The 62613-nt window shown below is 51.2% G+C and overlaps 1 protein-coding gene and 1 pseudogene across 1 annotated transcript; one reads left to right on the top strand and one right to left on the bottom strand.

Moving 5' to 3' along the window:
- Positions 1 to 4538: 4538 nt before the first annotated feature.
- Positions 4539 to 13754, top strand: LOC149338951 (uncharacterized). Its single transcript, XM_089550834.1, has 2 exons — positions 4539 to 4736; positions 13530 to 13754. Exons 1-2 carry the CDS (start codon positions 4539 to 4541, stop codon positions 13752 to 13754), a joined length of 423 nt encoding a protein of 140 aa, XP_089406960.1.
- A 1386-nt stretch (positions 13755 to 15140) lies between these two features.
- LOC149338950 (uncharacterized) lies at positions 15141 to 16684 on the bottom strand (annotated as a pseudogene).
- Positions 16685 to 62613: the final 45929 nt, after the last annotated feature.

Below are 62613 nucleotides of genomic sequence, written 5' to 3'. Positions count from 1 at the left end.
GATGTGCAGGCCCAATACACGGAGGGTTCCAACCTCAGGTACCGGGTCACCATTCAGTTCAATGGCAATGGGGGAGCGGGGGCAGCGGTGGTTCTTAGGCCGGATGAGGAAGAGTTCGGACTTCTCTGGGGAGCAAGACAGTCCGATGGTCTGTGCGTAATTTTGGGTGAGGGTGGCTGCTTCCTGTAAGGTGTTCTCTATGTCTCCGTCACTGCCGTGAGTGGTCCACAGGGTGATATCGTCGGCATAAAGAGTGTGCTTCAGGTGGAGAATAGTGGCCAATTTTCGGGCGAGGGGGATGAGGGTAATGTAAAAGAGAAAGGGAGAAAGGACGGACCCTTGAGGGGTGCCGATACTCTGAAGAGTGTAGGAGGGGGAAGACAGAGGGCCGAAGTGTATCTCAGCTGTGCGGTCAGTGAGGAATGCTTGAATGTAGGCATACGTGCGCACACCCACATTCAAGGGGGATAGAGCAGTCATGATCGCCTGATGTTCAATGCGATCAAAAGCTTTGGAGAGATCCAAAGCTAAGACTGCCTTGGTGTGACCCGGAAGAAGCGGGTCGAAAATGTCGTGTGAGAGTTGCAGCATAGCGTCCTGTGCGGATAGATGGGGGCGAAACCCTACCATGCTATGCGGGTAAAGATTGTTGTCCGCCATGTGACTTGTGAGTCTCGCTAACACAACATGCTCTAGGAGCTTCCCAAGGCATGAGGTTAGCGAAATAGGGCGAAGGTTTTGAAGTGTAAGTGGTTTGTTGGGTTTAGGTATGAATATTACCTTCGCGTGGCGCCAGGACTGCGGGAGGTTACCCTCCCTCCAGCACTGGTTGAAGTATTTCGTAATGTGGGTGATCGATTGGTCATCCAGATTACGGAGCATGGAGTTTGTGATTTGGTCTGCACCAGGTGCGGAGTTGGCGCGGAGAGTCAGGAGGGCCGCTCTGACTTCCGTCTCCGTGATGTCGGTGTCGAGTGTTGGATTTGCTTGTCCTGTGTAGTGCGGTAGAGGTATGGGGCCGCCTGGAGATGTGTACATGGTTCGAAGTGTGTCTAGAAGGATGTCGGGATCGTCAATGTGTTCATGTGTGAGGCGTGTCACGTGGTGCTGTGTTGCTGATTTGGTGCGCGTGGGGTCAATGAGATGTCGGAGGAGTTGCCATGCGCGTTTGCTGGACAGGTTTCCGGCGATGCTGTCACATATCTGTCCCCAGTTGGATCGGCAGAGCTCCTCAGAGTGCTGTTGGATTTGTGTCTGCAGCGCGGCCAGCCGCTTCTTAAGCGTTCTGTTGTGTTTGTTGCCTTTCCAGCGTTCTAGGATGCTGTGATAAGCCTCCCAGAGGTGGGCTAGGCGTGTGTCAAGGGTAGGTGTTTCGGTTGTAGTTGCAATGTCTCGCGTGTTGTGGTGAACGTCATGCTTGAGTGACTGCACCCATTCGTCGATGTCTGCGATGGGAGTGTCTGGGAGGGCGGTCCGTACAGCGCGAAAGGCATCCCAGTTAATGAGTTTGTGTGTTGTATTTGCGTGACGGGGTGCTTTGTACGGGACAGTGATTTGTATAATGTAATGATCACTGCCCAGTGTATGTTGTGTTCTGTTCCAGGTAACGCCGCGGATACAGCGGCTCAGCGTCAGGTCCGGACTGGTGTCCATGCTGACACTGTTGCCGATCCTCGTAGGCGTCTGAAACGTGTTGTGCACAGTGAGTTGGAGGTTCTGCAGGAGCAGCCAGAGCCTGCGACCTCGATGTGTCGTGGTTGTGTATCCCCAGTCAGTATGCTGACTGTTGAAGTCCCCGCCGATGAGTAGGGGATGTTTCCCTGCTAGATGATGTAGGTCTCGCAGAAGTGATTCTAGCGAGGCCATCGGCTGGGACGGGGGGTGGTATATGTTTGCTATAAATATGGAAGGAAGTGAATGTGTGTGATGTATAAGTTCAGTGATCACGCAGGGCGTCTCAGACGTGATGTGATGAGTTTTGTAGGTGAGGCTGCGGTGGACAAGTGTGGACGCCCTGGGTGTGTTAGTGGTATCTGTATGTGTAGATGTGTAGGAGGGGAGGGTTGCCCGGTGTGCAGTCTCCTGTAGAAGTAGTATGTGGGGCGTGGGTGTGATGGTGGGAAGGAGAATTTGCAGAGGCGCGCGCTTTGCCCGGAAGCCGCGGCAGTTCCAAGTTAAAATGGGTAGATAATTAGTGTTCCCCCCCGCCATATTGGATGGTAGGGGGTTTGAGGATGGAAGTAAGACGGGTGTCAATTGGTATGTGTGGCTCAGGATAGGTGGTTTGTGCTTGCGGAGGAAGGATGGGGGGAGTGGAGGGGGTTTGAAGTTGGGTGAAACGATGGTTAAGATTATGTTCCAAAAGTTCCATCATCTTGGTAAGCATAGCGTCCATGCGCTGCTCAAGTTTTTCGGTGAGGGTGGCGGCAAGGTGATTGAATCTGGCCTCGAGGCGTGCGTCTAGCTCTTTTAGTTTGTGGTCAAATTTGGCTTCGAGTGCTGCTAATTTAGCGTCTATTTCTGAGGGTACGGGAGGGGGTGTGGCGTCTGTGGTGCGTTGTTTCTTTGCGGGAGGGGTGCTCGATGTGTCTGTGGATGATGGGGTCGAGTTAATGACAGTGGGTGCGGGTTTAGGGGGCATGGAGGGGGCGGGGGTGCTTAGGAGGGAGGAAAGGCGGCTTACCTCTTCACGCAAGGCCTTGAGCTCCTGGTCTCTCGGATCTGCCTGGGAGGACTGGGGTGGTGGGGGATGACGGGTAGCCTCGCCAGAAACGCGGTCTGCCCAGGTGAGACGCGGTCTGCCCAGCAGACGCAGCTCGACGACTTCCCGGTCGCCTTCTACAAGCCGGCAGAATGGCAGCAAGAGCAAACAATAATGTATTTCTCCGACCACAATGCTTCCTTCATGACAATCAAGAACTGCTAGTGGAGCTTTCCTTGAAGAAGGAATATGTGCGAAAACTATCAAGTTGTCTTTAATTGTACAACATGTCTTGCTCGAATTCTTTGCCTCACTCTATCGAAAAGCTGAAACAGCTGCTGAGTAAATACACGGTAAAGTGGCTCAGCTGATGAGCTGCGCTCATATTTCGCATTAAGAAGTAACGTAATTCGGCGGCAATTTTTTTTGCTCTAATTAAGAAACTAATTAGCCCACCTAAGCCCCCCGATTTCCCGTAGGAGCTTTTTTGAAGCTTTATTCGATGGTACAATTCTGTTTTGCATACACCCATTCGTTCGGACGTAATTGTGTGGACAAGCTCGTGATGACATGAAACAGCAAACAGAGCCATACTGTGCTTGCGCATTAATAATCTGCATATATCACCTTTCTGTATATACATAACCTCGTGAAGTGAATACAATTTGGAAAAAAAAAGTGAAGTGCCGTGGCGGAGTGACCGTCCCCGTCTCGAACGCCCGCAGCCCGAGTTCGATTCCCACCTAGACCACAATTTACCAACTTATGATCGACAGCTCGTGCGGACAGTTTTGCCGACAGCCTCTGTCTGCAACTTCCGTCCACGCCACTCATGAGCGAAGAAAGGTTTTCGCCCTGAAAATAATAAAATACTCATCCCCTTTTTTCAATGTCATGTCGGTGTGCAAAAATGTAGAGATGACCGTGTGAGTGAGCTGGGCCAGCCGCTAGGCCCAGCCCCGATCGAGGTCGCGGACGGAGCCGCAGCAAAGAAGACGCTCTCAAGACCAGAAACCAAGCAGCCTTTATTTCTTTCAGCGTACGTATTTAGAAGGCTGAGCAGCGCCCTCTACTTCTGGAGGCAGGATAGCGGGAAATAAATATAATAAATAGAACCGAAAAACAATAATAAAGTAAAAATAAAAATAAATAATTAAAGAGACGAAAAAACAAGAAATGAATACAGCCAAAAAAATGAAATAAACAAAAGCAGCTTTTGCACTGCCTTATCGTTCGGCAGAATCCCGATGAACCTGCGTCAATTTTTATGTCTTCCGTTTCGGCTTGGTTGCCGTTTATAGCGTTATTCATTCCCTTTCGAAGCTTAGCTGCGGCGATTGCGCACCGCATTTATTTTCAGCGGACAGTCTGCATCTAACGCAGTGCCCAGGAGATGAGAATTTCTCATGAAAAGAAACCCCCTCAGGAAAAGCACAAAAAATTTAGCTTGGTACCGTTTGCAATGAGGTCCGTCGGGACAGCAACAATGTGAAATTAGACTTTCATTTGACACCTGGCGTTAAGCGAAAACATTTAATCAGGAAGCGTTCTACGAATTAGCGGAATAGGCGGAGGCATGTTCACCTCGTCCATTCCTAACAGGTGGCAAAAGAAACCGTTTGCGTGTCTGGAGTTTGCAAGCAGATGTTAAGGAGTGAAGTACTATTTGCGCCACGTGTATTTCATTACAAAGCTGTTTTAGCCTTGGTGGGTAAAATCCCAGTAGAGGATAGAAGAGGAGGAAGACAAGAGGTGGCAGTCCCACCGCAGTCGTAGCCGTCGTGCGCGTAGGGCACCTTTATTGCTGCCTTCGATCACACTGTGCCAGAGCGTCGCCATGCCTCAAGACGGGATCGTGTCGCCTGGCATAATGACGCCGCCCGAAGAACCCGCACCGATGGCTTTGGCCGCTCTCCCGGTGGGCGCGGTGCCCGTAGTCCCTACCCTTGTGCACCCAGCGCAGATCGACGACCACGACCACGACGGCGAGGCTGAGGGCGGCCACGGACACCATAAGGCCAAGGCAGAGCCGCTGGTTCGTAATCTCTCTCACAATGTACCTCTCTCACTCGGCACCCACGCGCAGCAACAGATAGCTGCTATTAGACCACGTAATCTAGGGGACAGCGCAATGCATGCAGTACTGACCTACTCAGTCTGGTCCGGGTTAACAGCTTGGCGATGGGGAAGTTTTTATTCAAAGAAGTACCACAGGAACTAACCACGGCCTGCAAAAGTTTAATTGCCCAACTCAACGCAGGCATTCTGAACATCCGCCGGCAAGGGCGTGGGAAGGGACAAAGACACAAACCACACGATAAGTAAAAGCGCAGAGGTGGCTGCACCGAAAATTACCAGGAATTCGGGACAGACTCGCCGTAATGGCTCAATGGTAAGGCGCTCGTCTACCGAGCCGGAGTACCCGGGTTCGAACCTGACCGCGGCGGCCGCGTTTCGATGGAGGCGAAAAGAGGCGCCCGCGTACTGTGCGATGTCAGTGCACGTCAGAGATCCCCACGGGGTCTAAATTATTCCGGAGACCTCCACTACGGCGCCTCTTTCTCTCTTTCTTCTTTCACTCCCCCTCCCTTCCCTTACGGCGTGGTTCAGGTGTCCGCCGATATATGTGAGACAGATACTGCTTCATTTCCTTTCCTCAAAAACCAATTTACCTTTTCGGGACGGCTCTAAGCCAGTGACGCTAAGCTTTGAGGTCCATAGCGCTTCACAGAGGCACACTCCGTAATTATATTTTCTTTCTTAACGTCACTGATGATGTCAAACCCCTATTTTAGAGCGCAGCTCTTTGGCGTCCGTTCTTGGGTTTCGCGTCGTCGTCGGCCTCGTAACCAGCTCCGCCCCAAATGTCACGCTTTTCAATTGGTCGAAATGCTCGTGACGTCACAGTGCGCGAATTTCAAATGGGGCCAATTGTACTTTGGCTAGTAACCATGCAACCAATCAAAGGGATCGTATAGTGATGCTGCAACTAAGTTGGACTGAGTTTAGTTAATTGCTTAATTAATCAATTAGCCTAATTAATATAGGGGAGAATGAAGAGGTCAGAAGAAAAGAAAGACGCGCGCCGCAGCGACAACAGCGTCCGCGGAAGGAGACGCTGCTGAAAAAAACGAAGCCGCGTTCCCTCCACCACCACGCACTTCCCCACTCAGTATGACGTTGCTCGTTTCATATACGTTGTGTCGAACATCCTAGACAGTTCCAACAATTGACAGGTTAATGACAGAACACGATGGATAGAAATACAATAATATAAATATGAAATAGCCTAATTAGCCTTTCTAGTTAGACCGCATAAATCAATAAAACCGAGAACGAAATTGGTCGACTTGGGGAATCGAACCAGGGTCTCCGGAGTGCGATACGAGCACGCTAGCCACTCCGTAATGCCAGCTGAATGGTTTGGAATGAACAAAGGCGCGTCTAGCTAATACGGCGTCTTCGTTCACTCCCATCTTCCCCCTTTCCGTTACGGCGAGGTGCAGGTGTCCACCCAGCTATGCGAGAGAGATACATTTCCTTTCCTCAAAAAATAAATTTACCGTCCAGCAAGGCGTACAGCCGAATTGGCGATGGCGTTCTGTGGACTCCCTGGCATCGTTGCAAGACGCTGTCGCGTTCCACTCTTACAGGCGAAGCTTAACATGTTAACCACACATCAGTAACACACGCAGACAGTCAATGGACGCGTCATTCGCTGGCAGCACTTGATTCATCATTCACAACCACATTCTTAACGTACGCTCCCTTGCCGCACATGCCAAGGACGTACACCACGATCACATTCTGCGCCATTCCTCTGTACTTTGCTTTGCTGAAACCTGGATGGATCCCGAAGAGCCTCTCGAAATCATACATTTCCTATACTGCTGTGGTGCTCGCAGAGACCACAACAGAGCGGCGGGAGTCGCTATCTACTTGCGCACAGGTCTCTCTGCAATACCAGTCGAAATGTTTGGCACGTCACATGAAGTTGGCGAACTGTGCGCCGCAAAGTTGCCCAACGGCTTGCTGGTAGTAGCTGCCTACTTCGCCCCTACCGCACTCACGAAAGACGTGCACTTCCTGCAACTCGCATTAACCGTCCATCGATCCACACCGATGTTAGTAGTGGGGGACTTTAATGTTGACATAAAGACAAACAGCAATTTCCTAACACTTATGCGGGAGAACATCCCGTTCCTCTCGCTCGTAACGCGTCCCACGGCTGTGACAACCTCGCGAGGCACTTGTATAGATCTCGTCTTTGAGAATCAAGCATTGGTGTACCAAGTCGAACATATATCAGTCTATTTCTCCGACCACAAAGCTTCCTTCATGACTGTCAAGAACTGTTAGTGGAGTCTTTGTTAAAGGAATACGTGTTAAAAATAAAAAAAAAATTCTGTGATAGCGCATACATGTGTTGCTCGATTTCTTTGCCTCAATCTATCGAAAAGTTGAAACAGCTTATTTGCTGCGCTCAAATTTCGCATTAGGAAGTAGCGTAATCGTCGGTAAGTTTTTATTTTTCACACGTATTCCTTTAACAAAGACTCCACTAACAGTTCTTGACAGTCATGAAGGAAGCTTTGTGGTCAGAGAAATAGACTGATATATGTTCGACTTGGTACACCAATGCTTGATTCTCAAAGACGAGATCTATACAAGTGCCTCGCGAGGTTGTCACAGCCGTGGGACGCGTTACGAGCGAGAGGAACGGGATGTTCTCCCGCATAAGTGTTAGGAAATTGCTGTTTGTCTTTATGTCAACATTAAAGTCCCCCACTACTAACATCGGTGTGGATCGATGGACGGTTAATGCGAGTTGCAGGAAGTGCACGTCTTTCGTGAGTGCGGTAGGGGCGAAGTAGGCAGCTACTACCAGCAAGCCGTTGGGCAACTTTGCGGCGCACAGTTCGCCAACTTCATGTGACGTGCCAAACATTTCGACTGGTATTGCAGAGAGACCTGTGCGCAAGTAGATAGCGACTCCCGCCGCTCTGTTGTGGTCTCTGCGAGCACCACAGCAGTATAGGAAATGTATGATTTCGAGAGGCTCTTCGGAATCCATCCAGGTTTCAGCAAAGCAAAGTACAGAGGAATGGCGCAGAATGTGATCGTGGTGTACGTCCTTGGCATGTGCGGCAAGGGAACATACGTTAAGAATGTGGTTGTGAATGATGAATCAAGTGCTGCCAGCGAATGACGCGTCCATTGGCTGTCTGCGTGTGTTACTGATGTGTGGTTAACATGTTAAGCTTCGCCTGTAAGAGTGGAACGCGACAGCGTCTTGCAACGCTGCCAGGGAGTCCACAGAACGCCATCGCCAATTCGGCTGTACGCCTTGCTGGACGGTAAATTTATTTTTTGAGGAAAGGAAATGTATCTCTCTCGCATATCTGGGTGGACACCTGCACCTCGCCGTAAGGGAAAGGGGGAAGATGGGAGTGGACGAAGACGCCGTATTAGCTAGACGCGCCTTTGTTCATTCCAAACCATTCAGCTGGCATTACGGAGTGGCTAGCGTGCTCGTATCGCACTCCGGAGACCCTGGTTCGATTCCCCAACTCGACCAATTTCGTTCTCGGTTTTATTGATTTATGCGGTCTAACTAGAAAGGTTAATTAGGCTATTTCATATTTATATTCTTGCATTTCTATCCATCGTGTTCTGTCATTAACCTCTCAATTGTTGGAACTGTCTAGGATGTTCGACACAACGTATATGAAACGAGCAACGTCTTACTGAGTGGGGAAGTGCGTGGTGGTGGAGGGAACGCGGCTTCGTACTTATGTGTTTTTTTTTTCAGCAGCGTCTTTTTCCGCGGACGCTGTTGTCGCTGCGGCGCGCGTCTTTTCTTTTCTTCTGACCTCTTCATTCTCCTATATATTAATTAGGCTAATTGATTAATTAAGCAATTAATTAAACTCAGTCCAACTTAGTTGCAGCATCACTATACGATCCCTTTGATTGGTTGCATGGTTACTAGCCAAAGTACAATTGGCCCCATTTGAAATTCGCGCACTGTGACGTCACGAGCATTTCGACCAATTGAAAAGCGTGACATTGGGGGCGGAGCTGGTTACGAGGCCGACGCCGACGACGACGCGAAACCCAGGAACGGACGCCAAAGAGCTGCGCTCTAAAAAAAAATTCTGTGATAGCGCATACATGTGTTGCTCGATTTCTTTGCCTCAATCTATCGAAAAGGTGAAACAGCTTATTTGCTGCGCTCAAATTTCGCATTAGGAAGTAACGTAATCGTCGGTAATTTTTTGAATGTTAAAATACATGCGCCACGTGGTGGCCGCCAAGGGAAGTGGAAACGAATGTCCACAATTCCTGGTAATGGCTGAGGACAGCCGTGATTAGATAAGTGCCATATACAGAGCATTAACCCACGGTAGCGGTCGGCAGCGAGTCGTGTCGTGGTGAAGGGACTTGCGTCGCAAGCCCCACTGCTCCGTAAAAGTGCACGAAGAGCATAAGGCGCTCTCTCGGGAACGAGCAGGTTTCCGCGTCCACAAACGCGCTGTCCAGGAGCGCACTGTCCACTGTGTAGCCAGCGCTAGGCACTGCAGACGCAAGTTGCCCATGGCTGCTGTCTGCACGCACTGAAGGTAGACAGGCCGAGGTCATACGTTCCCAAAGGTAGCACAGGCTTTAGAGCGAAAAGCTCTACCCCTCCTGTGCTGAGCCTGAAGGTCATCTGGCTCTTAGATTTAACCTCTAACGGGAGGCGCGCCGCATGTGGCTATGGCGTCATGTCACGTGACTCACCGACGCCACAGCTGCGCTTGGCAGTCACGTCCGACGCTGGCTCCTGCTCGCCGCTTCTCCTCGCAAGCTGTGGCATGTGATGTGTCATTCGATTCGCTCTTGCGTTTGGCAGTCACGTCCGCCGCTGCGCCGAGCGCCGCTGTGGACGCTCGCTCTTGCACTAGTGGCACGTGACGCATCACGTGATTCGCTCTGCTTCGTGATAGAGCTCTCGCTCTGTCTATCCTAGGTCAGCTGAGTTGAGCCGCGGTCACTTTTTTTTTTCGGAAAGCAAATTGCGCACTATTGTCTCATTTCTCGGTATACATGTCAACCGCGCCGTAAAGGAAGGAAGAAAGGTGGGAGTAAAAGAAGAAAGAGGTGCCGTAGCGGAGGTCTTGGGAATAATTTCGACCACCTGGAGATCTTTAACGTGCACTGACTATCGCACAGCACACGGGCGTCTTTTGCCCCCCATGCGCAAGCAGTGCGCCACCTACCGCTGCTGCTGTGCTCACATACTGAAGCAAGACTTCAAGTCTGTATGTGGCTCGGCGCGAAATTTGAGTCGCGTGGTACGACGCACTTGGGCAGCAACGCAGTCAACTTAAGAGGCACTGAGGAGAGGGCAGGTTATAGTTGGCATGTGCCGATAAAAAATTACCGCGGGCACTGAAGGAACTCACGAGCGAGCAATACGAAGACCTTGCAGTTCTTTTTAATTGCAATCGTATTTCATTCTTATTGTGTTATATTACTTTATTTATTTATTTATTTATAAATAATAGTTGGTGCGGAACTACCAGTACTGATTATTAGTGTTTAAGGTTTCGCATTTTCCCGCCTTTGATGACGTCATACCGTTCCAAACAATCGCGGGATTTCAAATGAGACGGGATTTGACCGCTGGAAGCAGGGTGCGCATTATTGGTTTGCAGGACACGGCTGAAAGTTGTAGTGCCTGTAATAATTTTCGCAGGGATGTTGTATGGTCCAGAAGCACTGCATATATTTAGTACACTAGCTGATTTATGGATCCCGTCAGCAGGAATACTGATTTGTACAATCACTGAGAAATTTAGGTTCATAAATACAAACTTATCATTGCAGATTCTTTAATAAAAACAGTATATAGATATGCAATACATCAAAACAAAATTTATCTGGCGCACCACAATCATGTTTATTTACTGAAGGAATAGGAGAACAAGCAGAGTCTGAACTCAACAAATTCCGCTTTTTTCTCGGTTTGCAACTTTACCACACGCCGATAAGATAAGATCATAGAAAGGAAACCATGTTTCAGGGCATGCACGCAGTTACTAACCGGTTGTTGTTCCTTCTTTGGCTTTCCATTACAGCTGACATTGATCCAACGTCTCTTCTTCAGTACCGTTTAGTCCTCAAGGTCGGCTTCATAACGGAATGTTTTCGCACCGAGACACGACACGATTGCAGGGAAATAGTGTGGCACATTAAGGTAACAGGAGGAAGAGGGCGGTTCAATCGCTATTGTGAACTACGTCATTGATAGTCGCGGCGTGCGCCTTAGTCGTATTTTTATGTGCGTGAGGAAGCCTATTGCATACCTATTGCTGGCATAATTGCTAAACAAGAGATGATGCCGACCTGTATTAACCTACCCTGGCCAGATGTAACTCCTATTTCTTATCGAGCCATCAAAATCGTTCTGAGAGCAGGAAATGTGTTATTTTTTCACCATAACGTATTTGAACTGGACGACCCATGCTTAAAGTTTTTGTTTATTATTTTTGTGGAACAAAAAACAGCCTATGTTATAAATACTGGAAATCTGTAGCTGTAGTACTGTTAATGTGTTTCTGATCACTTCTGGTATTCTTAAAGGGTCAGTCTACTCACCGAGATGAGTGTATAAATAATGGCATATTCTGGTAGTTGGCACCCTATAAAATCAATAACGAGGGGTCTGCGCCCGGTTTAGGCAGGAATTTATATTTTATTTCGGCGTTAAAAGTCGCGTAAAAAAGCATGGTGGCGACCCCAAACGTTCATTTTGTTCAAGAAAGTGGTAGTCTTTTTTTGTAGAAGCATAAGTGAATATACTACGTACCATTTGTATGCCCCAATGTCAGAGAAACGCACGTTTTGTTCTAGTAAACTGTAGAAGGCGTACCGCTCGCTTTTTCTGTAAATCACATGAATATTTATAGTTACACGTACGCAAAACGCAGGCACATTCCCACTTTTAGTTCAGCGTATGCTAGCAGAGACGCAAAAATAAACTCAGCCTATAGTGGCGCCATCTGGTCGTCAGGACGGGAACCATTGCTGTAAACAAACCGACTCTCCACTTAAGCCTAGAAGCGGCAGAATCGTCACTCTAATTATTAAAATAAAGCAAATTTATCTCTTATATCTTTTCTTATAGGCGAGATGAGACGAAGCGAAAGACAGGCGCCCCATTTATGGCCAGTGAACGCACTGAAAAAGGCAGCAACAACGAGTATTCAGTCCGAAGCGAGAGGTCCGGCTTCGACGGGTGCCGCCATGTTTGTCGCCGCGCGGCGGAAATCCAGATGGTTGCCAGATGAGACTACCATCTCATACAGATGTGTTCCCACATTATTAAATTCTATTTTAAAATGTTCTAGCGCACTCCTTAGCACCACAGCTGGCTAAACGGTAATTTGAGTAAAGAGCTATCGGTTGCCGCAAAGAAAATATGGTCGATAAAATTCAGTAGACTGACCCTTTAATATCTGTACAGCAAAACCTAACCCATATGCTACAGTTCCCTGTCATTCTATAATGTACAGTCTTTGTCAAAAGTAACCAGGCTGCATGGTTTGCTTCTTTTTTTTCGTATAACAGAGTCATCACGGCTTCCCTAAATATCAAAAAGTTCTTTGAAGGAAGAACAGGGCTTCTTCTTACCATGCAGAGATTTAGAGCTTGAGGGCTGGCAAAATAGCTTTAATATACGACTGAGAAGAAAAAGGTGCAGCCTGGTTACTTTTGACAAAGACTGTACATAACGCATGTCAATTTTATTACGGAAGACGATTAATATATATATATATATATGTATATGTATATAGGTTGCGAAAGCATGAAGTGCTTGACTGCTTGCAAGAATATATAGCGAAGTATACGCTTCGTTAAAGCGGTTCCCCCCCCCCCCCCCCCCCCGGGTGTGCTCACCTTGTGGTCCCGCGAATGCCACACAATTTCTCTTTTCTTTTTTCCTTTTTAATTTTACTGTGTAAGCTTACATTTTTTTTACATTCCTTCCAATACTTCTCCTCAACCGGGCGTGGGCGCATTATTGCTGGGTGCGAAGAAAAAGCACTACTTTAAAGGTTTTCTTTTACCTATTTCACTTTTTTTCCCCGAGGTTTCCTTGCTCTTTTCATTTTCACGTTTTCTTTTTTTCTCTTGTCTGCTCTCTCTGTTGGAGGGTCACATTTTTTATTTTTTTATTTTTTTTATTTTTTTATTGCCCTCGCGGCCAGGAGAAAGAACAAGTTTTCGCATTTTTCTACGAAAGTTGTTGAACGGCCACGCACCTGTCACTTTGAGCTGGACACGCCTGTCAATAAGCAAGCCTGTGGTGCTTAACAAAGCAGAGGCCGCATCTGGACGTTGTATTTTCTTACTGAGTACCTCTTCCTCGCACTCTCTCTCTTTTTTCTTTTTTTTTTGTTGTGTGGGTCGCACTGCCTCTAATAATTTTTTAAGCGTATTTTTCTGCTATGTGCTTTGTGTTTCGCACTTACCTGTTCTGTACCCACCCCTATAAAAGGGGAGGCATTAACAATGTAAAATCACTCCTGAAGAAGGTCGGTCTTCCGATCTCAACGTCGAGTCGAATAAATATGTTTCCTTTAACGAAGCGTATACTTGGCTATATATATATATTCAGAATGTTAATTTCAACGAGGCTCGGGATCAGTCCTCGTTCCTGGTTACACAATACACAAGCCTTTCAGAGCAGTACTCGCTGAAAGTGCCATGTTTCTCTGCATTTTTCGTAACGCCGCTGAAAGCTACTCATGGATTCATTTTGAGGGTTTTTACTTTTCAGGCCGATCCCAGCCCATTCCCGCGGGCCATCTTCGCCGTGGCTCTGGTGGTCATCACGCTGTCCGCAGTGGTCAGCTTCTACGCGATGGAAGCCGCCAGGACCTCGAGTTCGGAGAGCCCGGCAACGACCCCCTTCAACGCGTCCATGGGGCAGTACGCGTCTGCTGACGCCACAAACGGCACGAACGCAGCAGGCGAAGACGCCATCGCAAAAGAAACTGAATAGACCACCATCCGTTCAACTCGTCATCAGCGTTGGTGACCTGTATGCCTTGTGAAAAGTGGCTTAAAATTTATGCTCAATAAAACTATGCCGTGGTATGTTTGCAGTATCGGCTGCGACGCTCAAGGTCACTTTAAAGGTCCAGATTACATTCCTCTCAGTCCCTCCGCTGAAATATGGCGCGGCTAGGATGTGTAATATAGTTGTCATATGCGAGCGACACAAAAACTAATGTCCTCTAATGAATATAAGATTATAGACTTATTGGCACTGGCGCCGTACGTGCGATTGCAACCCTCCAAAAGAAGCGAGTCTTCTACTTTGCCCACACCTAGACACCTTGATGTAGTCTCCTTCGCACGCGGAAGGCAGTTTTGTTAAGAGCGTACCTGGAGGTACCTGGAATAGATTGTACCTGGCTACGGGTGCCTGAAGTGGTGCAACAAAAGTTTCATTTTTGAACCAAAAGCTCTACTCCTTCCATGCAGAGCCTGAAGGTCAACTGGCTCTTAGATTTGACCTCTAACGGGTGGCGCGCCTCATATGGCTATGACGTCATGCTATGTGACTCGCCGAAGCCGCAGCTCCGCGCTTGGTAGTCTCGTCCGCCATGGGCTGGCTGCTGCGCGGCCGCTCCGCCATCACGTCACGTGACTAACGTGATGTGTCACGTGATTCGCTCTTTCATTTAGTATTCACGTTCCCCGCGGCGCGGACCGCCGCTCTGGACGCTCACTCTTGCAGTTGTGGCACGTGACGCATCTCGTGATTTGCTTTCGCTAATATAATTCCAGTGCTTGCTTACAGAGCCTTCGCTCTGTACATCCTGGCTGAGCTTAGTTGAGAAGCAGCCACTTTTTGGACATTCATTCCATGCCGATTTAGATTACACACGTTCAGCTGGGAAATGGCGTTTTGATTGTCTTAGACTTTCGCCGTGAGTTGTGAACAGAGGGAGAGAAAAGTTTTGAAGTTATACTGTATCCCATAGGGCTGCTGTGGCAAGCGAATACGAAACTCTAGTACCGACGTAAACTTACGTATCATTTACTATGAGGTGTCGAACTGCTATTACAAGAAAAATTCAAGGGGCACTTTCACTGTCTAATGTGCGTAGAGGCGAAGGCATTTTCCGGACCTCTTTGACTGCCTCTGTGGCACTGGTGACGTCACCACTGGATGACGTCACACATAATAAAGACTAATCATAAATAATTACGAATTACCAATTAATGGCTGATACTGATTAATGACTAACTACTAATTAACTGCTAATTAATGACGCTTAAGCTTTGCCTTCAGTAGTGGAACGCGACAGTGTGTTGTAGCGCTGCCAGGGAGTCCACAGAACTCCGCCACCTATTCAGTGGGGGTGGTGAAAAAACTTCTTTAATACTCAGAGAGAGTTTGGGGATCAGAAGACCACGCTACGTGGTCGGTATCCTTATTCCGGGACACCGCACGACGAGGCCCCATCTCGCACCGCTTTACTGGAGCCCTTTGGGACTCCAGTGTGGAGCAGTTGAGGAGGGCAGTCTTCCATGCCTCTCGGGTAGGGGTGGGGGAAGAGGCAAGGTGAGGATTCTGATTACATGCCCACACCATGTGAAAGATATCGCAGATCTCTCCACAGTGCGGGCAGCGCCCATCTGTGTCCGGATCAAAGCGTTTGGCAATGGCAGGACAGAGAAGAGTTCCTGTCTGCAGGCGCCGCAGAGTTCGCTCCTCCGCCTTACTCAGCCCCTTGGCAGGTGCCGAGTAGAGGCGGTGGTTATCGCAGTAATGCATTAAGATAAACCGCAGAAGCGGTTTATGAGCTTCTGAGCCAGGAGAGGTAGGATGAGGAGTCCAGTGTGTGAGCGCTCGGGCGGCCGCATCAGCGGCCTCATTGTCTCGTAGACTCTGGTGGCCAGGAGCCCAGATTACCGAACGGCGGGAGCCCGTCTTAGAATTTGGGAAGCAAGAGGTGATATTTCCCCTGCAAGATAGTGTTCACAGGCCCGGCGGGAGTCATTGATAACCATTCTCGATTTTGGATCTGTGGCAGCGAGAGCTATTGCGACTTCCTCCGCTCGCGTTGAATTTGGGGCCCGAAAATATAGCCGATCGACATTCAATTACCGGTGGACTACGGCAGCCGTACAGAATCCTGCGGCCGAAGGCCCTGTGATGTCCACGTAGTAGACTCCCTCTTTAGATCCATATTGCCCCTCAAGCGCGCGAACCCGCGCTTGTCGTCTGCCTTCATGTGAAGTCATGTCCATGTTTCGCAGGAACAGAACGACCCAGAACATATGGCGCCACAGCACCATAATGTTCGCTGTCCCCTCCGGTATGCATGTGTGTTGGATGTGTAAGCGGTTTAGCAGGCGGCGACCAGGAGCATTCTGCGAGAGCTGCGTGTATTGGTTCACGAGGTGAGCCTCCCGCAACTCCTTATAGGAGTTTACCACTCCCAATGCCTTCAGTTTGGCGTTGGAGGTAGCCACCGGGAGGTCCAGTGCTCGCTTTGTTGCCTTCCTGATGATGGCGTCAATGCGCTCGTCGTCTTTTTTGGTGGGGCGTAGGTACGGCACTACGTAGAGTATCCGGCTGGTCACGAAGGCATGGGCGAGACGTAGCGCATCCTTGCCCCGCAGACCACGCCGCTTGTTGGAAACGCGGTGGATCATGCGCCCTACCTGTTCACCTATGCGCTTGAGTTTCGCTATAGTAGAGTCCGGCCTAAGTTTGTTATTGATGAACAGACCCAGGATCCGGAGCTCTGCCACTTCTCTGATGGGACCGCCCGACAGAGATATGTGTAGAGACGTGTTGTCCTTGTGGTTTGTCCTGACGTGTAGAAGCTCTGATTTGGCGGGAGCACATTGGAGACCACAGTCGGCAGCATATGCATCGACTATGGACGCGGCCTGCTGAAGGTGATCCTCCATCTCCCCAAGGCTCCCCTCGCTGGTCTAAATTGTAATATCGTCTGCGTAGAGCGCGTGTTTTATGCCCTCTACCTGAGCCAGTTGGTCGGTGAGGTGCGTCATGGCGATATTGACAAGGAGCTGCGATAACACCACCCCTTGTGGAGTACCCCGTGTACCCATAGCGTACGGGCCGTATTCCTCCTCCTCGATCCGGAGGAGCGGCCGATGCGCAGAGAGAAGTCTCTGCCATAGGTGAAGACCTTAGCCCAGCAGTTAGTGGTGTTCAAGTTAAACAGTATGGTACCATATTTAACAATTTCACACGCCCCCTTAAAATTGAAGGCGATAACGGTCATGTCGTTTTGTTGCATGGCTGTGGGTCGTATTATGTCCCTGTGCAGTTGGAGTAGTACATCCTGTGCAGACATGTGCGGGCGGAACCCGAACATAGTGTCTGCAAACAGGCCCTTACCTTCCATGTATGGAGAGAGGCGATCCCGTACCATCGTCTCCATGAGCTTTTCCACACACGAGGTCAATGAGATGGGTCCCAAGTTGTCCGTTGTCACACGATTTACCTGCTTTCGGGATGAAAGTGACAAGCGATGGTTTCAATTCGGGAGGGAGTGGACACCCATCCCAGATCTTATTTATGTATTGTAGCAAATGGAGGTAGGCCGAGACCGAGATGTTCGCCAACAGTTTCACTGTTATACGATCCCGACCCGCTGCCCCACCTCGGCGCATTTTCCCCAGGTCCGCCTTAAGGTCATGAAACTAAAAAGGGGCGCCTAAATCCTGATTTGACTTGCCGGAGTACGTGTACTTGGGCCCAACCGGGTCATTTGTGCGGCAGAGATACCTGTAACACAAAGTGTCCGCAAGTTGCGCCGTCGTACCTTAGTTCCCGTGCAGAGCCATGCTAACCAGCCGCTGCTGCGATTCAGGGAGATATTAACATATTATAGCGACAACCACCGCCTTTTCCCTGCAAAAGGGCTGAGTAAGACGGAGGAGCGAACTTTAAGGCGCCTGCAGACAGGTACTCTACTCTGTCCTGCAATAATAAAACATTACGATCCTAACACGGATGGGCGATGCCCACACTGTGAGGAGACCTGTGATATCTGCCACATGGTGTGGGCATGTACTCAAAATCCCCACCTCCCCCCTTCCCCTACCCCTTCCAGAGAGGCATGGGAGACTGCCCTCCTCAACTGCTCCTCGCTTAAGTCCCAAAGGGCTCTGGTGAAACGGGCGACAGACGGGGCCTTGTCATGCAGTGTCCCGGACTAGGGACGCCGACCATGTAGCGGGGCCACTCTGTGGCTCCCAAACTCTTTTTCACAGAATAAAAGTTTTCACCACCACCGCCGGAGCTGTTTTTGCGTCTCTCCTTTCGTCTGAGAGGTGTCGATGAGGCTGCGTAAGAGACGCCAAGTCCCCTTCGGGCGCATCGGACGCGCTGACGAGTTGCAGTGTTCTATCCAATTGGAGTCGGTAGGATTTCGATCCCACCTCTCGGCACAGGACGCCCTACTGCAGATTTCACACGCTATCCTCAATGACATGTTACATCACACCAGAGCAATCCTGGCAGTCGACCTCACCAAAGCATTCGACAAAGTTACACACAGCGCCATCCTGCAGGGCATCCAAGAGCTGCAGTTGGGGCCTAAGACCTACAACTATATCCGGGCCTTTTTAAACGGTCGCACAGCCTCACTGCATATAGATGATATACAGACCCCCCCCCCCCCCCTTCACGCTTGGTAACATTGGTACCCCGCAAGGGGCGGTGTTATCTCCCTTCCTCTTCAACCTCACCCTCATCCCCCTGGCCAAGGCTCTCAGCCGCATCCCGCACTTAGGACACACACTTTACGCGGATGATATAACGGTTTGGACCACATACGGCTCGGATGGCGACATAGAATCGACCCTTCAGGAAGCCGCTACAACTATCGCTACTCACGCGGCAAACATTGGGCTTGAATGCTCCCCCACAAAGTCAGCACTCCTCATAATCCGCCCGCGGCGCGTCCCTACCTCCCCCATCACTATCTACCTGCATGACACTCCCATACCGCAAACACCTACCCTCCGCATTCCTGGCCTGTATTTACAGGACACGGGGAAAAACAACCTTACACTGAAAGCACTAAAACAGTCCACCTACTCCGTCATCCATCTTCTTAGAAGGGTTTCACATTCACGAGCCGGTCTAGATGAAGCAGATAATCTCAAGGTGCTGCATGCGTTTGTGCTTAGCCGCATTCTTTACGCCACTCCGTACCTAAACCTCTCCTGTTCGGATAAAGACAAGATCAATGCTCTTATCCGCATGGCTACCAAAGCAGCGCTAAACCTACCAAAGAGCACTAGCACGGACAGACTCTTAAAATTAGGAATGCACAACACTATACAAGAACTTATAGATGCACATCGCTACACACAGTACCTTCGTCTGGCTGGCACGGAAACTGGACGATATATACTGGATTCTCTGGGAACTCGCATACCGGCACACACGACAGACTTCATCTCTCTCCCTCGCGCCATACACTCCGCGCTTATCCTGAAACCCCTTCCTAAGAATGTCCACCCTGAATACCATCAATCCCGCCGAGTCGCGCGAGCCAGAGCTCTCCATAAAGAATATGGCACTTTAGAGGATGTGCGCTGGGTGGACGCCGCGTGTGGTACAGACCGTTCAGTAGCTGTGGCTTATCATCCAGCAGCCCCCCCCCCCCCCCCCCCCCCATTTACCCATTTCATAGACCCACCTTGTACCCCGGAAGAAGCAGAGGAAGCAGCTATAGCAATAGCCATTGCCCAAACAAATGCGGCTTATATACTAAGCGATTCCAAAACAGCCATTCTTAACTTCGCCCGCGGACGCGTCCATCCCCCTGCGTGGCAGATATTGAGAATGTGCACCCTAAATCCCGATAGGCGTATTGAGCTCGTGTGGGTGCCGGCTCACTCTGGCAATCCCGGAAATGAGGCCGCCGATAACATAGCCCGAGGACTTATTTGCCGGGCAAATGGCGACCCCAGCCGGGATTTCTCGAGGGAGCGGGCACACACGTTCTCAGAACTATCTCAACAAGCACGCCTTGCCCGTCGACTCTATCCCCCTCCCCACCCCCGCCTATCCCACTTCCAACAAATCCTCTGGAGGCGACTCCAGACCCGAACTCTTCCTACCCCTCAGCTTCTATCCCACTTCCGCCATGTTTCCCCAGAGTGCACTCTCTGCGGAGAACCGCACGCCACCCTAGACCACATCCTCTTCGGCTGCCCTGCCGATCCTCCCCCGCAGGGACGGCCCGCCATCGGTACATGGGAGGAATGGGAGGCCCTCCTTGCGTCGCAGGACCCGGACGCGCAACTTCGCTGTGTGAACCGGGGTGCCAGTGCCATGGCCCTACGTGGCCTGGACACATGCGCGTAATGTGAGGGCTGTGCGGTGGCCCTGAGACCTTGTACGGTCCAAACTCACTTGCTCAATAAAGTTTTCCATCCATCCATCCATGCGCGATGCCTTGAACTTTGAACGCAACGTTTTTTGAAGAAAGGAAAAACTGCTGTGGCTCAGTGATAAGGCACTCATCTACCGAGCCGGAGTACCCGGGCTCGAACCCGACCGCGGCGGCCGCGTTTCAGTGGAGGCGAAATGCAAGAGGCGCCCTTGTGCTGTGTGATGTCAGTGCACGTTAAAGATCGCAGGAGGTCGAAATTATTCCGGAGACCTCCACTACGGCACCTCTTTCTCTCTTTCTTCTTTCACTCCTACCTTCCTTTCCTTACGGCGCGGTTCAGGTGTCCGCCGAGATATATGAGACAGATACTGCGCCATTTCCTTTCCTCAAAACCAATTTACCAATTTAAATAGCGCAGTAATTCTCAGTCATCTCGGTGGACACCTGAACCGCACCGTACAGGAAGGGAGGAAATGGGACTGAAAGAAGAAAGATGGGCCGTAATGAAGAAAATGAAAATTGTATTTGAGGAAAGGAAATTATGCAGTAACTGTCTCACATAACTCGGTGGACACCCGCCATCCGTTTGCAGAGGAAGGGAGGAATTGGGAGTGAAAGAAGAAAGTGGGCCGTAATGAAGAAAATGAACATTGTATTTGAGGAAACGAAGTTAACGCAGTAACTGCCTTACATATCTCAATGGACATCCGGCAAAAACATGACACCTCTGCTCACAAGCTTCTGCTGACAGCCTTCTTTCGAGAAGAACAATAGGCATTAAAGGCTTTCGCCTTAAAAACTGCCATACGGAGCGCTAGCCGTCGGATTTCGTGGCGTAGACCGTCGACGCCCGATCATGTGACTTAGGCGACGACAATCGACGTTCGGTGACGAGACCGGTCATGTCGTCAAAATCCGATCACGTGACGGTGTCTGATTCACTGTCACGTTTCATTATGTGACCAGCGCCCTGACTGACTGACTGAAAAACTTTATATATTGTCACGACCAGAGGAGCCGTGAAGGTAGACGTCAGAAAGAACCCAAGACCGGGAGCCTTCTTTTTAATTATCGAGCCAGCTTCCACGACACAGAACAGAACAGCGCGCCACGAGAGCCCACCGCCGCTTCGTCGTCGTCTTCGACTCAGCGCGGAGGCCGCGCGGCGCGTTAGGCGCGTGGCATTATTCCCCCCCGCGAAAGCAAACATCGTCTCGATGTGGAATGGGGTATGTACAGTGAGGGGAGGAGGAACAAAGAAAAGACTGGGGGTGAGGTGAACTATACAGTGCGCGCTAGATGACATGCAGGGAGAATCAAGTACACACGTGGGGTAAGGGGAAAAGGTACGAAACAGCGTGAACACAGCGCTCAGTCACGCGAAAAGTACGGCTTTAAGCGCACTACATGGACGATTTCAGGCCGTTGACGCTGAGGGCCGGCGACCACCGTTCCATGGGGGACAACTTCGTAGTTGACGCTGTTCAGGCGGCGCAGGACTCTGTACGGGCCAAAATACCTATTTAAAAGCTTTTCGCACAATCCCTTGCGGCGCACTGGTGTCCACACCCACACGTGGTCGCCCGGCTCGTAGTGCACGTCCCTGTGCCGAAGGTTATAGTATCGGGCATCGGCGGATTGCTGGTCCTTGATGTGCAAGCGGGCCAGCTGACGGGCCTGCTCTGCTTGCTCCACGAAGTGGCCAGCTTCAGGGGGAAGCTCTGCGTCGCCGTACGGCAGCATGGCGTCTAGCATCATGCGGACCTCTCTGCCATACACGAGACGGAACGGGGTGAACTGGGTGGTTTCCTGCGTCGCGGTATTATATGCGAAGGTGACGTACGGCAAGACCTCATCCCAGGTTTTGTGTTCAACGTCGACGTACATCGAGATCATGTCCGCCAATGTTTTGTTGAGCCGTTCCGTTAGACCATTGGTTTGGGGATGATACGCTGTTGTTGGTCGATGAGCAGTATGGCTAAGCGCTAAGATGTCACGTAGGAGTCGGGCTGTAAACGCCTTGCCGCGGTCAGTAATGATGGCCGATGGGGTGCCGTGTCTAAGCACGATGTCGTGCATAAAGAAGTGGGCAACTTCGGCGGCAGTACCTCGCGCAAGGGCCTTCGTTTCAGCGTAGCGGGTCAAGTAGTCTGTGGCGACTACGATCCACTTGTGGCCGGAAGACGAGAGAGGAAATGGCCCCAGGAGGTCCATGCCGACTTTGTCGAATGGTATTTGTGGCGGCTCGATGCACTGAAGCAGTCCAGGAGGCTTGAGCGCGGTTTTTTTTCGCCGCTGGCATTGCCGGCATGTCCGGACATAATGCTTGACACTTGAAGTTAGGTTGGGCCAGTAATAGTTCTGCCGGATTCGGGATAAGGTGCGGGTAACTCCAAGGTGGCCGGAAGTCGGTTCATCATGGCAGGCAAGGAGGACTTCATCCCGCAGATCAGACGGTATGACGAGCAGGTAAGTTGTCGGACTTGAAGTAGAGTTCTTTTTATAAAGCACCCCTCTCCGCAGGCAGAACGACGATAGTCCACGAGCTAGGTGTCGTGGTATTTCAGGGCACCCACCTTCGAGATGTTCGATGAGCAGACGGAGCTCGGCGTCGGCACGCTGTCTGGAAACGAGCTCAGATGTGCTGACCGCTCCAAGGAAGCTATCATCGTCGGTGGTGTCTTGCGGAGGAGGTTCGACGGGAGCGCGTGACAAGGTATCAGCGTCGGTGTGTTTCCGGCCTGACTTGTAGGTGACGGTGAAATCGAATTCCTGCAGGCGTAATGCCCAACGTTCTAAGCGGCCGCAAGGGTCCTTTAAATTTTTCAGCCAGCACAGCGAGTGGTGGTCGGTGACGATACGAAACGGTCTGCCATAGAGGTATGGGCGGAACTTGGCGGCGGCCCAGACTACCGCTAGACATTCTTTTTCCGTGGTAGAGTAGTTCAACTCAGCACGCGACAGTGCGCGGCTTGCGTAGGCAATTACTTTGTCGACACCGTTTTGCCGCTGAACTAGAACGGCGCCAAGACCGACGTTGCTCGCATCCGTGTGCACCTCCGTATCGGCATCTTCATCGAAATGTGCCAGGATGGGCGGTGATTGGAGTAGGCGTCGTAACTCGTCGAAGGCAGTCTGTTGTTCGTTGCCCCAGGAAAATGATGTGTCATCACGGGTTAGGAGCGTCAGAGGGCTGGCGAGCTGGGCGAAGTTTCTAATGAAGCGGCGATAATAGGAGCACAGGCCTAGAAAACGACGGACTGCTTTTTTGTGGGAGGGGACCGGAAAGGCAGCAACGGCAGCAAGCTTCTCTGGGTCAGCGCGGATTCCGTCAGCACTAATGACGTGCCCGAGGAACTTCAATTCGGTGAACCCAAAGTGGCATTTTTCTGGTTTGAGGGAGAGGTTGGCGGATCGAACGGCTTTGAGGACAGTCCTGAGGCGGTGCAGATGTTCCGTGAACGTTGCGGAAAAAATGATGACATCGTCAAGATAAACAAGACAGGTCTGCCACTTCAAACCGGTGAGAACGGTGTCCATCATTCTTTGGAACGTGGCAGGAGCACAGCAGAGCCCGAATGGGAGGACGCGAAATTCGTACAGCCCGTCCGGTGTAATGAAGGCGGTTTTCTCACGGTCCCTCTCATCAACTTCTATCTGCCAATAACCACTTCTGAGGTCGACCGAAGAGAAGTACTTGGCTTGACGAAGTCGGTCGAGGGAGTCGTCGATACGCGGGAGCGGGTACACGTCTTTCTTGGTCACACTGTTCAGCTTCCTGTAGTCGACGCAGAACCGTAGTGTCCCGTCTTTCTTTTTCACGAGGACGACAGGAGACGACCACGGACTGCTTGACGGTTGGATGACGCCGTCTGTGAGCATCTCTTCGACCTGTGTTTGAATAGCATCTCGCTCACGAGGGGACACACGATAGGGCTGCTGATGGATGGGTCGGGCTCCTTCATGCGTGATAATGCGGTGTTTAACTATCGACGTTTGGCGCACTTTGGACGACGACGTGAAACACGCACCAAACTCCCGCAAGAGGTCCTGGAGTTGTCTCTTTTCAGTGGGTGGAAGGCCAGGATTTATGTCTACGCTGGTGACCGCTTCGGCGTCAGCTCCAGGTGTGTCCTCCGCACAAGCAAAGCATTCGGCCACTTCCTGAACATGGTCAACGTAAGCGATGGCTGTGCCACGGAACAGATGTCGATGTTCATTGCAGAAGTTGGTGACAAGGACCTCTGTACAACAGTCATGAAAGGATCCAAGGCCCCGTGCCACCGCAACCCCCTTAGTGAGTACGAGGGAGACATTAGGCTCGATAACCCGGAGTCCCCTATGTGGCTCGTCGCAGGTAACTCCCGTGAGAATGCTGGCACGTGGTGGCACCGTAACGTTATCGTCGGCGACTCGCAGGGCGGACCGAGAACCCTGGTGCGCAGGTTCTTCTGTGGCCATTGCGGTAGAAAACGTCACCAAGCGGTTCGGGAGGTCTATGATCGCACCGTGCTCGCGAAGAAAGTCGATGCCAAGGATGACATCGCGAGAACATTCGCGGAGAACGAGAAAAGTGGCAACGAATGTGCAGCCTCGAACCGTAACCCGGGCCGCACACATGCCGAGTGGTGCGACAAGATGTCCGCCTGCCGTGCGTATGTCGGGACCGTCCCAGGGTGTCGTCACTTTTTTCAGGGCTGTCGCAAGCCGTCCGCTAAGGATAGAGTAATCTGCGCCCGTATCAACCAACGCGCTGACCTCCTTTGTGTCGACGAGAACAGGGATATCCAAGGAGACCCTGCCTTCAGCACGGCCCGTCGATGGCTGTTGTGGAGGATTCAGTCGGTGCGGCGGCGGAACCTGGTCGGCGACTGGGGTTGCGCTGTCGGAGCGATTCAAGCGGCGCGTTGGGGGAAACTCTTCGGCGATGCGGCGTTCGGCGTCGGGGCGATTGGGTCGGTGCGGCGGCGGAAGCGGGTCGGCGATTGGGGTTGCGGCATCGCGGCGATACGAAAGGCGCGTCGGGGAAAACTGTGCAGCGATGCGGCGTGCGACGTCGGGGCGATTCAGTTGCTGCGGCGGTGGAAACTGCGTCGGATCGGCGTTCGGCGGCCTCGCCTCCAAAGGCCGCCGGAACTAGTTTTCCCGACGAAGGCTCGAGGAACCACGTTGTCCTGAGGCGAAACGGGACCCAGAGGGCGAAGACCGGCGTGGAGAGGGCGATCGCGACTCGCGGCGCGGAGGAGATGGTGAACTACGCTGGCGGGTGACATACTCGGCGATGTCTTGAGGGCGCTCTCCAGGGCGTGGACGGGGGCTGTCGACAGAAAAACCGCGTAGTCCCATTTCGCGATAGGGGCACCGCCGGTAGAGATGGCCGGCCTCACCACAGTGGTAGCAGAGCGGGCGTTGATCCGGAGTGCGCCAGAGGTCAGTCTTCCGCGGTGCCTGGCGCCGATCCGCCCAGTAAGGAGTCGGCTGGGCAGAGTGCACCGCGACCAATGGTGCGGTGTAAGGCGAAGGCCCAGGAGATGGGGCCGCGCGGCGCACGACGTCCGCGTACGTGACTGGCTGGACAGGAGTCGGGTACGGGGCGGGATCGTATGGCGTCGGTTGCGGCGCCGGCACAGCTGCAGCGTCTTGTGCCCTGAGTGCCTGTCGGACTTCCTCGCGGATGACACTGGTGACGGAATCGACGCGAGGGGCAAATGTGGCTTGAAGGTGCTGCAGCTCCTCGCGGACCACGGAACGGATGAGTTCGCGAAGGGAGTCCGGATTCGCCCTGGGATCATGGTCGAACCGGTCCAACGTTGATAGGGTCGACGTTTGGCGCAGTTGCCGGTCGTACTGATGGGATCTTTGCTGCAGCAATTTCTCCATATGCACGGCGTCGGCCAGGAACTCCGCGACGGTGTTGGGCGGGTTCCGCACGAGGCCGGAAAAGAGCTGGTCTTTTACGCCGCGCATCAGGTGCCGCAGCTTTTTTTCTTCAGGCATGGCCGGATCGGCGCGATGGCAAAGACGCTTCACATCCTCGACGTACATGGCAACACCCTCATTGGGAAGCTGTATTCGAGAGGACAGTGCACGCTCTGCGCTCTCCCGGCGGTCGCTGTTAGCGTACGTACTCAGGAGCTGACGTCGAAAGTCCGGCCACGTAGAGAAAGTAGTCTCATGGTTTTCGAACCACGTTCGTGCAGAGTCTTCAAGGCTGAAGTAAACGTTACGCAGCTTTGTAGCGTCGTCCCAGCAGTTAAAGGTCGCGACCCGTTCGTAGTGAGCCAACCAGTCTTCGGCATCTTCAAACAGGTCGCCGTGAAAGGGCTTAGGCGTGCGTGGAGTCTGAAGGGTGAGATAGGTGGGGCTGGCTGCAGGGACAGTCGTAGGCAGGGCGGGCAGTGGCGTCGCCATGAGTGGAGTGGTAGTTGAAGGCGCGCTGACAATAGGAAGGGCCTCAGGGGACAGGCCGCGGATCCTCCGGCTGGCACGATGGACAGGGGTGGTCACAAGAGGCGGACGCGTCGAGTCGTCCTCAGGAGTAGGGAGCATCGGCCGCACCTCCACCAGTGTCACGACCAGAGGAGCCGTGAAGGTAGACGTCAGAAAGAACCCAAGACCGGGAGCCTTCTTTTTAATTATCGAGCCAGCTTCCACGACACAGAACAGAACAGCGCGCCACGAGAGCCCACCGCCGCTTCGTCGTCGTCTTCGACTCAGCGCGGAGGCCGCGCGGCGCGTTAGGCGCGTGGCAATATGTACAGGGAGCGAGTGTAGCGGTCCTTAAGGGGCCGTCCCTTACAAACGCTGGGTGGGCTGCTTATTAAGGAGCCCATTGGCTGTAGCTGCTGCTTGGGCGCGCCCGACCAGGGCCTTTTGGCTCGCCAGGTAAGAGCAGCCGAGCAGGGCCGCCTCCCAGTCCTCCCGGGTAGGGTTGGGGATAGGGGGAAGGCGCGGGGTTGATTGGCATGTGGCAAAGGTCAGAAGACTTTTCCCTACAGTGCGGGCACTCACCTGTGCACGCAGGGTCAAAATGTTTGATGACTGCCGGGGACAACAGTGTTTTAGTATAAAGGCGAAGGAGTAAGCGTTCCTCCGCCTTCGTGAGGCCCTTGCAGGGCTCACGAAAGATTGCATGGCCTAATTGGTAATATTGGATGATTTCCTTGAAGGTAAAAGCCGGATTGGGGTCGGAGTCCGCATCGGGGAGAGACGAGGGCGATGCCCGGAGAGTGAGCGCGCGGGCAGCGGCGTCGGCCGCTTCGTTGCCCTCGAGACCCGTGTGCGTGGGAGTGTATACTATTGTGCGGGACGCGGGAGCCCCGAGGTAATTGCTATTCTGAAGTATTCGGTAATAAAGGGGAATAAAGGGAATAATAGGGAATAAAGCGCCTTTCGATGTTCCTGCAGGCCCCTCGCGAGTCGATAATGATGACCCACGAGTCCTGATCGGTGGCGGCGAGCACGATTGCCACCTCTTCCGCACGAGTAATGTCTTGTGCTTTGAACGTAAGCCTGTTCACTGCGGTGTTTTGGTGGACGACTGCGGCCGTGTACCAACCCCCATGGTGTAGGCCGGTGGCGTCCGCGTAAAATACTCCGCGTTTGTTTCCATAGTCGCGTGCCAAGGCTCCCGCCCGCGCGAGCGGCACGTCACCATGTATCCCTTGTTGCCACAAAGTGTGTGGGTGTTTGAGTTTACTGCAGCTCTTAGGTATTATGAAAAGAGAGGCAGCAGCACGACGTCAGCTTTCGCCGAGTTTAGAGCACTGCGCCGAAGAGCGCAGAGAGTTACCAATGTTTCCTCTGCGTGGCTGGTTAGTAATAAAATCGCATATCCGTCCAACACAAAGCGGTAAAAGTGCCGCCGAGGAGAACTTCATGCAATTTTTAGCTGTAAAGTTTTATTTAGTTCCTTGTGAGTATGCGTACGTTATTCCGGCTACTTTTGCTCGCACGTATGTTTTCATTTTTGCAAGGACTATTTCCAAATGGAACGCCCTACCTAACAATTCCCCGTTTTCTCACCCTCTTTGATGCGCTGTTAGCGCGGCAGCTGGCTGCTGTAGTCTCATTGCGTTCTTCAGTAGTATTATTATTATACTGTGCTTACTGTAGTATGTATTTATATTATTCCGTATTATGATAGATTGTATTAATGTACTTGCCGATTTTTCTTTTGTATGATGCCATGATGAGTGGTTATCACTTATGTATTTGTCCTCTCCAGCTTGTACATGCAACATGTCCGCAGTATTTCATAAATAAACAAATACTAAAGGACTCATTTATTGTCGAAAAACCGGGGCTCGAAAATCTCTCCGCCAGTCGATTCAAACTCATGACCTCCTGAACGCTCGTTACCCACGCGATGGGCAGAGCACGCGCGCTCAAACCCGGCGACTTGGATCGGGTACTCTGTTCCCATGTCGGTTTCCGTAAGGCAAAGCAGTTACAGCAGAATCGGGTCTTTGGCAATGTCGTCATAGTGGTGTTAAATTGTCCACACGTTGAGTAATGCCACGGTAGACTGGCCGGCCTGTTTCGACCGTAGCTTTACACTGAACCAACGCAGCTACCAACTTGTGTCACTACAGCCGTCTGAACTCATCGGGCAAGGCGCGGTCCTTGTTTTCGTTCACAGGATAGAGCTGGAAGTAGTTTTTTTTTGTTCTTCAAGTAGAGGCATTGCAGAGACGTCACCCGACTCAGCGCTCCGTACACCAACCTCTGTGGGTAGTTCTACACAATTGACCAAAGAGAAGAGGTCCCATGCGATGTGAGAAGACGCATCAACGTGCACCCCATTCCGCGGAATATGCATCCCGCATATAACATCGAGAGGAGGAAATCAAGAGGGGAAGCCCTGCAGAAGAAATGGGACAAGCAATCTAACACCCTTTACGTGGACGCAGCAGGACCAAAGAATGGAGTCATGACTGTTGTAGTCTCAACGCCTTCAGGGTCGATGGAGAACTGCGCCTCGGTCAAAACATCTAACCCCACTCACACAGAGGAGGCAGCTATTATATTAGCTGTAGCATCTAACCCCAACGCCGTTGTGCTCACTGATTCCCAGAACGCCTGTCGCAACTTCAATTACGGATTAATTCATAAGTCAGGGTTGTCATTGCTGGCTAAGCATCCACCCAACCAAGCTTCAGTCATCTGGTTTCCCGGTCACGTGGAACTACCAGGAGGAAACGAAGCCGCTCACAAGCATGCCCGCGCTCTTCTATACCGGTCGTCTCCCCCGATGACCATGAAGGGTACCGTGACCTGATAGGTTTAGCAGTGTATGCTGACAATCTCGCGCCATACAGAACAGTCAGAAAGGAGTACCCAACACCACACAAATCCCTCAATAAGTTAGACGAGAACACGCTTAGGAGACTACAAACCAACACATACCTAACACCAGCTAAATTACACCAGTGGTACTCTACACTATACTCTCCGCAGTGCCCACACTGTGGAGAGGTAGCTAACCTCTACCGTATGGTGTGGGCATGCCAGTTTAATCCCTTAGTTGACCCCATTCCCAACCCCTCGGAGGAGCAGTGGGAGGCTATTCTGCTCAGCGATGATCCTGACCGTCCGCACTGGCTGGTGGGGAGGGCCAGCGCAGCAGCAGCAGCCAATGGACTACCGTACTGCCGCGGTGGCTCAGTGGCTATGGTGCTCGGCTGCTGACCCAAAAGACGCGGGTTCGATCCCGGCCGCGGCGGCTAGAATTTCTTTGGAGGAGAAATTCTAGAGGCCCGTGTACTGTGCGATGTCAGTGCACGTTAAAGAACCCCAGGTGGTCGAAATTTCCGGAGCCCTTCACTACGGCGTCTCTCATAGCCTTAGTCGCTTTGGGACGTTAAACCCCACAAAACCAAAACCAAACTAGGCGGCCCACCCACACGTTCTGAGAATACTGAACAAATCAATTGGCGTATTCCACAATAATCTGATTGCACTCGTACATTCCCCTCTGTGACTAGTGGATTGTTATGGCGCTGGCCTGGACAACTGGGAACTAACCACGCCTTGTCGTCATGTGTTTCAACGTCCTAGTTCTGATCGAGAACGTCAGGGAGAGCAGTTCGACCGGGGTTCAGTCTGCTGCTATCTCCTGGCTAGTGCGCGCCGCAAGGTTTTGGAGTTGATTTTGATACAAACGCGTACAATTTGGAGATAATTTACGGTCCCAACTGTGCAGTTAACCAAGCCATGGGTGGTATCATGTTTGGATTATCATGTAAGGTTCTCCCGCACTAACTGTTGTATCGTAGCCGGGAGGCTGGGTGATTAGTCTTGTTTTTAAGGACGGAATTACTTGAGCAGCCATGTTCCCTTCCTCGTGGTTGTGATGACCAGTGACCACATCATTGGCGGGACATTAGATGAATAGTCGTTGGCGGCTGCCGCAATATAGTTGAAGTCATCAGCGTCCTGGTTCGAGTAGTGCAGGCGAATTGCGGCGAAACACTGGATGGCAGCCTGTTCGATGGTGATGAAACGAACCTCAAGGGCAACCTTCCCTTCAGCCACGGCGTCCCCAATCTTGGTTAGGATAAAAGAGAACACATTACTTTGGCGAACCACTTGAGGATAAGTAGTAATGTAATAGGGTGTGCCACGGCATGTCCGTAATGATGTACACGCTCCCACTCGTCTTGGGCCGTTTGAAGTTCAGCCTCTCTTACGGGTGCAAGGTGTCGTATGTCACCACAGCGGATAACTTCAAAGCCTCCAAACGGCTCCTCCATAAGGGGGGGGGGGATATCCCTCTCTCACCAGTATAACATGTGCAACTTCTCTGAGAACATGCTGACTTCGTCGTTTATCACACACCGAATGTTTCTGAACCTACGCTCAAAATGCGTCCAGATCGCTGGCTGGCAGATCTAGGTAGTAGTCCTTATGCGTAATGATCAGCTTAAAGGCAGAGTGGACATTGATACCATCGAAAAGCACGGAAGCCTTTCCAGAAAATCAGGGGGGCACTGTACCCGCCGCGGTGGCTCAGTGGTAAGGCGCTCGTCTACCGAGCCGGAGTACCCGGGCTCGAACCCGACCGCGGCGGCCGCGTTTCGATGGAGGCGAAACGCAAGAGGCGCCCGTGTGCTGTGCGATGTCAGTGCACGTTAAAGATCCCCAGGTGGTCGAAATGATTCCGGAGACCTCCACTACGGCACCTCTTTCTGTCTTTCTTCTTTCACTCCTACCTTCCTCCATTGCCTTACGGCGCGGTTCAGGTGTCCGCCGAGATATGTGAGACAGATACTGCGCCATTTCCTTTCCTCAACAACTAATTTTACTTTGTTGACCTAAAGGGGGGTGAGGCGAAAGCCTTAAGTGCAGTGTTCCTGCTTGTGTCACTGATGTGCGGTTAAGATGTTAAGCTTCGCCTCTAAGAGTGGAACGCGACAGCGTCTTGCAACGCTGCCAGGGAGTCACGAAGCCGCCAACCTTTTAGCCCGAGGTTCTTTAAACCGGGCTCAGGTGCCCTCGGATCGGGGATTCACGAAGGAGCGCATGCACTCATTCAGCGAGCTGACGCAGGCCTACAGAGCCTCACGCCAGCTCTACCTCCCGCCCCACCCCTCCCTAGATAACAAACACGCAACGCTTTGGCGCAGACTACAGACACACTCTCTTCCCTCACCCCTTACCTTAGCCCACTATCGTCCCTCCTTCCCCACTCCAGCATGCGCCCTATGCCCAGAACCCTTCGCCTCTTCCCTCCACATCCTTTCCCTCTGCCCGGCGGACCCTCCCCCGCGGGACCTAGAGAACCTCAAGACCTGGGAGGACTGGGAGACCTTGCTGCGCTCGGAGGACCCGGCCGTGCAGACCATCGCAACCGGCCGGGCTGCCAGTGTTATGGACCTTAGGAACATAAACACTTGAGTGCAGTGGGGTCGTTCGGGGACCCTGGGGCGTGCCCCGAATTCCTTGTACAATAAAGTTTTTTTTTCTCTCTCTCTCTCTCCACAGAACGCAATCGCTCATTCAGCTCTACGCCTTGCTCGACGGTAGATGGGTTTTTGAGGAAAGGAAATGTACCTCTCTCGCATATCTCGGTGGACATATGAGCTCCAGCCCACATGGGTCTGAAGGGCAATGAGGGAGCACATGAGCTAGCTCGAGGGCTCACTTTCCGAGAAGCTTATCACCCCGTCCCTAACATGCCCGCCTTGGTCAGGAAGGACACCCTAATTACTTCACGCGAGAGAACGCCGACTGCGCTCGGAGCGAGCGAACGCATCTTATATGCGGTCTGCGATTTTCCGGCGATTTCACCAGTTTCCGGCTATTTACAGCCACCAATTTTTCACAGGACGGCCCGCCACCGATCCCGCGTCACCTGTGGGACTTTTAACCACTTTCAGGCGAGTGCCTTCAATTTTACGGCCGATTTGCGGCCACGCCCGACCGCGGGAGCTAGGCCTAACGGCTCAGCACGCCTATAATTATAGTGAGTGCTCTGCTCCCACCTGCGGCGGCGACGCCCGCTTCGCCTCGACGGCGCTTCCCTGCATTTAAAGATGCAGTACACAGTCACCGGCACGGATGTTACCGCCGCGGAGCTGGCCGATAGCACTTGGACGGCACTTGGACGGCACTTGGACGGCACTTGGATAGCACTTGGACGGCACTAAATTCAACGCCGCTACAGACGCCCGCCACCACCGGCAACGCCGCCGGCCACCACCCAAACGCCCGTAGCCACCACTGGCCTGTCAGACCAACGACCCCGCGGCCGTCCACCACCGCCAACTAAAAGACGACCACTTCCTCGCCTGCCTACAGAGGACTACAAAAGAATTCAGGGGGCACTTTGACTGTCTAAAGTGGGTAGAGGCGGAAGCGTTTTCCGCACCACCTTCGCTGTTTCTGTGGCACTGGTGGCGTCACATATAATTGAGTACTAATTACTAAGTGATGACAAATCACTAATTAATGGTTAATTACTGATTAATGCCTGAATACTAATTAACTGCTAATTAATTAGCTTAAGCTTCGCCTTTAGGAGTGGAACGCGACAGCGCGTTGTAGCGCTGCCAGGGAGTCCACGGAACACCACCCGTTCAGCGCGATGCCTTGCCCTTTGAACGCAACGCTTTTTTAGGAAAGGAAATGGCGCAGTAATTCTCTGTCATCTCGGTGGACACCTCAATCGCACCGTACAGAAAGGGAGGAAGTGGGAGTGAAAGAAGATAGATAAAGAGGAGCCGTAATGAAGAAAATGAAAATTGTATTTGAGGTAAGGAAATTGCACTAACTGTCTCACATATCTCGGTGGACACCTGTCAAAATTCAGGGGGGCACTTTTTTGACCTAAAGTGTGGTCACTGATGTGTGGTTAAGATGTTAAGCTTCGCCCCTAAGAGTGGAACGCGACAGCGTCTTGCAACGCTGCCAAGGAGTCCATAGAACGCCATCGCCCATTCGGTTCTACGCCTCGCTCGTCGGTAAATTGGTTTTTGAGGAAAGGAAATGTATCTGTCTCTCATTTGTCGGTGGACACCTAAACCTCGCCGGAAGGGAATGGAGGAGGATGAGAGTGAGTGAAGACACCGTATTCACTAGACGCGCCTTTGTTCATTCCAAACCATCGAGCTGGCATGGCGGAGTGGATAGCACGCTCGTCTCTCACGCCGAAGACCGGGGTTCGATTCCTGAGCTCGACGAATTTCTTAATCGGTTTTATTTATTTATATGGCCTGACTAGTAAAGCTAATTAGGCTAGTTGGGTAATTAAGCAATTAACTAAGCTCAGTCCCACTTACTTGGAGCATCACTATACGATCGCTTCAATTGGTTGCATGGTTACTAGCCAAAGTGCAATTGGCCCCGTTTGAAATTCGCGCACTGTGACGTCACGACCGTTTCCACCAACTGAAAAGCGTGACATTTTCTGTCGACAACTGCTGCTTACAACGATGAGACATTAAAGGCTTCCGCCTTAAAATCGTCTTCCGACCGCAAGGCACCGTCGACCTCAACGCAGTCGGCCCGGCCAAATTGGCGATGGCCATCTACAACGCCGCCAAGATCGACGGCCGCCTTGCAATCACCGCCGAACAAGTCCGCGTCCACCCCACAAACAACACTGTCACCATCAGCACACCGGAGAAAGAACGGGCGTTCCTGTATGCTAAAATACGAACTTTAACCATTGACTCCAACGCCATCCTGGTAGCCACGTACGCCCCAGCCCCCGATGACTCCGTGCGAGGAATCATATATAGAGCCTACAGTCACGAGACCGACGCTGAGATCCTCGCTGAGCTCCAAGCTCGAAACCCCGATCTCCCCGTAGTCGCCGCACGCCGCATGGGCCGCACACGACATTTCGTGGTGACTATCGCTAATGCCAAGCTACCCCGCTACGTGAGGTACCTCGGCTTCACTTTTGAGGTGTTCCCCTATAAAAGCCGTCCGGAGGCATGCTTCAACTGCCGGAAGCTAGGCCACAGGGCGGATGTGTGCCCCCACCCGCGACAACCAACCTGCCGACGCTGTGGCGCAGCCCATGACCCTCCTCCAGCTGGCCAACCGCCCACGTGCCAAGCCTCATGCATCGTCTGCAAAGGTGCCCACCCTACAGGCAGCAGAAGCTGCAAATACCGGTTCACGTCCTCCACTCGGCCCAAGTCTTCCCCATCGGTCACTGACACCGATACCGGCTCCAACTCGGAAAACCCCGGACTCCAGTCCCGGTCCCGAGACCGCAAACGCGGCGACCACAACCTACTGCGGGACGACTCCTTCCCCCCGCTTGGCAGCGACAGCCCTTCCAGCAGCACTCGCAGTCGTTCCACATCCGCCTCACGCAGCTCTCGGGCCAGCTCTCAAGGCCGGCCGGAGATCAAAGCAGCCAAACAAGTTGGATGGAAGACTCCTGCACAATCACCGCTTCTCCACCAGATTCACAGGTAAGGGAGCTGGCAGACATGGTCAAGGAACTACAGCTACAATTGGCCAAAGCAAACGCTAAAATTCATAGCCTAGAATCAGCACAGGCAAACCCCAAATTGCAACCGCAGCAGGTGGCTCACGCTCCCACATCCGACCCCGTAGGTGATCCACGCATGGACACTGAGCAGTCTAAGCGCACGAAGCGTAAAGCACCTCCCCCCTCCTCACAAGCAGACATAGATGCCAAATTCGAGGCAGCTGATACGCGAATGGCCCAATTCGAGGGTGCCCTCCTTCGACTCGCCCCCACCATAGACCGTCTAGTAGAAAGCTGCGCCACAATGGCAGCCAACATCCAAACCCTTCATGCCAGACTCGATGCCGTCACGAATCCCCCGACATCCGCAACCCCCTTAAAGTCGACAACCCCTCCTAACTACCCAGCACCCATTATTGTCGCTACGTTGGAGAGTGCAACCGCGCGCTCACGTGCAGGCGGCATTCTTAAATCACCCGTCGTGCTATCACAGCGCCCCGAACCCTACGAGAAACGCGATGGCTAGCTCCCCCTTCACAGTTTGGCAATGGAACTGCAGGGGCTTCAAGGCGAAGCGGCGAGCCTTGGAGCACACCCTGCAGGCCCAGCCGCACACCCCCCACATCATCGCACTTCAGGAAACCTACATGGACACGAAACTTACCAGCTACGCCGCATATAACCAACAAACGACACCAGACCACCGGCCCAACACCGCCATCCTGGTCCGCCGAAATTTAGCAGCTAATCATATAGACCTTAGTTACCCCGAGGTTCCGCACACTTTCGTACAGGTCCTACCGAACAGCCGCTCACAAGCCCCGCTCCACATCCTCAACGTCTACAGCCCCCCTAGCGACAAACGCACACGAGTGGCAACCCTCGTTCGTAAGGTCTGCGCGACTGCACAAACAGGGATGCTACTCATCTTAGGTGACTTAACGCGCCGCATACCAAGTGGGGCTACCCCCGCAAAGCATGCGGTCGTAAGGGAGCCAAATTGTGGGAGACAGCCCAAACACTGGGCCTGACACTACTCCTAGACCCCGACAGGCCTACTCGGATTGGAAACAGTGTCTCACAGGACAGCTGCCCCGATCTCACTTTCGCCCGCAACATCCCAGACGCACGCTGGGAAAACCTCGGCATGAACATAGGTAGCGACCACTATGTTCTCAGCACAACCTTCACGGCTACACACAGCAAAGCCCCCAACCGAACAATCAGGCACACTAACTGGGACGCCTTCCGATACGTGCGCGCCAAACGTACTTCGGCCCCCATAGACGACCTGGACACATGGACAAACTCACTGCTAGAAGACACCGCCAATGCCACCTCCACGACTACCCAGGACGAGGATGGCCCCTCTCCCGACGCCAAACTCATACACATGTGGGAGGCCCAGCGCAGTCTTAGCGCTCGCTGGCTCCGCCAAAAACACAATCGACCCCTCAAGCTCTGTCTCGTTCGCCTCGAGCGAGAGATCGAAGCTTACTCCATCAAACTGAGTCAGGAGCAATGGCATCAAACCTGCGACCGTCTTAACGGCCAGTTAGGATGCAAAAATTCGTGGTTCTTGCTCAGACATCTACTGGACCCAACTCACACCAAATCCACATCTCACAAGAACCTCACCCGTGTCATACACGCTTTTCAGGGAACAAATGAGGAACTCCTCGCTACCCTGAAAGACAAATACATCAATACTTCCACTGAAATTCCCATCCCTTCAGGATACACGAGTGCTCAGAACACCAACATGGACGCCGACATCACGGCAGGAGAAGTCCGCGCCGCCCTCAACCAGATTAAAACCACCGCGGCCGCTGGCGACTACCACATCACAAACAAGATGCTTCGTAACCTCGAAGATCAGTCCGTCGAGGCACTCACGGACCTCTTCAACCAACACTGGCATGAGGGTCGCCTTCCAGACACTTGGAAGCATGCCAAAGTGATTTTCATACCTAAGCCAGGCAAGCGACTCGAGCTGGGCAACCTTCGGCCCATCTCGCTCACGTCCTGCCTGGGAAAGGTCATGGAACACGTCATACTCAATAGACTCCACACTCACGTAGACCAAGAGGACCTTTTCCCCCCACTATGATCGGCTTCAGGACCGGCCTCTCCACTCAAGACATTATGTGGCAAATCCAACACAACATCCTCGATCCGAGACCCATCCGAGCTACACGAACCATCCTAAGCCTAGATGTCAGCAAGGCTTTCGACAACGTGTCACATGCTTCCATCCTGGCAAACCTCTCACAAATGAATGTAGGCACTCGCACTTACAACTACATCGCCGACTTTCTTCATAACCGCACAGCAGAACTTCACATTGCAGACCTCCACAGCGAGAAGATCACACTAGGCACCCGAGGAACACCACAAGGAGCAGTCGTATCTCCGTTCCTTTTCAACACTACAATGAGAGGCCTCCCTCCGCTCCTGGAAGAGATACCTCACATTAAACACTCAATATATGCCGATGACATTACCCTGTGGACCAACTCTGGCTCTGACGGGGAAATCCAAAACTCCCTCCAAACAGCAATCAATAAAGTACACTCCTTTGTACAGGCGAACGGGCTCACATGCTCCTCCACGAAGTCCGAATTACTAGTCATCAAGGACAGACGAGCTCGCCTGCCCGTACCCGACCCGCAAGAACCTATTGTGCTTCAAGTCGACACCCATCCCATACCTCCGGTCCGCACCATCCGCGTTCTCGGTATGTTAATACAGAACAACACGCAAAACTCGGAGGCCATTCAGCGCCTCCGCACCACAGCCAATCAGATCAACGGCCTTATTCGCCGCATCAGCACCCGCCGGAGAGGTATGAAGCAGGATAACCTCTGTCGGCTCACGCAAGCTTTCCTCATTAGCAGGATAGTCTACTCCTACCCCTACTATCACCTCCGCCGGAAGGACGAGGAAGCTGTGAACAGCATTATACGTTCAGCGTACAAAGCGGCACTGGGGCTACCTCAGTACGCCAGCACACAGCACCTCCTCCAACTCGGCATCTACAACACGCTCACAGAACTCATAGAGGCACACAAGACCGCCCAAATCCACCGCCTCTCACGCACTAAACACGGGCGGCTCATACTTGACCGTCTCAACATCAACCCCATAGGCGACGTCCACCCCACGACGCCCATTCCGATAGGGGTCTATATCCGCCTAGTTATAAAACCAATCCCCAAAAACATGCTACCTGGCCGCCATGATACGCGCCGTCTGCTGAAAGCCCAAGCACTAGACGCCACATACCTTGCCGACGAACACGCAATATACGTAGATGCTGCACGGCAAAGTGCAAACACATACGTGGCTTGTGGAACCACGCCACAATCTACTCTCGTCACCGCCGCCACAGTAGTAGCTCACTCTCCGACAGCGGCAGAAGAAACCGCCATCGCGCTGGCCATCGCTGACTCACGTACGCGCACAGTCCTCAGCGACTCCAAAAGAGCGATACAAAATTACTCGGAAGGTTTTATCTGCCACCCCGCTGCACGCATCCTTCGCGGCTGCACTTCCGACCATAAGATCAATCTGGTCTGGGTACCCGCCCACGCGGGAAACTCTGGAAACGAAGGGGTCGACCGACTAGCCCGAGGACTGACCAACCGGGCGGCCGGCCCCACGGACCCAGACGCTCTTGCCGAGGCTCCCCAGACCTTTGCCGAAATTACCAATCTCTACAGAGAGATGAGACGCCAGTTCCCGCCTCCACACCCCGACTTGAATCGAGCGCAAGCCACCTTGCTCCGCAGGTTGCAGACACACTCCATCCTTAGCCATTCTAGACTTTCACTCATCGCAGACGGGGAATACGACCCCGTCTGCCAAAATTGTTACCAGGGAGAAATCGCCACCCAGGCTCACATCCTCTGGGGTTGCGCGGGAAATCCGCCTCCTCGAACCTTACTGCCAGCTCCCTCCGAAGACGGATGGAACCAACTCCTCAGAAGGCCAGACAAGAGCATCCAACTGGCACTCATTTCGTGGGCCTAGGAAGTCGCCCCCACCTGGGGGCCACACCAAGCCCACCTGCCCTAAATCCCGCCAATCTATGGCAATAAAGCTGTTTCTCTCTCTCTCTCTCTCTCTACTTCACGCGATCTGCTCCAGCACTATCGTCTTTCTCGCCAACTCTATCCAGGTCCGCACCAAGAACTTACAAAGAGAGAGGCCGTCATATGGCGCCAACTCCACACGGACACTTTCCCCAATCCCAAAAAATTCCGTATTATATTTCCTGAATGGTATATGCCGATGTGTAAACACTGCAATATCCCAGCAGACCTCCTTCATATGGTCTGGACGTGTCCACGACAACACATGCCAACACCCACACAACATACCTGGGAGGCTCGTCTACGCAGCTCTACCCTAGACGACCAACGAGCGCTCATCGGTCTCGCTCTAGAGGCTGCCAGATTCCAAGGAGTCTTGGTCGACCCCTAGATCTGGGCCATCGGCCCCTTGACTGTTTTAATAAATGTTTACCAACAAACCAACGGTGGACACCTGAACCTCACCGCAAGGGAAGGGAGGAAGATGGGAGGGAACGAAGGTGCCGTATTAGCTGGACGCGCCTTTGTTCATGCCAAACCGTCCAGCTGGCATGGCGGAGTGGTCTATTGTTTCCGGCTTTCTGCAGATTAAATAGTGAGATCCCCAGGGTAAAAAAAATTCCTTTCCTTCTAAAATTTTTTTCACCGGTAAGGTGCCAGTGTGCAGCTTAAAAAATTTTTTTTGTTCCTGGCGGCACCTTCATTTGTTTAACCCTCTTTAAAACATCTCTGCCTGGGCCTCCACTGTACAAGGGCCTGTACAAGGGTACTAGGAAAACTATATCGCACAAAGCACGGTACAGTTTCTTCCGTTTCACTGTCGACAGAAAATCATTTGAAAACCTCGCGGAAAGGAATCTCACACTCGCTACAGTTTTCCGGTAAGAGCCCCTGATCCTAAAGTCAACCTCAGTAGTAGAGACGACATATACTTCGGCAGCATGCGCCGAAGCTCAACTTGGCATATGGTGCGCAAAAACGGGTCTCTTGTGTCCCGAAAAAAACAAAAAGCGATTGACCAGCTGCCGCAAAAAAAATTCAGGGAGGCACTTTGGACCTAAAGTGCGGTGAGGCGAAAGCCTTAAGCGCTGTGTTGCTGCTTGTGTCACTGATGCGTTGTTAAGATGTTAGGCTTCGCCTCTAAGAGTGAAACGCGACAGCGTGTTGCAACGCGGCCAGGAGCCCATAGAACACCATCGCCCTTTCGGTTCTACGCCTTGCTCGTCGGTAAATTGGTTTTTGAGGAAAGGAAATGCATCTGTCTCGCATATATGGGTCGACATCTAAACCTCGCCGAAACGGGAAGGTAGGAAGATGGGAGTGAAGAGAGAGAGAGAGAAAACTTTATTTACAAAGGAATTCGGGGCACGCCCCAGGGTCCCCGCACGACCCCACTGCACTCAAGTGTTTATGTTCCTGAGGTCCATAACACTGGCAGCACGGCCGGTGGCGATGGTCTGCACGGCCGGGTCCTCCGAGTGCAGCAGGGTCTCCCAGTCCTCCCAGGTCTTGAGGTTCTCTAGGTCCCGCGGGGGAGGGTCCACCGGGCAGAGGGAAAGGATGTGGAGGGAAGAAGCGAAGGGTTCTGGGCATAGGGCGCAAGCAGGAGTGGGGAAGGAGGGATGATAGTGGGTTAGGGTAAGGGACGAGGGGAGAGTATGTGTTTGTAATCTGCGCCAGAGTGTTGCGTGTCTGTTATCTAGGGAGGGGTGGGGAGGGGGGTAGAGCTGGAGAGAGGCTCTGTATGCCTGGGTCAGCTCACTGAATGAGTGCATGCGATCCTTCGTGAATCCCCGATCCGAGGCCACCTGAGCCCGGTTTAAAGAACCTCGGGCTAAAAGGTTGGCGGCCTCGTTTCCGGGATTCCCGGAGTGCGCAGGCACCCATATCAGCTCCACTTGGCGGGGCGGGGGTGCATCGGGCGAGTCGAGTATGCCGAAAGCAGGGACATGAACTCGGCCTCGAGCGAAAATTAGAATCGCAGTTTTAGAGTCAGTTAAAATATACCGGGCTTCCGTGCGGGTTATAGCAAGTGCAATGGCGGCTTCCTCTGCAGCCTCTGGGGACGTATCTGGAGGGAGAGGTAGTGTGAGGAGGGTGGATGAAGAGGAGTCCACCGCAGCTGCTGTCGCTTCATCACCCGTGCAGGCAGCGTCCACCTATACGGCGTCCGGCTGGGGCCGTACGCTCGATGGAGTGCCTTCGCACGGGCTCTGCGGCGCTGCTCATGGTGGGACGGGTGCATATTCCTCGGGAGCGGCCTGATGAGAAGCTCTCGGTGAAGGGATCGTGGGATGGCGAGAAGGGTTGGGTCGTTGGCCGGTATTTTGATTCCCAGGGAGTCCAGGATATACCGACCTGTGGAAGCTTTTGTGAGCCTGATGTATTGGGCCTGTCGGTGGGCCTCCACCAGTTCCCCGATCGTGTTGTGGAGGCCCAGGCCTAGTAATCTGTCTGTGGGTGTGTTGAGGGGAAGATGAAGTGCTACCTTGAATGCCTTGCGAATCAAAGCATCCAAAGCGTTTATGTCATGTTTGGATAGTTGTAAATATGGGGTAGTATACAGTACACGGCTGAGGACAAAGGCATGAATGAGGCGACATAGGTCGCGCTCCTTCATGCCTCTATGATGTCCCGAAACCCTGCGGCTGAGGTGCGATATCGCGCCTGCAACCTGCTTGAGTTTCTTGAGGGTAGTGGTGTTTTTGCCATCGTTCTGGATGTGCAAGCCCAATACACGGAGGGTGCCAACCTCAGGTACCGGGTAACCATTCAATTCAATGGCAATGGGGGAGCGGGGACAGCGGTGGTTCTTAGGCCGGATGTGGAGCAGTTCGGACTTCTCTGGGGAGCAAGACAGTCCGATGGTCCGTGCGTAATTTTGGGTGAGGGTGGCTGCTTCCTGTAAGGTGTTCTCTATGTCGCCGTCACTGCCGTGGGTGGTCCACAGGGTGATATCGTCGGCATAAAGAGTGTGCTTGAGGTGGGGAACAGTTGCCAATTTCCGGGCGAGGGGTATGAGGGTTATGTTAAAGAGAAAGGGGGAAAGGACGGACCCTTGAGGGGTGCCGATACTCTGAAGAGTGTAGGAGGTGGAAGACAGAGGGCCGAAGTGTATCTCAGCCGTGCGGTCAGTCAGGAATGCTTGAATGTAGGCATACGTGCGCACACCCACATTCAATGGGGATAGAGCAGTCATGATCGCGTGATGTTCAATGCGATCAAAAGCTTTGGAGAGATCCAAAGCTAAGACTGCCTTGGTGTGACCTGGAAGAAGCGGGTCAAAAAGGTCGTGTGTGAGTTGCAGCATGGCATCCTGTGCGGATAGATGAGGGCGGAATCCCACCATGCTATGCGGGTAGAGATTGTTGTCCGCCATGTGACTTGTGAGTCTCGCTAACACAACATGCTCGAGGAGCTTCCCGAGGCATGAGGTTAGCGAAATCGGGCGAAGGTTTTGAGTGGTGAGTGGTTTGTTGGGTTTTGGTATAAATATTACCTTCGCGTGGCGCCAGGACTGCGGGAGGTTACCCTCCCTCCAGCACTGGTTGAAGTATTTCGTAATGTGGGTGATCGATTGGTCATCCAGATTACGGAGCATGGAGTTTGTGATTTGGTCTGCACCAGGTGCGGAGTTGGCGCGGAGAGTCAGGAGGGCCGCTCTGACTTCTGTCTCCGTGATGTCGGTGTCGAGTGTTCGATTTGCTTGTCCTGTGTAGTGCGGTAGAGGTATGGGGCCGCCTGGAGATGTGGACATGGTTTGAAGTGTGTCTAGAAAGGTGTCGGGATCGTCAATGTGTTCATGTGTGAGGCGTGTCACGTGGTGCTGTGCTGCTGATTTGGTGCGTGTGGGGTCAATGAGGTGTCGGAGGAGTTGCCATGCACGTTTGCTGGACAGGTTTCCGGCGATGCCGTCACATATCTGTCCCCAGTTGGATCGACAGAGCTCCTCAGAGTGCTGTTGGATTTTTGTCTGCAGCGCGGCCAGCCGCTTTTTAAGCGTTCTGTTGTGTTTGTTGCCTTTACAGCGTTCCAGGATGCTGTGATAAGCCTCCCAGAGGTGGGTTAGGCGTGTGTCAAGGGTCGGTGTTTCGGTTGTAGTTTCAATGTGTCGCGTGTTGTACAAAGACACCGTATTCACTAGACGCGCCTGTGTTCATTCCAAACCATCGAGCTGGCATGGCGTAGTGGTTAGCATGCTCGTCTCGCACTCCGGAGACCGGGGTTCGATTCCCGAACTCGACCAATGTCCTACTCGGTTTTATTTATTTATCTGGCCTGAGTAGAAGGTTTAATTAGTCTAAATGTGTTATTGAGCAATTAACTAAACTCAGTACCATTTACTTTCAGCATCACTATACGGTCCTTTTAATTAGTGGCATGGTTACTAGCCAAAGTACAATTGGCCCCATTTGAAATTCGCGCACTTTGACGTCACGACCGTTTCCACCAATTGAAAAGCGTGACATTTCTATCGACAACTCCTGCTTACAACGATTAGGCATTAAAGGCTTCCACCTTAACAAATGGCCCAGTCCCAGCCCTCCGTCCTGTACCCGTCTGAATAGGTTGATCCGGCTGGAGTGCTCTCATTCAGACGACCAGATGAAGACGGCGTGTAGCTTTTGAACCTCCACCTAGTGTTTGTAAGGATCGGTCCCTTACGGACTGATCCAAACACCTCCTGTCCGTTCTGAATAAATGTTTTCACCACCACCAGTGCAACACCTGAATTACGTACCAGAGGCTGCTGATAAAGAACAAGTTGCAAACAGTGGCTCTGGTAAAAATGGACAAGGTTATTCCTTTCCACTTATCCGCTCTCTCCCGTATTTCTTTGACCTGACCTTTCCAATACCGTTAACAGTATCGGTAAGCATGGAGCGGAGCGCCCAAGTACTTATGGATGCGGTCGTCCAAGGCACACTGGTGAACCATTCAGGCGTTGATGGACACCTTCCATGCCAGAGCCTGAGGTACTTCGACCAATTAAACCCGATGGCGGTATCTTGGCTGAATTCGCATACACATTTAACAGCCTCGCTTATGCCTCCCTCGTCAACCGCAAAGACAGCAATGTCATCTGCGTACGCCAAGAGCTTTACTTTGGCTGCTTGTAAACTGAACCCATTGATACTCCCGTTTTTCAGTATTTTCATACAAAGGCTCTCGACGTAAATAAAAAATATATAGGGCCGATGGGACAGCCCTGGCGCACCGAACGCTGCACGCGATGGCGGCCCCCAAACTCTTGTTAACAATCAATCTCGTCGTGCAGTTCCGGTATACCAGGACCACACCCTTACAGATAACAGAACCTACATTAACGTGGCCTAATACAGCAAACAAAAGTTCATGGGCGACGCAGTCAAATGCCTTATCTAGATCTATTTGGAGAATAGCCACCCGACCATCAGTGTCATCAGAGCATTCTAAGACACTGCGCGCTACGTGAATATTGGTAAAAGTGGACCGGCCTTTAATCTCGCAGGTCTGATGGGGACCAACTAAGTTATGAATGACAGTCTGCAACCTTCGCGCCAAAACCTTCATGAAAATTTTGTACTCGACGTTAGTGAGTGCTATTGGTCGGTATGCTGTTCACTGTCGTAATCTATCCATGTCTTTCCTTTTGGGAACCAGAACAGTGTGGGACAACGCATATGACCGAGGCAGCGCTTTTACTTTAAAGGCTTCATTAAAGATTGCGTTAAAGACCGGGGAAATAACATGCTTGAATTCTTTATTGAAAGCCGCACTGAACCCGTCCGGTCCAGGCGACTTACCAGGGTTTTAACTGTCTATTGCTTGCTCCACTTTTTTTGTCTCTGTCTGTCTTTTGTTTCGTCGTCAAGACGCGTTATGTTGGCTAGAAACGCCTCCTTAAATGTGCTAACATCAACCGGATGCGATGCGAAGAGCGCCTAATAATGCTTGAAAAAGGCTGCTTTAATGTGATCGATGTCCTTTGTTAAAACACCTCTCCATTCTATTTCGTTAATGTGGTTTCTTTCGGCACGAGCTCTTTCTAAACCAAGAGCTCGTTTAGTTGGCGCTTCCCCTGCAGCTGTGTCTTCTGCTCTTGCCCTCACCAGCGCTCCTCGATAACGTTTTTCTTCGATTAGCTCCAGCTTTTCTTTGGTTTTTCTTATGTCTTCTATCCATTTACCTGGCGCTCGGCATTCCTGTTTTAGCATCTTCTGGAGCAGCGCCTATAGCTCCGTTTCCTGTTGTTCTGCCTCATGATGTACACAGGTAGCTTTTTCTGTTGCTTTTAATTTTAAAGTTTCTTTAGTGAGCTCCCACTGCTGCCATATCCTAATGTTTCTACTGAGTTCTATTTTTTGATATTTCTTCTTTTTCAGTTCGGTTATAAAGTTCGTCCTGAAGTAACGAGTCATTTAATTTCCTCATTTCCCACGAAAAACTATCCCCCTTCTTAACGATCCCTATGCTGCATTGCACGAAACAATGGTCAGAAAATGATACCGGCAAAACTTCCTAACTATTTTACACATTTGGGAAGGGGTTTATTTTTGGGATGTATTGCAGTGAACCCTAAAGAAAGAATTACCACTTGACCCGTATCGCATTCGGTACTTATCTGTAGAAAATGAGGATGGGGTACAGTTTGACTTAATAAGGCTTAATGGCAGGCCACCATTGTGACAAAGACGCCAGACCTGCCCGAACTTACTTCCGGGAAAGCATGAACTGGTTTCTGGCCATCCAGAGAGCCGCTGCGGAGCCTACGTAGTGGCTCTCGAGACTAGAGTCGCTGTGTAATTTACGTGAATTTTAATCTGACGAAGCCAGATTCATGCTGGCTGACCACGACAGTGCGTTGTGTATGTACGTAGCGTTTAGTGTGCTTTGTTGATTGTTTGTTTTGTTGAATGTTATGTGTCAAAGCCAGGCAATAAAGAAAAAAGAAAGCTGGCATTGCGGAGTGGTTAGCGTGCTCGTTTCGCACTCCGGAGACCCTGGTTCGATTCCCCAACTCGACCAATTTCCTACTCGGTTTTATTTATTTATGTTGTCTTTATAGAAAGGTTAGTTAGGCTAATTGGTCTTTACCATTGTTCTAATGCCATGGATCATGTCCTGTCACTCACCTGTCAAGTGATGGAACTCTCTAGAATGTTCAACACAATGTCTATGAAAGGTCTAGAAACGTCTATTAATGATAGTTAAGCATGACTTGCACATTTCTCGATACTAGGTAATGTATGATTAGTAATAGTTAACGTGACCTTAAATAGTACACTAATTAATTAGTGTTAAGGTACAGCCGCAGTGCACAGTCCCAAATGCCACTTCTTAACTACTACTAATTACCAATTAGTCATTTAGTCATTAAGTACAATGATATAATCATGAAATACCTTTATATCATGATGAAGCGCCTCTTCCGGCGTGCTGGCGGAAACATAAAGGAAGTAGAAAAGGTAAAGCTGCTTATTTGAGGTATGGGTAATTCATCATCATCAGCCTGACTACACCCACTGTAGGGCAAAGGCCTCTCCCATGTCTCTCCAATTAACCCTGTCCTTTGTCAGTTGCCGCCACTGTATCCCCGCAAACTTCTTAATCTCATCCGCCCACCTAACTCTGTGCCGTCCCCTGCTACGTTTGCTTTCTCTTGGAATCCACTCCGTTACCCTTAAGGACCAGCGGTTATCTTGCCTTCGCATTACATGCCCTGCCCAAGCCCATTTCCTCCTCTTGATTTCAACTAAGATGTCATTAACCCGCGTTTGTTCCCTCACCCACTCCGCCCTCTTCCGATCTCTTAACGTTACACATATCATTTTCCTTTCCATAGCTCGCTGGCAGAAACGTGGAGGCTAACAAAGAGGGTTCAGCTTAAGTTAAGATGGGTAATTACAACCCAGCTGTAATTAGCCTAATTTCTCGTCAGACCACATAAATAAATAACACCGAGTAGGAAATTTGGTCCAGTTGGGGAATCGAACCAGGGTCTCCGCAGTGCGAGACGAGCACGCTAACCACTCCGCCATGCCTGCTTTTTTTTTCTTCAACATGGTGTTTATTACAGTGATGTAATGCTCTATGTACATGAACTATATACAAGCCATTATGAAAACAGTGGTAAACAATACATATTCAAAAGACCATGCACTAGAAAAGGGGCAATGCAGAGCACATCACTAATAGTGAGTGCCACTCCGGTTCGTACTCAGTCTGGGCATACACGTCTCTTAGATGAACAACCATTCGACTGAAGTGATCCTTTGTAGACACAACAGGTTCACAGTGTCTGTCCATCATGCGGGTTTTCCAGAGGCTGTGCAGTCCAATCAGAAAGAACATGTCCAGGGGTTCATCAACAAATGGCAGCGCAGTGAGATAGCGAACAGAGTGTGGAGTCAGATGAATTCTTTTTTTAAATGTGCGTTGCAGGATATCCCAGAAGAGTACTGCATCTTTGCAACTGATGAAACAATGCTCAATTGTTTCTGGTTTCATCTCAAAGGCGGCAATTAACGGTAGACACAAAAATGCCCTTTTTTATCTAACCATGTTCTAACGGGCAACGTACCGGTGTGTAACTTTAAGAAAAAGGGCTTTGTACACGGCGAGACTGGCATCTTACGTACTCTTTTGAGTACGTCATGCCCTGGTAAACCAAAATACAGAGAGCGGTACATGGGCGGATGGAAGAGCATACTAATAAAATCCTTATACAACTTTTTCCTCGACACTAAAAAAAAGGAACTCAGCAGTAAAACGAACAAGTAGGAAACGGACAGCCAAATACACCTCTTGCATTATGCCCCACAAACACGGACGGTCACAAACATTGGAAGACACAATGAGGTTGGGTAAAACATGAACTAAATTTGTTTGCAGGAATGAACGTACTATTGGGTGTGTAGTGTCACGAAAAAACATGAAACGTGACACTATCTGTCGGACATACAGGTGAACTAGACCAAGGCCGCCAGCGATTACAGGCCCAAAAATGTTATCACGCCTCATGGATTCTAAAGACGAATCCCACACAAAAGTAGCGAAAACCCTGTGAAAACGCTGGATAGGAAGTCTTGCGCAATGAATAATTTGCAGTACATAATATATTTTAGTGGTGAGAAACAGATTACAGGTGGTCGCCCTGCCAAAAATTGAGAGGCCATGGGGGACAAACGTTTGAACATAGCGCTGAAGAGTTGACACGCGGTCTTTCCAATAATGTGCGCTATGCTTATAGGCATTCAAAGGGACGCCAAGGTACTTCGGTGGCCTGCATATGCATGTTATACCAGCATATTCAGCAGGTGTCGAACCCCAGCTACCAAACCAAAGACCGCAACTCTTAGAGCGATTAATCCGACTTCCTGACACCGAACCAAAGTCATCCGTTAAACGAATAACCTCATCGATGCTTGGCTTATCAGTACAAAAAAAAAAACGCAAGGTCATCTGCATAAGCGAATACCTTCAGTTCCTGGCCCATTATTCGGAAACCATTGACAGCTCTACTGTTTATAACACTTATATAAAGTGGCTCCAAGTATATGCGAACAGGAGCGGAGACAGTGGGCACCCTTGTTTCACCGAAGACTGAATTGGGACTGGTTGCGAGAGACAGCCATTAACAATCAAGCGCGTGGTACAGGATTTGTAACAAAGGCGCATGCCAGTAGAAAGTATTGAACCGAGATTGACGTGATTTAAAAGTGCAAAAAGAATTGAATGGCACACTCGATCAAATGCCTTTGCCAGGTCGATTTGCAGCATTGCTAATTGTTCTTGAGCGTCACTGCAATACTGCAACACCGTACGCGCTACATGTAGTTTAGATTGTATTGATCGTCCCCGCAAGCCACGTGTTTGATGAGGCCCAATCAAAGTAGACATTGCAAGCAGCAGCCGATTTGACAGTACTTTAGCAAAAATCTTATAATCTACATTAGAAAGCGTGATTGGTCTGTAGCCATCTACAAATCGAAGTTTTTCCTTATCCTCGGTTTTTGGTATAAAGACAATATGACTTTTCGTAAATGACTGAGGCAGAAATTCAACATCAGTACTTGTCTCAAAAATTTGGGGCAGGACAGGGGCTAGAACGGATTTAAATGCCTTGTAAAATTCTCCTGAGAAGCCGTCAGGCTACGGAGTTTTCGAAAATGGCAATTGATCAATTGCATCTTGCAATTTACCCAAGCTTAAAGAGCCACTTATTGCCTTGCACTCATCCTCATTGAGTGGGTTAATCATGGACACCAATCGCGCTATATGATCATCATCAGCAGTGCTAGACGTGGCAGCAAACAGAGAGCTATAGTGGTTTTCAAACTCGGTAACTATGACATCTGTACTTGTGACCAGGGCACCACCACAGTAGAGCTCAGAAATTCGCTTGGCAGCCACGTGACGACGCTCATCTAGCAAGGCCTGTCTAGTAGGCTCCTCAGAGTGCAGAGCACGGTTGCTGCGGGATCGTACACGGGCCATGCCTGCCTGCTCGATGGTTTGGAATGAACAAAGGCGCGTCTAGTGAATACGGTGTCTTCGTTCACTCCCATCTTCCTGCTTTCCCGTTACGGCGAGGTTCAGGTGTCCACGGAGATATGTGAGACATATGCATTTCCTTTTCTCAAAAACCAATTTACCGTGGATCAAGGCGTACAGCCTAACGGGCGATGGCGTTCTGTAGACTCCCTAGCAGCGTGGCGGAATGGTCACGTGACCAAATATGGCGGCGCCCATGCTCCCGTGCTGTTAAGCGTCTGTAAATGCGCTGTTACCTTGGCCTGAATGCTTTGCTATGCAGTCCTCTAAGGAGAAGTGGCAGCGACAGGAAGAAACGAGAAAGCGACAACGTGCACAAGAGACGCCAGAACAGCGGGAAGAGTCTTGCAAAGCGTCGTGCTAAGGATGCAGCTCGGCGACAACGTTCTACCTCGTAGAGTGGTTCCATGTCATCTGTCACCGATGAATCTCAAAACCTGACTACTCAGGAACGCCGAAATGCTACCAGGCGAAGGCAACGCGCCGAAGTATCGCCAGAAGAACGCGCACAGAGACTCGAAAAACGGCGGATTACCGAGGTTGCCATTGTTAACGCAAGTTACCAGGTATAACCAGAGCTAAACCACTGTCATTTTTTCCCTATCGAGCCACGTGTTGACAGGTAGAGTTTCGGTGTGTAATTTATAGGAAAACGTTTTGGTGCAAGGAGAAATTGGCATTTTACGCAGTCGCTTTAAAACATCATGACCCATGAGCCCAAAGTAGAGAGACCGATTGATACAGTGGGGGCGGGAAGAGCGTTCATACCAAATCCCTGTACAGATTTTTGCTCACAACAATATAAGTAGTCATTTGAAAACCAAACTCTCAAAATACGCAAGGAGGCATAAACTTCCTGCATAAAGCCTAGTAAACGGGGCATTCAGTAAAATTGGAAGAAACTACTTAGTTCGGAAGTAGAGTCATGAAGTTAACCTGCAAGAATGCTCGAATAATGGGATGGGAACAATCACAAAAAGAGAAGAAACGGGCAACCAACTGTCTAACATTCAAGTGCTCTAGGCCCAGTCCTCCTGCAAAAACAGCCCTGAAAAGGTTCGGTTTGGTTTATTGGGGTTTAACGTCCCAAAGCTACTCAGGCTATGAGAGAGGCCGTAGTGAAGAGCTCCGGAAATTTCGACCACCTGGGGTTTTTTAACATGCACTGTGCACTGACATCGCACAGAACACGGGCCTCTAGAATTTAGCCTCCATCGAAAAAAGGTTATCACCAGCGGTTTGAGAGGCCGCTCCATTCAAAGTAATGTTCACACTGCGCGTAAAGTTCTTCAATATTCCTCCAGCTGTCATGAGCAGCTTGCTCTGCTTCAGGTCGACCTTGCGAAAGCATTTGACCGCGTTCGCCGTTCATTTGTGTTTTCACTTTTAAAGCGAGAAAACATGGGTTCTACTCTACTTAAAGGGACAGTGAGCAGAGCTCTATTAATATTTTTTATAGCAAAATCCGATAGTGCGGCATTTCATTGCTTTGTTTCCACTTGACCGGCAGCGAAAGATGGGTTTATTTCTAAGAAGTTTGTATTCGAAGTTGAAAAAGTTTTTCCCGCCGCTCTGATTCAAACTTGGGATTCTCTTATGACGACACAGCGCTAAGTGACGTGGAACATGATGTGCACATGACGTAACGCAGACGCCGTAATTTCTGGTGGCCAGCAGAGCGGCCTAACAGCAGCCGAAAAGAAAGCTACCGCCGGCCCCACGTTGAAGGCATCTATCGGCTATTGCGGCCGTCGCTACCGTCGCTTCATTTACGTTTGCACCGGCGTTTTGCCAGCATTACGATGGATCCCGTTCTCGAAGTCGTCAACGAAGTTCTCGCAAATAGACACCTTCAGCATACCGTGTACCTTGTTACCGTTAGCGGAATACCGGGAGCCCGCTTACCGCTGGTGACCAGGCGCTGATTGGTCCCGATGCTGCAGGCGCGCGCGTAGGTGCAGGGTACGGGGCGCCATCTGGAGACGTCAAGGAGATTTGCTCATGCATTGGCTTCGCCTCAGTGATTCGTGGCTTCTCGTGTCCCTGTGTTGCTAGAACTATTGGTTCTGGCAACACTGTTTTGTCCTATGACGTCATCACGCTTGTACTTGCGAGTTTGGCCTGTGGCGGCGATACCTGTATTTTGGTTCTTGCTCTTTTCTACGCTACAAGAGCTTTGTTATCAGTATGAGTGGCGTTTTTGTAATCAGGAGCTGGTATACTGTCGATACAAGCCAACTTCAATTTCTCCTCAGTGTCCCTTTAATGGGGTGCAACTTTGATACAGCAACTGCTCAACTTGATTAATTATTAATGGCCAGCTGTCGAACCCTATTCCAATCCGCTCTTCCGTGAAGCAAAGCTGTCTGTCTCCTCTGCTTTTTGCTCTTTACCTGGAACCGCTTTGTTTGAGTGTTTTGCGCAACAGTAACATGCATGGGTTCCCTGTTTTGGGTAATGTAGTGAAATTGCAAGCATATGCTGATGGTGGTGGTGAAAAACATTTATGGGAAATTAAGTTTTTTACAGAAAGGGGATTGAGGTAGGACCCTATTGGCCCTTTCCCCTTACAATACTGGGTGGAGCCCCTATTCCGGTGCCCCATTGGCAAGCAACGCCGCCCGCGTCCGTTGAACCAAAGCCTTTTGGCTCTTTAGGTCTTGACAGCCGAGCAGGGCCGCCTCCCAGTCCTCTCTGGTGGGGTTGTGGTTGAGGGAAATAGATGGGTTTTTGATTGAAACGCCCAAACCATGTGGAAGGGGTCATCCACCTTACCACAGAACTGGCACGCGCCATCAAAGGATGTATTGAAATGTTTAAGCACCGCCGGGCACAGTACAGTGTTAGAATTTTGATGAGGAGGCGCTCGTCAGCGCGATCGAGGCCCTTGCAAGGGGCCGGGTAGCGCCGGTGCTCCTACTTGTAGTAATCGGTGATTTGTTTGAATGTAAGGGCCAGATTGTCTGATTGGGAGTACCCTTCCAAGGACAGGGAGATAGCCCGGGGAAAGAGTGCGCGGGTGGCCTGATCGGCCTGTTCGTTTCCCTGGAGTCCCTGGTGACCGGGGGCCCAAATCAGGTTGCGTGGAGTTGGATCTTCGCATCGACAGCTATATTCCAGTATGCGCCAGGCAAGCGGGGGAGCCCAGCCCAACTCGTAGTTCCGACAGGCCCCTCGCGAGTCGGTGATGATGTGTTTTGACTTGGGATTCGTGAGAGCCAGAGCAATGGCAATCTCCTCCGCGTGTGTTGCGTTGTAGGCTTTGAAAGTGAGCCTGTTAACTGTGTTCTTGTTGTGTACGACTGCGGCCGTGTACCACCCCCCGTGGTGTGGGACGGCAACGTCCACGTAATACACGTGTTCTTGGTTACCATAGTATCGCGCCAACGCTTCCGCGCGCGCCTGGCGACGACCGCTATGGTCTTCTCTGGACATGTTGCGGGGAAGGGGTCGGATCCGGAGGGCGCGTCTCCAGGGTTTTGGCACTCTTACCCTTTCCTCAATGTGGTAGTCATGTTTGATGTGTAGCCGGTCCAAGAGGCGGCGACCGGACGTGGTCTGTGCAAGACGCGTGTATTGGTTGACTAAGTGGGCTTCTCGAAGCTCCCGAAATGTGTTCACCACGCCCAAGGCCAGAAGCCTCTGGTTGGACGTAGTGACCGGGAGATCGAGAGCCCGCTTGATGACTTTCCGCAGGATGACCTCCAGTTGGTCATCATCGTGTTTGCGCCGCTGCAAGTAGAGAGTTGAGTAGAGGATTCTACTCGTTACGAAAGCATGGGCAAGCCGCAGTGCATCCTTGCTTCGTAATCCGCCCCGCTTGTTGGAGACCCGGCGGACCATGCGGCCCACCTGGTCTCCCACTGTGCGAAGTTTGGCTAGGGTAGTGTCGACCCTGCGTTGATGGTGTATGAAGAGGCCAAGGACGCGGATCTCCTTGGCCTCCCGGATCGGTCCCGAGGGGAGACTGATGCGAAGCGGTGTTGTGTCCCGAGGGGAGGGAGAGAGAGAGAAAACTTTATTTACAGAGGAATTCGGGGCACGCCCCAGGGTCCCCGCACGACCCCACTGCACTCAAGTGTTTATGTTCCGAAGGTCCATAACACTGGCAGCACGGCCGGTGGCGATGGCTGCACGGCCGGGTCCTCCGAGCGCAGCAGGGTCTCCCAGTCCTCCCAGGTCTTGAGGTTCTCTAGGTCCCGCGGGGGAGGGTCCGCCGGGCAGAGGGAAATGATGTGGAGGGAAGAGGCGAAGGGTTCTGGGCATAGAGTGCATGCCGGAGTGGGGATGGAGGGATGATAATGGGCTAGGGCAAGGGGTGAAGGGAGTGTGTGTGTCTGTAGTCTGCGCCAGAGTGTTGCGTGTTTGTTATCTAGGGAGGGGTGGCGCGGGGGGTAGAGCTGGCGTAAGGCTCTGTGCGCCTGGGTCAGCTCACTGAATGAGTGCATGCGCTCCTTCGTGAATCCCCGATCAGAGGCCACCTGGGCCCGGTTTAAAGAACCTCGGGCTAAAAGGTTGGCGGCATCGTTTCCGGGATTCCCGGAGTGCGCGGGCACCCATATCAGCTCCACTTGGAGGGCGGGGGGGCATCGGGCGAGTCCAGTATGCCAAAAGCAGGGACATGGACTCGGCCTCGAGCAAAATTTAGAATCGCAGTTTTATAATCGCTTAAAATGTACCGGGCTTCCGTGCGGGTTATAGCAAGGGCAATGGCGGCTTCCTCTGCAGCCTCTGGGGACGTGTCTGGAGGGAGAGGTAGTGGGAGGAGGGCGGATAAAGAGGAGTCCACCACAGCTGCTGTCGCTTCATCACCTGTGCAGGCAGCGTCCACCCACACGGCGTCCGGCTGGGGGCCGTACGCTCGATGAAGTGCCTTCGCACGGGCTCTGCGGCGCTGCTCATTGTGGGACGGGTGCATATTCCTCGGGAGCCGCCTGATGAGGAGCTCTCGGTGAAGGGATCCTGGGATGGTGAGGAGGGTTGGGTCGTTGGCCGGTATTTTGATTCCGAGGGTGTCCAGGATATACCGACCTGTGGAGGTTTGTGTGAGCCTGATGAGGGACGTAAGTGCACAAATTCTGATTTAGCTGACGATTCGCCATGCCAGCTCGATCGTTTGCAATGAATAAAGGCGCGTCTAGTGAATACGGTGTCTTCGTTCACTCTTATCTTCCTCCCTTCCCGTTACGGCGAGGTTTAGGTGTGCACCGAGATATGCGAGACAGATACATTTCCTTTCCTGAAAAACCAATTTATGGACAAGCAAGGCTAGAGCCGAACTGGCGATGGCATTTTGTGGACTCAAGACGCTGCGCGTTCCACCCTAAGGGGCGAAGCTTAACATCTTAGCGATACATCAGTGACACAAGCAGCAACACCGCGCTTAATGCTTTCGCCTCACTGCACTTTAGGTCAACAACGTGCCCCCCTCAATTCTTACTCCTATAAAATACAAGCGTTTAAATGCCATGGCACCGTAGAAGGCACGAATGAAACAGGGACGGTGACTGACAGAGCAAGGGGACGAGTGGTGAAGCGGCAGCACATATGTCCCCGCCACGGACCCTACACACAAGGCTGAATTAATTGATGAACATCCGCAACCATGGTCGACCTCTGCCGGAGCCCATAAATTTCTGCACCATATGCAGCACGCACGATGCAATTTACCCAGGAAGTGTAAACGCGGACAAAGCTGTAAACTCTGGAGATCTACGGTGATTACCTCACGCGGAGACAGGCAACAACGTAATAGCTGCATCACTGCAAGCCGCCATAAAATATGTTTGTTCTTAAAAAGAGAAATTTGTTAAGCGTAGCAGCTGCGTTGCTGCATCATCTGAGGATCATTTTAATTCAAGTAGCTTGAAAGCAATTGCAAAAATTATCATATGAAAGATGATATTAAATAAAAAGACAAGTCATCGTCTGCAAGAGCAAGGCTTGAATGCGCTAGCCAGCAGTTGGTCAACGACTGCTTCTCTCTTGAGGTCACAGCTGAACCACTGATACCACTTACACCAACGTCTTGCCACACCGTATTATTAAGGCGGAAGCCTTTAATGCCTCATCGTTGTAAGCAGGAGTTGCCGACAGAAATGTCACGCTTTTCAATTGGTCGAAACGGTCGTGGCCTCACAATGCGCGAATTTCAAACGGGGCCAATTGTACTTTGGCTAGTAAGCATGCAACCAATTAAAGGGATCGTATAGTGATGCTCCAAGTAAGTGGAACTGAGTTAATTAATTGCTTAATTAACCAATTAGCCTAATCAACCCTTCTACTCAGGCCACATAAATAAATAAAACCGAGTACGAAATTGGTCGAGCTCGGGAATCGAACCCCGGTCTCCGGAGTGCGAAACGAGCATGCCAGCTCAACGGTTTGGAATGAACAAAGGCGCGTCTAGTGAATACGGTGTCTTCGTTCACTCCCATCTTCCTCCCTTCTCGGTACGGCGAGGTTTAGGTGTCCACCGAGGTATGCCAGACAGATACATTTCCTTTCCTCAAAAACCAATTTACCGACGAGCAAGGCGTACAACCGAACGGGCGATAGCGTTCTATGGACTCCCTTGCAAAGGTGCAAGACGCTGTCGCGTTTCACTTTCAGAGGCGAAGCTTAACATCTTAACAACGCATCAGTGACACACGCAGCAACACCGCGCTTAAGGCTTTCGCCTATCCGCACTTTAGGTCAACAAATTGCCCCCTGAATTTTTCTTTAACCTTAGGTTGCTTTTATTAATGCGAAAGCATTACTTTGCTATGTCGGCGGCTTTCTCTCATCAAAACCGTGTCCGCAGCGATTACGGGAAACTATAAATAAATAGATATCGTCTCAAGGAGGAAGTAGAAGAGGAAAGGCAGGGAGGTTAACCGGAAGAATAATCGGTTTGCTACCATCGGAGGGGGATGATGTGAGGATGTGGCGCTAAAAGTTTGATGCCGATCGCGTTGTTAGTTAATTAATTAGAGCCAAAAAATGACCAAGAAGGGCATGCTCGGGCCAGAAGAGGCACGAAATTTCAATCACCAGAAGTGTGGTGCCACGTGACACACCATGTGGTGTACCACATGATTGGCCCATGTGACCGAAAAGCTGGGCGGAGCCAACGCGCGGTGCGAAATTTGAATGTCTGAAATGAATACCGAGGTGAAATGATGGGAGCTTTGGAGTTAATCGAAATTTAATGAATAATAACAAATTATAGAAACGCCTGTAGTAAATGAAGGTGAATTAAGGTGCATCAGAGTGAATTAAGCCGAATTAACTATCTATTAAGATGGATTAATGTGAGTATAATGTGACTTAATGATACATCGGAAAGGATTATAGGTGAATTAGAGTAAATAAAGTGTGAATAATTGTGATTTAAGTGTAAATTAAATGAATCAATATCGAAATAAATGAATTAGGTTTGACCTAAATTGAATAATTGGGGATTAGTTGTGCCAAAATCGTCAACTATGTGATTTAAGTGTTAATGAAATCAATTAAATGCCAAATAATTATAGAGTAATGTGAATTAACTGTGGTTTAAGGAGAGTTATGTGATTCGATTGTCAGACGCGACGTCAAAATCGACATAGGCAGCGAGGAACGTCTAGAGGCCGAGAGGAGCATTTAGAGGCGGCGAGGAGGCGTCAATTCTTTCGCATTACTACAGGTATGGATGCATATATAGGAGCGCCCCCTTTAAAACGGGATGGTGGCAATATCCACCGCCACCATACTCAGGTTTTTTTCATTATTTTTGTTCAACTCTGTTGTTAATTCTCATTATGATCCGCCATCTTCTTTCACTACGGTTTCCTACACTTCTAACCTGATGTCACCTCTCTGCATTTCAGCCACCAATCCTCCAATCGCTTTTTGCTAACTTCCACTGCAGATTCATTTACATGACCATTGTAAATCTTTAAAGGGCTTAGGAAGAGTGACTGTGCCTTCATCGACATCCGGATGGATACCATATTTGAGTATGAGGAGTTCAATTGTTTGCACAGATCTACCACACACAGCACATGTGTCATCTTCGATAAATTTTTTTGCGGTTTCTGCAGTTTCCTCTAACGTTTTTATTTTCTGCATTTTTGTTTTTGTTTTCAGTGCTGCTGCCTTGCCGCATAGACTATGTTCACTCTATCCATCAATTACTCGGCACGTCCTCGCTGATAAAGAAAAAGAAGTTGCTTGATATGTGATCCGGAAACAAGAAACATTACGTTGAAGCTGGTTTCGCACCCAGGCGCGCCCCGTGGAGAGAGAGAGAGAGAAAAAACTTTATTTACATAGGATTCGGGTCATGGACCAGGGTCCCCGCACGACCCCACTGCACTCAAGTGTTTATGTTCCTAAGATCCATAACACTGTCAGCACGGCCGGTGGTAATGGTCTGCACGGCCGGGTCCTCCGAGCGCAGCAGGGTGTCCCAGTCCTCCCAGGTCTTGTGGTTCTCTAGGTCCCGCGGGGGAGGGCCCGCCGGGCAGAGGGAAAGGATGTGGAGGGAAGAGGCGAAGGGTTCTGGGCATTGAGCGCATGCCGGAGTGGGGAAGGAGGGATGATAGTGGGATATGTTAAGGGGTGAAGGGAGAGTGTGTGTCTGTAGTCTGCGCCAGAGTGTTGCGTGTCTGTTATCTAGGGAGGGGTGGAGCGGGGGCAGAGCTGGCGTGAGGCTCTGTATGCCTGGGTCAGCTCACTGAATGAGTGCATGCGCTCCTTCGTGAATCCCCGATCAGAGGCCACCTGAGCCCGGTTTAAAGAACCTCGGGATAATAGGCTGGCGGCCTCGTTTCCGCGATTCCCGGGGTACACAGGCACTCATATCTGCTCCACATGGCGGGGCGGGGGTGCATCGGGCGAGTCCAGTATGTGAAAAGCACGGACATGAACTCGGTCTCGAGCAAAATTTTGTATCGCAGTTTTAGAGTCACTTAAAATATACCGGGTTTCCGTGCGAGTGATAGCAACTGCAATGGCGGCTTCCTCTGCAGCCTCTGGGGACGTGTCTGGAGGGAGAAGTAGTGTGAGGAGGGTGGATGAAGAGGAGTCCACCGCAGCTGCTGTCGATTCATCACTCGTGCAGGCAGCGTCCACCCATACGGCGTCCGGCTCGGAGCCGTACGCTCGATGGAGTGCCTTCGTTCGGGCTCTGCGGCGCTGCTCATGGTGGGACGGGTGCTTATTCCTCGGGAGCGACCTGATGAGAAGCTCCCGGTGAAGGAGTCATGGGATGGCGAGTAGGGTTGGGTCGTTGGCCGCTATTCTGATTCCGAGGGAGTCCAGGATATACCAACCTCTGGAAGTTTGTGTGAGCCTGATATTGGACCTGTCGGTGGGCCTCCACCAGTTCCCCGATCGTGTTGTGGAGGCCCAGGCCTAGTAATCTATCTGTGGGTGTGTTGAGGGGAAGATGAAGTGCTACCTTGAATGCCTTGCGAATCAAAGCATCATAAGCGTTTATGTCATGTTTGGATAGTTGTAAGTTTGGGGTAGTGTACAGCACACGGCTGAGGACAAAGGCATGAATGAGGCGATATAGGTCGCGCTCCTTCATGCCTCTATGATGTCCCGAAACCCTGCGGATGAGGCGCGATATCGCGCCTACAACCTGCTTGAGTAACATCGCCGGATTGTGGAAGCATTGGAACCATATGACAGTGTTCAGTCAATGGAGCATGAAAGTGGCGTTGCCCGGGGATGGAGCACATGGGGACAGGAAACCGTGAAGTGTTTATCGTGCTGAAAGATGGGGTTTCATATTCCAACATTTCCCACATCCTTAGTGTATATGGGATTCAGGTCCTGGTAGTCACACTAGGCAGGCCTCCATTTTGCCTTGGCTGTAACGTTTCGATGGAGGCGAAACGCAAGAGGCGCCCGTGTGCTGTGCGATGTCAGTGCACGTTAAAGATCCCCAGGTGGTCGAAATTATTCCGGAGACCTCCACTACGGCACCTCTTTCTCTCTTTCTTCTTTCACTCCTACCTTCCTCCCTTCCCTTACGGCGCGGTTCAGGTGACCGCCGATATATGTGAGACAGATACTGCGCCATTTCCTTTCCTCAAAAAACCAATTTACCAATTTACCAATTTTGTAACAGAGTTGGACATGTCTGGGAGCAGTGCCGTACAACGCTATGCACCGTCTCGTCGTTTTGGTCACCGAGAAAACTGGAAATTGGTTTTTGAGGAAAGAAAATGAAGCAGTAACTGTCTCAAATATCTCGGTGGGCACCCTTCAACCGTTTGTAGAGGAAGGGAGGAAGTGAGAGTGGAAGAAGAGAGGAAGAAAGAGGCGCCCCAGGGGAGAAATTGAAAATATGAAAATTTGTTTTTTGTGGAAAGGAAATGGTACAGTATCTGCCTCATATATATATTGGCGTACTCCAGAATAATTTCGACCACCTGGGAATCTTTAACGTGCACTCAAAAAGATCTCCAGGTGGTAGAAATTATTAAGGCGAAGAAAGCGTTAATGCCTCATCGTGGTCGACAGAAGGTTCTCAGCAGAAGCTCGTCAGCAGAGAGAGAGAAAAACTTTATTTTAAGAGGAATTCGGGGCATGCCCCAGGGTCCCCGCACAATCCCATTGCACTCAAGTGTTTATGTTTTTAAGGTCCATAACACTGGCAGCCCGGCCGGTGGCGATGGTCTGCACGGCCGGGTACTTCGAGCGCAGCAGGGTCTCCTAGTCCTCCCAGGTCTTGAGTTTCTCTAGGTCCCGCGGGGAGGGTCCGCCGGGCAGAGGGAAAGGATGTGGAGGGAAGAAGTTACAGCGGACGTGTCACGCTTTTGAGGGGTGTCCACTGAGATATGCAATACAGTTGCTGCGTAATGTACTTTCCTCAAATACAATTTTTCGTTTTCTTCATTACGGCCGCTCTTTCTCTTTCTTCTTCCACTCCAGCTTCCTCCCTTCTTGTATGGTGCGGTTCAGGGGTCCACGGAGATGACAGAAAATTACTGCGCTTTTTCCTTTCTTCAAAAAACGTTGCGCCGCCGCGGTGTCTCAGTGGTTATGGTACTCGGCTATTGACCCGAAAGACGCGGGTTTGATCCCAGCCGCGGCGGTTGAATTTCTGTGGAGGAGAAATTCTAGAGGCCCGTGTACTGTGCGATGTCAGTGCACGTTAAAGAACCCCTGGTGGCCGAAATTTCCGGAGCCCTCCACTACGGAGTCTTTCATAGCCTGAGTCGCTTCGGGACGTTAAACCCCATAAACCAAACCAAACCAAAAAACGTTGCGTTCAATGCTCATGACATCGCGCCGAACGGGTGGTGGCGTTCCAGAGGCCGCTGATGCGGCCGCCCGAGCGGTCACACACCGGGCTCCTCATCCTAGCTCTCCTAGGTCAGAAGCTCATAAACCGCTTCTGCGGTTCCGCGAAATCCTAATTAATTATCGCGACAGCCACCGTCTCTACCCAGTACCTGCCAAGGGGCTGTGTAAGGCGGAGGAGCGAATTAGGCGGCGCCTGCAGACAGGCGCCGCATAGATCGGCGGCGGCTGCAGTTCAGTTCGGCGGCGGCTGCAACAGACATCGTGTTAAGCATACTTTTGCTATTGCAGGTGAGGCTTTTGCTCCTTATTATGCAATCCAGAAAACTGTCTGTGCGCCGCTGCCGAACATAGCACTGAGTGTCGAAGTGCTTCATCTGCTTTGTGTCCGTATATGCTCTGAATTTGTTGTTAATCTGTGTCACGCACTACACTGTTCGCCATGAGCAAAAATGTCAAAGATATCAGTAAGACGTTAGAAGATCTAAAGCGGGAACTGCGGGCTGATCTTAGAACGTTGAAAGACAGCGTGAAAAACTGCAATGGCGTAAATGATACGAAGAATGAGTTAAAAGATCTGTAAAAAGAAGTTCAGGTACTGACGAAGAAGAACGATGAGCTGAAAGCAGAAAATAAACGGCTGAGTGAAAGGATAGAAGAGTTGGAACAGTACCAGAGAGCTAATAATCTTGAAATCAAAGGGGTACCAGATGCCGGCGACCCATGCGACGCTGGCAAGAGAATTGGAGCTTTCCTGGATGAACCAATAGTTGACTCCGACATTGATGTATGCCACCGCGTCCCAACATTCAAGCAAACAGAAAAAAACATTGTTGTCCGTTTTGTGCAGCGCACTAAACGCGACAAGGTTCTGCAGAAATTCCGCAAAAAGGGGCTAACAACTAAAGATCTTGACTTCGGTGGGGAAAGCTGTTCTGTGTACGTAAATGAGCACTTAACTGCCTCGAACAAAAAGCTCTTGGGTGCTGCGGTTTCCCGCTAGAAAGTGGTGGGATGGAAGTTCGTGTGGACCTCCCATGGAAAAATTTATGCGCGCAGGGATGAGACCGCAGATGTCATTAGAATAGCCAGTGTGTCCGATCTGGAGAAAATAGGAACCTAAGCGAATCCTATAGGAATGCTCCAAACGCTCACTGAACGTTTGCATTGGAGATGGCCGAGTGTTGCTATTATGACCCTGAAGCTTTCAACAAAGCATATAAAACAAGAGAACGAGAGCTTACAAGTATTCATTTCAACATGCGCAGCATAAGGAACAAAGCAGATGATCTAGCTATATTCCTGCAGTCCCTGACCATTAAATTTAAAGTAATAGTTCTAACTGAAACCTGGTTAACAAAGGACGACATTCCGCCTTACTTGCCAGGTTATACATGCGATAGCGTATGCAGGGAGGAAAAAAGGGGAGGTGGAGTAGCTGTTATTTTGAGGAAAGTATGCGCTATGAAGTTCTAGATAACTTGACCAGGAGTGACCAAAACACAGAAAGCTTGTTTGTTAAAATATCTGATACCGCGATTGGAGCCATGTACAGACCGCCATCTGGTAACATGTCCGATTTTTGTTACTGTTTAGAAA

This window comes from Amblyomma mixtum, chromosome 6, assembly GCF_055824585.1.
Source record: "Amblyomma mixtum isolate Tamu chromosome 6, ASM5582458v1, whole genome shotgun sequence".
Lineage (NCBI taxonomy): Eukaryota > Metazoa > Arthropoda > Arachnida > Ixodida > Ixodidae > Amblyomma > Amblyomma mixtum.
The sequence above is the reverse complement of the archived record's forward strand: the minus strand, read 5'-3'. Positions and strand labels throughout refer to the sequence as shown.

Bases quoted from the DNA above. Each gene is read 5' to 3' on its own strand.
- LOC149338951 (XM_089550834.1), top strand. From the start codon at position 4,539: ATGCCTCAAGACGGGATCGTGTCGCCTGGCATAATGACGCCGCCCGAA. The intron at 4,737-13,529 runs GTTCGTAATCTC...TTTACTTTTCAG, and splicing joins AGGCCAAGGCAGAGCCGCTG to GCCGATCCCAGCCCATTCCC.